This window comes from Zingiber officinale, chromosome 5B (assembly GCF_018446385.1).
Source record: "Zingiber officinale cultivar Zhangliang chromosome 5B, Zo_v1.1, whole genome shotgun sequence".
NCBI classification, from domain to species: domain Eukaryota; kingdom Viridiplantae; phylum Streptophyta; class Magnoliopsida; order Zingiberales; family Zingiberaceae; genus Zingiber; species Zingiber officinale.
Window position 1 is genome coordinate 24,609,255 of NC_055995.1, and position 72,089 is coordinate 24,681,343.

The window sequence follows — 72,089 nt, forward strand, 5'->3', positions numbered from 1 at the left end:
TAAAAATTTTAAAAATAAAAAATAAAAATTTTAAAATTTTAAAAATTAATTTTTTTAAAAAATAATAATAAAATTTTTAAAAATTTAAAAATAAAATAAATAAATAAAAATTTAAATTAAAAATGTAAAAAAATAAAAAAATATAAATATAAATAATATAAAAAATATAAAAACATTAAAAAATAAAAAAAACACATGTATAGTTGGTTTTGTAACTGAGGATAATACGGTAAAATATTAAACTAGGGTATTCATTAAAACCTTCAAACAAACAAGTTTTTGTTGCATTACCTACATTGAACCAAACAACATTTGGTTATGTTTTATTCCCCATAACCTTGGTTATGTGATTACCTGGTAATCACATAACCAAGGTTATACATGATGACTTGAACCAAACGCACCCTTAGAGTTATCGCCTAAGTTACTATCTACCTTCCTAAACTTAGGTATGGTAGATCTAGCATGAGGAGAAATGTATTTATCCTTAGTGTCATCATACCTCCTAATCTCATGGCAATTAGCATTTAAATGATGTACCTTATTTCTAACATACTCTTTACCATTTCTAAAAGGAATTGCGTCATTAAATGTTACCTTGGGTTTGCTCTTAAAAGTTCCCCCTAGACTTGTGCTTCCTCCTCTAACTTTGATTGGCTTCTTCCCTTCAGGGCATTGACTCCGGTAATGCCCATTTTGATTGCATGAGAAACACACAATGTGCTCTTTGCTCTTGCGCTCCGTGGGACCAATCTCCTTGGGCTTCTCCTTGCCCTTGGGTACTACTTGGGTCTTCTTCTTGGCCAATTTGGGACACTTACTCTTATAGTGCCCATGCTCCCTACACTCAAAGTAAATGTTATAATTTTTATTATTTTCAATTGAAGTTCCTATACCTTTGTTTCTAGGGATGATGCTTCATTCTCCATTTGATGTAGCTTGAATTGTGGAGATTGCATCATCTTCTTCTTCTTCTCCTCTTGAGAGTGTGGGTGCTTCCATTTCTTCAACTCTTGAGTATGTGGATGCTACCACCTCTTCCTCTCTTGAAGATGTAGAGGATCTCTCATCTTCTTCCTTCTCCTCCTCGAATGTTGACCTTGTGTCAACATTGGATTGGTCCTTCTCTTCTTGGACCAATGAGCCATTCTCCTTGGGCTCCTCCACTCCTTGGAGTTATGTAGGGTTCTCATGATGGGCAATGATCTTTCTCCAAAGATCACATGCACTTGTGTATTCACCTACACTCAAAAGGATATTAGAAGGTAATAAATTTAACAAAATTTTCGTTACCTCCTTATCGGCGTCCGCTTGTTTCTTTTGTTCCTCGGTCCAATGTCGAGGTTGGAGGCATTTACCCTTCTTATTCGTTAGAGCTTCAAATGGGTCCTCTAAGATCATCCATTGGTTCCAATCCATTTGGAACCAAGTCTCCAATCGATTCCTCCAAAAGTTGAAGTCCTCTTTGTCGTATGGCGGTGGAATCCAGATATCCCATCCGAGCTGTCCTTCGGACTCCATCTTCTTCTTCCTCTAGCTTCTTGCTCTCTTGGCGGTTAGTCCGTAGAAGAGCGACCTTGCTCTGATACCAATTGTAGGGACCTTTGTGCCCGCTAGAGGGGAGTGAATAGTGGCTCATCGCGCGCTTGCGTCGTTTGCTTTGTCTTGATGATTTGCAGCGGAATACAACTCGAAGACAAACTATACAATGCTAACAAGTAGGATTTACTTGGTATCCACCTCAAGAAGAGGTGACTAATCCAAGGATCTACACACCGACTCACTCCTCCACTATGAAATACTCCTTATCGGTCGCAGCCGGAGGCGGAGAAGCCTCGTACAAACACACACAACACTACAACACTCACACAAGAAGAAGATACAAAAATACAACTGAAATACACTCTTCTTCTTGCTTACTTGTTGATTGTTGTTGTCTCTTGAACCTTGAGGATGCACCCCAAGGGCCTTCAAGAACTGGCGGAGAAGCTCAGGGAAGATCGTCAAAAAATCGTTGTGAGCTTGCAGGAAAAGATCGCACTAATCTGCGGAGAAAACCTTCCGCCAAGGCTTTAAACAGTGCTCCCAATCGATCCAATCCATCCCCAATCGATTGCCACGTCAGCACCGCTTCATCGCAGTCGTCCATCACATGCATCCTGCCCAACAGTCAAATCTCAATCGATTGACTGATCGATTGGGAACATCTGAATCGATCGGTGGATCGATTCAGAAGCTTTCTGTGTTCTCGCGATCGAGCAAGAACTCCCCTGCCCAATTAATCGACCAATCGATTGGCAGCTCCCAATCGATCGGGCGATCGATTGGGAAAGCTTCTGTGCTCGTGATTTCACATCCCAATCGATCGACCGATCGATTGGGACTTTCCACAATCGCAGCACACTCCAATCGATCTACTGATCGATTGGACTCTGGTTCAATCGATCGCCCGATCGATTGACCAGCTTGAACTTGACTCAAACTCAAGTCCAAAATCTCCAACCCAACTCATGGTCAACCGTGACCTGTTAGGTCTCCATGCCTAGCATTTGGCCACACCTGACCAACCTCGAAATAGCCTTCTAGCCTCCTCCGTCAGCCTTGTGTCTCTCGGATATCTCCCATCCTTCACGCCTTGCCTTCAAGAGCTTCCTTCGGCCTCATTCTAGTTATCGAGTTCTCCTTGCCAAGTCACACTAGGACTTACCTTTCCAAGACCACATTCTTGGACTTACAATCTTTACCAAGATCACACTTGGACTTTCCACTTGCCTAGCTCCTCATCAGGACTTTCTCCTTAGCTAAGATCACACTTGGACTTTCAGTTGTCTGGCTCCTCACCAGGACTTTCTCCTTAGCCAAGATCACACTTGGACTTTCAGTTGCCTGACTCCTCACCAGGACTTTCTCCTGCCTAGTTCCTCACTAGGACTTTCTCGTTGCCTGACTCCTCACCAGGACTTTCCAATTTACCTAACCTCCATTTAGGACTTCCACCACTTCCTAAACTCCAGTTAGGATTTCCATACGCCTAACCTCCAGTTAGGACTTCCATACGCCTAACCTCCAGTTGGACTTTCCCAGTCAAGTCTCCTGTCAACCTTGACCTACTTGACTTGTATTTTCATCAACCTGGTCAACCCTTTGACCATCTCCATAACCAAACGATTGCTCCAGCAATCTCCATATATTGTCAAACATCAAAACTCAAATCTCGACTCAAGCTTGACTCAACTCTAGCTTAGTCAAACTGATCAAACTTGACTAATAGAAATTGCCCCAACATCCATAACAAATATAGATTTTCAAATTCTATACGCATGGCTATTGACAGAGCTTGATTCTGGATTCCGAATAAAAAATTATGAATGTTTAGAATTCAAGGAGTTATGTTGGGTTTATCCTGCATTAATTGCTAATAAGAGAGAAAGAGTATAGGATCATCGACAAAAGAGGGGAAGGATGTGGGATTACCATGAGGGAATGTGAGCATGAGATCACCGGCGACTGTGAGAGAGGAAAAAGATGTATTTTTAAGAAATTGATGTGAAAAAGTAAGAGTCAGTTGGATTTTTTTTAAAAAAAATAAAATATCAGTGTAAAAGAGGAGGTGTTTGCTTATTTTTAAAAAAAATTAAAATAAGTAATTAAAAAATTAATTAAGAAAAATCTAATGTAAATAATATTAAAAAATATTAGGACTTTTGGGGTACTAATAAAATAGGGGATGCCCAGTCAATGTCTATATATATCTAGAAGATTTTTTTTTTTTTTTTTTTTTTGATAAAGTAAAAAATCCTTCCACTCTTGTATAATGCGCATGGCCAAGTGGTTGCTAGCTCTTAACAATTACAAGTCATGAACTTGTGATTAGGTGTAAATATTTGGTTAAAATTTAATCGAATCAAATTAAATTAATTGAATTAAACTAAATTTTTTTTGAATAAATTGAATTGAACCAATCATATTTTGTTAAAAATAAATAATTGAACTATCGATTAATTTGATTGAAAATTAAATTAATCAAATTCATTATTTTTTAAAATTTAGTTTGTTAAATAAAATTTAATTTCGGTCTAAAAATTAAGTTTGATTTAAAAATTTAATTAATTCAGTCTATTTGATTTAACTAAATAAAACATTTTAAATTCAAAATTGAACCAAATAAATTTAATTAATTATTTAAAAAAAAAATCTAAATAAATTTAATTAAAATTTAAAATTTTATTTGATTTGTTCAAATCAAATCGATGACAACGTCTAGCTGTGAGAGAGAACCCACCTTCTCTTGTTATAGAAGCAAGGTGCGGAGCGATTAGTGGCAAAAGAATAGGTAGGCGCCTCTTCTACATTTTACACACTTTCTTTGTAGTTGGAAGCGGAAGTGAGGAAGAACAATACTCGTTGTCGGTCATAAGTCAGGTAATCATCCTCGGATATTGGGACTCCGAACATAAGAATTGTGCCCTTATTCGGAGGTAGATTCATCACTGTGTCATGCTTAAGAGCTGGCATGAAACTAAAGGAAGAAGGGTGATTCGATAGTTATTTTCTTCTAGCGCTCTCTCTACTCATTCAAAGAAAGTCTAGTCCCCTAGGAAGCAAAACGGGGAAGGGACACTTGAACTGTGGGGGGCAGGCGAATTGGAAAGCCACACAGAACCTCTATTTATGCTTGATCGGGTGGAGGCAACTTGGAAAGAGGCAGCGGAGGTAGACTTAAGCTTCAAGCAGCCCACACCTTCCGCAAGAGATGGAAAGAACAATTCGAGCACACCTATATAAATAAAAAAACTATATTGATTTTTTTATTATATATAATATTTACCTACTTAAAAGAAAAAAAAGGGTAAAGTGGAGAAAAATTTTTAATCTCATTCTTAATTTTGTATGTAGTCCCTCTATCCAAAAAACTTTGTTTCCACTCCCTACATGTAAAGTTTCATTTGCTTCAACTCCCCTCATGTAAATATCATGACATAATTGCCCTCAGATTTTTTAGGTATAAAAAGTCCAAGAATGAGTATAATTCTTCTTAAAGTCAGGATTTTATACTAGAATCGAGTATATTTTCTATCAAAATTATCTCTCATATTTTTTAGGTATAAAAAAATATATCTAAAAACGAGTATAATTCCTGTTAAATTCAATATTTTATATTAGAACCAAGTATATTTTCTATTAAATTGAGCATGATTTTTTCCTTGCTTAATATAATTTCTCTTAAATTCAGTACCATTTAAACAAAATTTTATTATATTTTTATCCAATTGAGTACCATTATATTTTCCATCAAAATTAACTCTCATATTTTTTTAGATACAAATAGTCTAAAAACGAGTATAATTCATATTAAATTCAGCACTTTAAACTAGAATTTAAACTAGAATTGAGTATATTTTCTATTAAATTGAGCACAACTTTTTTTCTTAATATAATTCCTCCTAAATTCAGCATTATTTATCATTTAAAGAAAATCTAGTATATTTTTCATCCAATTGAGTACCATTTAAAGAAAATCTAATATATTTTCCATCCGATTAAAATGAAAAAAGAATCGTACTAAATTTGATAAAAAATATACTAGATTTTAAATTTAATGTACTGAATTTAAGATGAATTATACTGATTTTTGAACTTTTTATAACTAAAAATATCATGAGTAATTAGGTAAATATGTTTGATTAGGGAGTTAAAATAAACAATTTGAGAAGTAGGAACGGCATGTAAAATTATGTTTGTCGATAGGGATTACATGTAAATTTTTCTAAAAAAAAATCGAATGATTGTGGGTCCCACCACCTAAGTAAATCTGAGTCAGGGGTGACCCGGCGACCGGACGGCAATCCCCTGCCTCGTAATCGTACCTGCTTACGTAGCTACCCTTCCATTTTTTTTAAAACAAAATTTGCCCTTGTTCTTCTCATTAATAGTAGGAAAAAAACGGTCCAAAAATTTTAAAACTAAGATGGTAAATACATTAAATACAAACCTAAATAACTCATTAAAACTAAATAAATAAAATTTAACACATATCTACTCAATTATATACACTAAATTAAATAAATAAATTTAAAGAATTTATTAAACTATAAATTTAAATGCAACTTGTTAATATTTATAATATGATATTGTAAAAATAATTCATTAATAAAATTTTCTACCAGAATTATAAATAAATAAAAAATTCTCAAAAATAATAAATAAATTTATAATATCAAACTAACTAAATAAATTAAAATATATAACAATTTCAAATAATCAAAAATTAAAAGCTCCATTATTTATAAAGGAACTAAACTCAAACTAAATTCACACTAAACTCAAATTCTTTAAAAAAAATTAAATCAATCTTGTGTAACTATTTTAATGATTTAATTCATTTTAATTGAATTATTTTATCAAATAATTTTATATACCATAAAATTTGACTTCACTCATTTAGGGCCTCGTAAAAAACTAAAATCAAAGATATAAGATAAAGGAAAATTTTGGACGGAAATAAGAAACGAGAAAAGGTAATTCCACTGTTTTTTTACAGATTTGGAAATTGTTGAATCAATTACCATACGAGTCGAGCCGTAGATGGCAATTGGCAAATGGAAATTTTTGCGCAAACCAAGAATTCAGGGGGTTGCTTGCAAAATTGCCAGTTCCATTTATGCCTGGATTTGTGCATCGGCCTTTCTCCGTGTGCGTGAGACTTCTGGTTTCTGCTGCCGTCCGCGAGAGCGAGAGCGAGAGCGAGAGCGAGGAGAACAGAGGGAGTGGGAGGTCAAAATAAACAAGAAAGAAGAGGAATGGACCCCTAGTCTCTATCGCCTCGATTGGGACCTCCGAATCTTAGGAATCTTCGGCTCCTTGTTCTTCGGTTTCATCCTCGAATCGATGATGGATGGTCCGTTTTTTTTTTTTATCTTCATCTTTAATATTTGGATAGCTTATTTATAGTGCACTTTCGGATCGTTTGATTCTTCTGCTGCTTCCTTCTCGGTTCTGAGGCATATGATGTTTTGACGTGACTTCTAACTCCATGCTTTGATTCGGTCTGTTCTGCGCCTTATTTGGTGGGTCTGTTGTTAGGAAAGTTATTGACTAGGAGAAGAAATCTTTCCATTAATTTTTTACGGGTTCTTCTGCCTTTTGTTTTATAGTTTCTTTCTTATTGATCTAAGTATCTGTCTACGTATTTGGATTCGGATTCGCTGGTGTCTCTTAGTTCTTTGGTCCGTCCATCTGCGATTGGGATTTTTAAGTTGGTTTTGTCTGCGAACAATGTAAAAACATAAGTTCATGGTTGAACTTGTTTTATTTCAGCCTTGTGTTTGTATTTGTAAGTAGGGAATTTAGATCAGAACGTGTTCTGTCTGTGTATGAACTATGTAGATAGATTATTGACCATCTTCTACATGATTTGGTAGTGAACGAATCTAAAGTATTGATTTCCCTGCCCAGCTGTATTTTTTGTATCTGTTGCAGAGTTGATGCACTGAAATCTGGAGCTGTCAACTGCTTATCAAGCCATCAAGTTTTTCAGGTTTGTTTGCTTTCCTTGAACTGGTTAGCAGTTATCAACTGTGAGCTTGTGAACTGCTCTATTTAATATGCATTGAAGGACCAAAAAAATCTTAGAAGTAGAAATCCAGTGTGTTTAAGTTCGTTTAATTAAAAAGAAAAAGCATTTCGTATTTTGTTATTTTGATGAGTTTCCAGAGATTTTAGCGCTCCATTATCTTTGAGATGCTTCTTATATACGTCTTTATCCTGAGAATCCAACAGATGAGTATCATGAGTGTAATTCAATGTACAATTGAATACTCATGCCTCATTATTGGTTTGATTTTAAGCTATCATTGGTAGTTTTAGAAGGTTGAACATTGTCATAATTTGTAAACCTGGATTTTTTCTGATCGTTTCTGATTTGGAACTTCTGCAATTAATTCTCTCTCAGTTATGGCATGTTTGATAATATCATACAAGACTTCCTACTTATTTGCAATTTGATGAGAACGTGTGTGGTGCACCACTTTGACGGGTTCCTCCTTTAGATTAGCAATTTTTTGATGAGTTGGAGATGTCTTTCATAGTTAACGACATTAGGTTGACTAGGTTTTTAATGAGTTCATCGGATTAAAACTACATGGCTCTTCCAACAAGCCATAAAGCGTGACTATCATTCTACTTCTAAATGCTAGTTTTTGTTTTTCTTGGTTGAAACTTCTAAAATACTAGCTGATACCAAGCATCACTGCTAAACAGACCAGTTATTTCAGCAGGATCACTCTTTAAGTTTTTTTTTGCGTTTTTTTTGCCTTTTAATTCTTCACTCTCTCTTCTTGATGTCTTTTCCCTCCTGCCATTTCCTATTTCTTCCTTCATTTCTTCTTTTTTTTTTTACTTCTTCATTGTACTCATCTTATGTTGTTAGGTTGGTTGATACTAGTAAAAATTTGATCAGATCACTGACCATTATCTGAAACACACTCATACTTCAAACATTGGATCCCTACTATTTCAAGTTTCTTTCCCTTGAATTCTAATGCCTAAGTCATAACTTTCAGATTCTCACTACTGCTTGCACCATTTGTCCTAAGTTGTTTATGTCTCTAATTAGATGAATTTATTAATAAATTTAAATCAAATTAGTCATGTATTTAGCTAGTTACAATTTACAAAATCATGTAAGTATATAGATTTGTTATGACATGTTCCAACTTAATATCACATCCATTCCATACATATTAGTGTGAAAATTTTAGAATGTTTAGAATCAATAATGACATATTTTATAGGCCCTTACACACTAGTAGATGCCCTCAGTTTGTCTTTGTGTTGGTTCATGTATATGGCATGTTTAATCTCTTGCTTCTTTTCAACTTGACATTGTGTATGCTTCTCTCTCTTTAGACCTCAGATAGTATGTGATTTTCTTAGCCTTATTCCCCAATCATTTATATCACTTTATGCTGAACTTTAAGAAGAAAATTGGTGATCTTGTAGCAATATGACTGGTTGTGTGATTTTATCATGCATACTGTGTAAATTCAATATATAAAGCTATTACATATAACTTGTATATTTAAAACAGAAAACGAAGTATAAACTTAGTTTGCATATACTTCCCATTTGATGTAAGACAGGTTATGGTTTTAGTACATTGGTATCTTCAAATAATAATAAATGTTTCTTTAGGTGGAATCTAGTGGAGATAATTTAGTGACTGCCTGTTGTACTCTGTTACAGGGTGTTTTTCATGCTTCTTCTCATTGTATTTATTTTGGAAAATTGATGAAAAATTCTTGTGATTTTTGTATTTTATATTTGAGTCATGTTTCTATGCAGAAAACTTTCACTGGTTCCAGTTGCTGATTGTATAGCCTGGCGGCAATTAATAAGCACATTAACAGCCCTAAAAAGTTTTAGCAAATGGATCGCGATGATACCTCTGGTTTTGTTAGTGGAGGTTGCTCTGATCTTTCCAGATACTGAACAAATGGCACATCCCTGGAAGTCTGGCAATTGGTTCACTTGTATCAACATTTCATTGTGATTGGATTTTGGCAGCATCTGTTATGGATAAGAGGCATGGTCATCTTGGGCTCGGTTTAAACTTCTCTTCTGGAAATACTTCAAAGGATTTGTCTCAGTCTCATACTGGCACCAAACTATGGATTTATTCTTCTCACCCCTGTTTGAATGGTCTTAATTTGAAAGGAACAAAGAGGAAGTTGTGTCATGTATATGAAAGTGGTATAGAAGATTCTTCACTAACACTTGGCGTAGGCCATCCAGCAAGTTCTTCAGATAGCAGTAAGAAGAGCTCTGCTACAGCTTGCACCATGTCTACCACAAGGGAAACAGATGATGGGTCATCCATGGATCTTGGACTAAATTTTGATCTCAACCTTGGTAATGAAAATTTAATTTGCCCAATAAAACCTGCTCTTGATGTTCGAAAGGATAAAGTTGATCTTCAGTTGAGTCTATCAGTAGGTGGTGCATTTGATTCTGTTGTTACAGGTGTGACTCCAGTCTTGAGTGACAACTATTTATCAGACAACGTGCTATCTTTCTCTCAGGTACCAACTGTTGATGAAGGATCAACTTCATCTCACTGGTATAGGAGCAGGCTATTACCATTTTTAAATAGTCCTGACAAACATGATAATGTATCCCCTGACAAAGCATTCCATAATGCATCTACTCAAGCTGGGCAGTCAGATGCCTCTTTATCAACAATCATCCAACCACAGAAAAGTTCAGTTTCTATTTCTGGTGTAACCCAAACTCAACAATGCAATAGCAATACTAAAAATTGTCAGTTTCCGGGATGTTTCAAAGGAGCTAGAGGTGCTTCTGGATTGTGCATAGCTCATGGTGGAGGGCGGAGGTGCCGTAAAGCTGGTTGTCAGAAGGGAGCTGAGGGAAGAACCATCTTCTGCAAAGGCCATGGTGGTGGTAGGCGATGTCAACACCTTGGCTGTACTAAGAGCGCTGAAGGTCGCACAGACTACTGCATTGCTCATGGTGGTGGACGTCGTTGCAGCCATGAAGGTTGCCCTAAAGCAGCTAGGGGAAAATCTGGTCTATGCATAAGGCATGGTGGCGGCAAGAGATGCCAAAAGGAGAACTGCACAAAGAGTGCAGAAGGGCATTCTGGATTATGCATTGCCCATGGAGGTGGCAGGCGGTGCAAATATCCTGAATGTACAAAGGGTGCACAAGGCAGCACAAATTTCTGCAAGGCACATGGTGGGGGTAAGAGGTGCACATACTTGGGTTGCATAAAAGGGGCTGAAGGAAGCACTCCATTTTGTAAGGCACATGGTGGAGGGAAACGTTGTGCATTCCAAGGTGGTTGCACAAAGAGTGTACATGGTGGCACCCAATTTTGTGTGGCCCATGGTGGTGGAAAACGATGTGCTGTATTAGAGTGCACTAAAAGTGCAAGAGGTAGGACAGATTTCTGTGTTCGTCATGGAGGTGGAAAGAGATGCAAGGTTGAGGGTTGTGGAAAGAGTGCTCAGGGCAGCACTGATTTCTGTAAAGCACATGGCGGTGGTAAACGATGCTCATGGGGCCAACCTGAGTCAGGTCTTGGTATGAAAAGCCCTCCCTGTGAACGTTTTGCCAGAGGAAAGAGTGGCCTCTGTGCTGCACACACTGCTCTAGTGGAGGACCAGTGCGTTCATGGAGAAGGCCAACTTCTGGCCTTTGGTTCAGAGAATCAAGGAGTCATAAAACCTGAGAAGATGAAAGAGATTGTTGACCTAGCTAGGTCTGCGGAAATGGAAAATGAGAAGAACATTCTCTCGATCAATACTCAGGAATATGTGCATCCTACAACACCTGTTGATTCTAGGTCGGTTTCTCTTCCAGAAGGCAGGGTGCATGGTGGGAGTCTTATGGCTATGCTGGCTAGCAATTCAAGTATTGGCAACACTTCTACAAGTCAAGTTGATTGCTGCAACCCTGAACGGGGGGCACCACACTTTGTGGCTCGGAAATGGTTTTAAGGGCTAAAATCTAGGTCTTCGATCTTCTATTATCCCTGTAAACAATTTCTCCCAGGTACATTGTTACGTCATGATTGGTGACCTAATTGTCACAATGCTAGTTTCTCACTGATTGTTCCTTTGCGTTTAGCTGCCCTTCATATATATGACGCAAGGGAAACTCTGTAAATTCTGTCTGGAATGTGAACTTTAGGCAGGCAAATGGATGCTTGTGGGTTTTTTCATCATCTGCTAATTCTGTAGATAAATCTCCTTGCAGTCTGTTCAAAGTGTGAATGGCAGTGCTTGTATGATGCTTATTTTATTTCGGATGTGCTGTAACATGGTTAATTGGCCAGAAATATACAAAACCTGACATTGTAGTGAAACCTACTGTTTATCGTTGCACGACTCTGCGCTCTCTTTCATGGCTTATTGGCGATGTAATATTCTACTCTTTCAACAGCGGAGCCATATCAATTTTCTGATTTAGTGGAAGGTCTTTATCGGTGAAGTATCGATTTCTTTTGACATGTGATTTCAAAGGAGAAAAAGGAAATTCGTTTTTCGACATTGTCTCGTATTTAAAATCATCAAAATGTTCCTCCCAAGAAGTTTCACCATATATTGAGTTCTTTGAAACATAATTTCAAAAAATAAGGAAATTTATTTTACTTTCATAGTTTACCTCCTGTTTTTTTTTTATTAAAAACAATATTCTCTCAAATTCTAAAATTATGAAATGCTTTATCACAAATCAAATATAGACACAAATTGTTTAACATCATAACAAATGAGCATATTTTCTATTCACAAGTTTCTCTTGATTTACCCATCTATGAATTATTTTGTATCAATTATGTATATTTAATTTTTTTAAGTAATCAAAAGAATTAACCATGGGCAGGGCGTATATTAATTTTATGTTAAATCTCTTTCTAAAAACCAAATGCAAATATATTTCTTATTTTATAAATTTTTAAAATCTAAGGTTTTTTATAAAAAAAATATGATATCTCACTTTACTCTCAATTATTTTTAAAATACATTTTTAATAACTTTTAATATTTATAATCGTTGCTTAGAATATAGTTTGTAAAATTACGATCTAGATGATAGGATCATATGATTGTATGTTTCTCAAGTACCCAAATGATCTAGGAGTGTTTGAGATTATTTTTCTTAGTGGGATTGGAACATAATCGATGGAATCGGTAGAATCAAAACATAGTCGGTAAAATTAAAGCTTGATTAATTAAACTTTAAGATATCATAATTTTTTTTTTTACTCGGATTGAACTATCATACCTTTAAAATATTAAATCAAAATTTGTTTAGGTATTTATATCCATTATAGGGTATAACAGCTCAATTTTAATTAAAAAATATCATTTAACTTCAAAGAATTTTAGTTCTTTTATTAAGTTTAGTTTTTATTTCTTACATCGTTATGATTTAAGAGTGTTTTGAGACTATTTAAATAATTATTTAATTATTGTTATAATATTATTTTTATTTGTCAGTTAAAAGAAAAGAAGAAATATCTATGTTCAATGATTTTTTAGTATCTTCCTTGATTTTTTTTTTATTTTAAACTTGGCTATAAAATAATATCTATCCAACGTAAGTCTCGACGGTTATATGTATTTATAAAATGATTAATCAATTTATAGATAAATAATTTTTTTAAATAACTTTTTAGATTATTAATAAAGTACCACAATTTTACGATCCAATCCCCGATCACATTCCAAATCGAGCGTAGGATCGGATCCTACCAACTAAGATCCAGAATTACCTTATAAATTTAGTTAGGCTGACGGATTTTTTTTGTTTAGGTAGGCGGATAAAATGACAGCAGCGGATTAAAAATAATTGTTTTCAAAAAAATAAACCTTGGTAAAGCGTGAGTGAACATTTGCCAAAATCGAACTCGTTGGTCCGTGAGCAAGAGCGGGGGAGTGAGGGTAAATGCCTTAGGACGGATTGGCGAGGTTGGGGGCGAGCGCCTTTGTCACCAAGAGCGGGGGAGTGAGCAGTCGCGGCGAGCTTGCGATGGACTGAACTTTCGTATTCCATTTATCTCGTCGCCTCTCTTTCGACGTCTTTCTTGTCTCCAGGTCAGTTGGTTTAGCACGCGAGGCGAGCCGTTGCCCTTCCCTTCTCTAGCGACATGGGTGCATTTCCTTGGTTTTTTTTCTCTTGTTGCGTTCGGAATTCGGATTCTTATTCAACCAACTAGATGCCAGCGCCGGCGACGCAGATCCGGTCTATAGGTATGCGACGCTCTTAGATTTGTCTCGAGGATGTGATTCATTGGATGATGCGGTTATTCTTCCGTGAGTTTGCACATATATGCGATATTTTGCATGAGATATACCAATATTAATCTGGACCTGGGTTTTCTAAGTCTTTTTTTCTTTTTTTTTTTTAAATTGCGACGCAGTAAATTAGTGGAGGAGTGAACAAAAACAGATCTTGGCCTTATTTGATTAGGGTTTCATTACCCAGTAACGAGAACTTCCTGAGCAAATACAGCCTTTGAAATGTTTCTTTGTTTAATGGCACGATTATACACACAGATTATCAAAGTCTCCAAGAACTAACCAGTTTAATGGCGACCTATGATTCTAACACTGCTCATATTCAGCTGTATGGTATTTTGTATAACCAAGAATATAGTGCGTCATTAATTAATTTCTCATTAGGACTTATAACAAATTACTTGTGAAATTAGTTCACTATCTACAAAGTCTAACGCCTGGATGAAATTTTCCATGTCAGAGGATCAAATTCGCCATGTTGACTAAAGAAAAAAAGGCAAAAAGTTTAACAGAATTATGTAACAATCTGAACCACCGGTCTTCCTTCTCACATTCTTGATGCAATCTGCATCAAATTCAAATTGAGAAATAAATGAGCAAATAAGATAAACATAGGTTAAAAGAAATAGATTGAGAACAAGGCATAATTAATATGAATATAAAAGAATCATTTTTTTACAGTATTTAGAGATTAAGGTTTTTTTTTTTTAACTCTGGTCTTTTCATCATTTAGGAGCAAAAGTCATTCATAGTTTGGTCGATTGGTTTAGAAATTTATACACTTTTAAGAGTTTCCTGTAGTTGAGAACAAAAGGTTCCCACTTTCTTTATCCATGATTAGGATCTACCTTTTGAACCACTTTGCTTTTATTCTATGCGACAAAACAGTAAGATATTTCTCTTGTTTTGAACTTCACAACTGGTGTATTCTCATATCAATCATTTGTACTTTTTAAGAAAAAAAGTTCATCCCTTTAGAATGCTTATTTTGGACCTTGATTTAAAGGTTTCCTTATTTGCACTACTTCATAGATGAACGTATCAGTACTTGACAAGTTCACCACCTGAAGATCTAGAAAAGAAACTTGCACTTGGGTTTGGCTTGATTGAGTTATCATAGTTGTGCTTTCAATAAACATAATACATAATATTCTACCAAGGAAACTAAAAGTCTTGATATCAATTTTAGCAACTTAGTTTTACATTACCCTAGGCAATTGCATTGATGACTTTTTCTTATGTCTGGTTATTGGGAATGTCCTTGAAGATGTTACAGACCAGGTAACAAGATATGCATCTGTGAAGTTGGAACCAAAATAAATACTGTGGAATGGCCTATCAATAATAGTAATAATTAAAGGTTTAAAATAGCATGCAATTAACTTGTTCCATCATTGTATTATGTTGATGCTACTGTTTAATTTATTGGTGCAATTTCCGTAGGTCAAGGTTGACCAGGTTGATCAAGCTTGAATTGGCTCAAACTTAAGTATGTTTGAGTTTTGATGTTTGACACTGAATGGAGATTGCAGGTGCAATCATCCATTTGGGGAGATTGTTGGAACGATTCTGCTCTGATCAATGTTTGACTAGTTTGGTGTGAAGAAGAGTTAAGTAGGTCAAGGTTGACCGGATACTTAATTGAGAAGTCCTAATTGGAAGTTAGGCAAGGGCAAGTCCAACGGGGAGATTGGCAGATGATGAAAATCTAAGTGTTGACTAGACACTTGGTGTGAAAAGTCCTGAGTGAAGCCATGCAGATGAAAAGTCCTAGTGAGTGAAGCTAGACAATTAAAAAGTCCTGGTGAGTGAAGCCAGACAGATGGAAAGTCATGGTGAGTGAAACTAGGTAGTTGGAAAGTCCTAGTGAGTGAAGTCAGGCAGATGAAAAATCCTGGTGACTAAAGCCAGGTGAAAGACCTAGTGAGTGAAGCTAGACAGTGAGAAAATCCTGGTGAGTGGAGCCAGGTGAAATCCCTGATGAGTGAAATCAAGCATGTGAAAATCCAGGCGGGTTCAGGGAGACCAGACACCTGGTGTTTGGAAGTCCAAGTGGGTCATGGAGGACCAAATATTTTGCACGAGACGGTAAGTCCAAGTGGGTCAAGGTTGACCGGACATTTGACACGGCTAGAAAAGTCCAAGTAGGTCAAAGGATTGATCAGACACTTGGTAATGAAGTCCCAGCAGGTTAATGTTGACCAAATGCTAGGCATGAGCAAGTCCCAACAAGTCACAGTAGACCGGATGTTGGGTTTGGGACCCTAGAGTTGAGTTAGTCAAGTTAGGGTTGTTCAATCGATCAGCCGATCGATTGAACCAGAGCCCAATCGATCAATTGATCGATTAGGAGAGCTTTGCGAGAAAGGACAACCCAATCGATCAATCAATTGATTGGGGCTACGCTAATCGATCAGCTGATCAATTAGAAGCCATTCGCGCGAAGAGCACAGTGTGCTCCCCAATCGATCAGCCGATCGATTAAGATACTCCAATCGATTGGTCGATCGAATGGGGCTTGTTTTCTCACGAGATTGCAAGGCAGCTTGAATCGATCGATCAAGCAATTCAGGGTTTATCTGCGAGAGCACAAAGGCGCTCTGAATCAATGGGTCGATCGATCAAAGTCTCTCCAATCGATTGGTCAATCGATTAGGATATGATCGTTGCGCAGGATGCAGGCTTTGGACGGCTGGGATCGTTGCGATCTGACGTGGCAATTGATTGGGAGCAGGCCCAATCGATTGGGAGCCCTAGAAATGCAGATCTAAAGGCGATAGCGAGTTCAAATGAGACAGGTCTTTTTACTCCGATTCTCTCCGACTCTTCACACTCATTACTGCCAGATCTTGAAGCGTTCTTGGGACAAGTGTTGCTGCACTTCCAAGAGTCAAAAGGCATCCTCAAGCTACACAAGATCAAGCAAGAAGAGGTTTTCTTTTGTATTTTTGTACTTACTTTTTGCTTCGAGTTGTATCTTGTTGTGTGAGTGTTGTGCGAGGTTTCTCCACCTCCGGTTGTTCCGAGAAGGAGTTATTTTCTTAGTGAAGGGTGTGTTCGGTGTGTGGATCCTTGGATTGATCATCTCTTCTTAAGGTGAATACAAAGTAAATATGCGTGTTAGCATTGGAGAGCTTGACTTCGATTCTATCCATTGCAAACCAACATCTACGAAGCAAGCGAACGAGCGAGACGAGCTATTCACCCCCCTCCCTTCTAACTCTGAAGTGTCCCAACAAGTGGTATTAGAGCGAGATCGCTCTTCATCCAACTCATCGCCGGAAGGGCAATGAGCTAAAGGAAGAAGTAGTTGAAGCCACAATTTCAATGAGTCAAAGATCACCAACAGGCTCAACTTCTATATGGATTTCCGAGATAGACTCGGATATGATACATGGGCACCTCCACCATTTATAGCTTCAAGCTTTGATTATTGGAAATCAAGGATCGAAAATTTCTTTATGATGGAGATAGAGAATGGTTTGCTTTAAAGGAGGGTTTCGAGACTCCAAAGGATAGCAAGGGCAAAATCATCAAGAGAAGCCATTGGAGCAAAGATCAAATTCAAAGTTGCGAGGCAAATGACAAAGTGACCAAGGTATTGGTCAATCTATTGCCAAGCAATATTTTGAGCAAGATTGGAAAATTTGAAGATGCCAAGGAGCTTTAGAGCAAATTGACAAAGATTCATGAAAAACCCTCCTCTGTACCAAGTCAAGAAAAATCCAAAAAGGACGACTCATTGGATCAACAAAAAGATGACTTCGAAGTTGAGAGGTGCTCAACATCGAAAGAAGAAATTCAAGAAGAGCCATCCTTGGGAGAGTGCAACATTAAAGGCAAAGAGGGAGCATATTCTTTGTTTCATGTACATGAGGATGAAAATGAAGAGGACTCCACCTCTAGGATTGAGGGGGAGCGTGGATTATCAATGTCGGATCAAGAAGAAGCCTCTTCATCCAGATCAAATGGAGAATCAAGTGTCACCCCTACAAGCAAAGGTATAACAATTTCAATGTGTAAAAATAAAAAACACATTATATGCTTTGAGTGTAAGGAGAAAGAGCATTACAAGAGCAAGTGCCCTAAGTTGACCAAGAAAAAAGGTCAAGTGGCACCCAAGGCGAAGGAGAAGTCAAAGAAGACACAAGCCTTGGTACACAAAGGCAAGGAACACATTGTGCGTTTCTAGTGCAAGCAAAAAGAGGCACTACCGGAGTCAATGTCCAAGGAGGAAAATTTCGATCAAAAGTCAAGGGGAGCTCTAAAGAGCAAACCCAAGGTATTATTTATTGAATCAACTCCTTTAAGTCATGATAAAATACATGCTAAAAAGGGCACTACCGGAGTCAATGCCCAAGGAGGAAAATTTCGATCAAAAGTCAAGGAGGAAGCTCAAGTCAAGGGGAGCTCTAAAGAGCAAACCCAAGGTATCATTTATTGAATCAACTCCTCTAAGTCATGATAAAATACATGCTAGAAATAATTTATATCATTTTAATGCAATTTAACATGAAAATAGAAAACATGATAGGATTAAGGAAAAATATTTAGTTTATCATGCCAAAACTACCATATCTAAGTCTAGAAAGGTAAATAATAAATTAGGCAAGAACTCTAAGAGCATATGCATCAGATACCCTATTCAAAGATTTTACCTTAAATTTTAGATAGGGTAGCTAAAAAATCTTTGCATCAGCTACCCTATCCATTCCCTAAATTATGCATTTATGAACCGTACTTCTCTAAATTTAGGGAATAGATTCCATTCCCTAAACATTATAGAGGAGAGAGAAGAAATAGGGAAGCTGATATATGATGTTTTAAAAAGTGGATATCCAAATTTAATAAAGTAACTTTTTTACCCTAAATTATGCATTTTGGATAAGGAAGCTGGTGTGGATGCTCTAAAGATTTTAGATGCATGCCTAAGAAAAAGAAAACTCTAAGGTTTATTGAAAAATCAAAATTTGAGGATTTAAGAAATGAAAATCAAGTCTTGAGATCAAGACTTGAGAAATTAGAAAAGACTCGTAAGAAATTGACGAATGAAGTCAAAGGGTCAAAGGCACAAAACCTAGGTTTAGAAATAGATAGACAAGAGTCATCCAATGACTATAGAGGTTTGGGATATAAACTTAAAGCCTTAAAGCCAAAAAGGACGTGCCTTCATACCATAGGGTTCCATATAGTTATGGAACCAACCCTAAGCCTACGGGTCAAGTCAAGATTCAAGGAAGTTATCCCTAGAAGTATTTTTGAAAAGACCAATATGACTAAGGCATTTAAGAAGCTTAACAAAGTCACTAAGAAGCTCACAAGGGAAGTTATCTCTAAAGTTGACCGTGAGGAGTCAAGTATGACCAAGGCTTCTAAGAATCCTAGGAAGGTCATTAGGAAGATTACTAGGGAGGTTGTCCCTAGTGAGTACCTAGCACACCCAAGGAACACTAATAGGTTTTGGGTTCTCAAGAGTGTGTTCTCTACACCTTAGATGAGTTTAGAGAGTGTCAACTTCAGTTGGAAGGGTAGTTAACCTAATCTTGAAGAAGTTGACACAGAGGGCATTTTCAAGGTAGTTGTACTCCTTGAAAATAAGAATGATTTAATGTTTACTCTTTGAAAAAGTAAAATGTGCCAAAATTTGAGGAATTGAACTTAATGAAAATTGGCAAAAATAGGAAACGTAAAAAAAATGTCAAGTTGAGTTTTGACATTTTTTTAGAAGAAAAAGGACAACTTAGGATTAATTTTGATTTAGTAATTAATTAAGGATACTTAGATGGATAATCTAGGTATATTATTTATGCTAAAGTGACATGTTTTGTTTGCTCTTCATATGCATAACATCATATTTTACATTCATAATTATTATGAAAAATAAAAACATAAATATACCATGTCATGTCATATATACATCATATAGTTATAGTAAGTTTTCTTTTAAAAATTATTTATTTTGATGTATATCATAGTCATTTTCATGCATTATTTTAAGTTCTTTGTATAAGGACCATGACATTAATCAACAAGTGACATCCTATGTGGATGATCAATTTTAAAATGCCTAGATAGATATGCATGATCCCTTAGTTTAGGGAAAACCAATATCTACTTCTCACAAAGACCATAAGTTGACGTATATGTGTTTTAGTGCACATTAGATACAAGTGAGATGTTAGGAGGATGAACATAACTCAAGATGTTGATTTAGTGCATCTTTTTGAGTTTTAGTATCATCCAAACACATAGGTATGTGTTATTCAATCATTGAGAAAGCTAATGTACAAGTCATATACATTTAACCCAAATAACATGGTTGAAAATTGATTTTGAAAATCATTTCAAAATACTTTTGGAAAACCTTAGTGAAGGCTATCTTTTGATAGACATCATCACTGCTTAGACACAAACTAAGAAGGAACTTTGAAGTTTTCAATGGTTTCAAGTTTTGTGTCAATTTTTGAAAATAAAATATATTTTCTTAGAAAACTATTTTTCCATGATAATATATGTCTTAAATAATGTCTACATGAATTTTCATGGTTTTTAAAATTTTGTAGAATTATTGGGGCATTTTTAAATTTTGGCTGAAACTTGATTTCAAGAAATCAGAAACTCAATTGATCGGTCGATCGAATGGGGATGTTCAATCGATCGGTCGATCGATTGAATTGGGTTGTTCCGCGAACAGAAGCTCGTAGAATCGATCAACCGATCGATTGAACCTTGCGTGGATCAATCAGCTGATCGATTCAAGTGCTTTTTCGAGAATAGCCTTGCTGAAATGCTTCAATCGATTGAGTCTCAACTTCAATCGATTGAAAAAATTGATTTTTAGCTGAAATGGTTTGATTTTAGTCCATTAAGCCACGGTTAGTCATGTTAACCATCCCTAACTTTAAAAAATTCTCTTGTGAACATTGAAGGGTAGTTTTCTCAATGAAAACAAGAAAGGAATGATCCAAAAAAACTAACTTGAAGTTTAGGATGAAGTTTGTATTCAATATTGACTCTTGAATCTCAAAACTTCAAATTTTGGGTTTCCTAAAATCTTAGGAACTCTAAGTCATTGTTGGTAGGGTTGTAAATGAACCAAGCGTTCGTGAACAAGCTTGGTGTTCGGCTTGGTAAAAGCTTGTTTATGTTCGTTCAATATACATAAGATTAATTAAACAAACAAGCTTGAACAACTTGTTAAGCTAAACAAACAAGCTTGAACACATATGTGTTCAGCTCGTTAACATTCGTGAACAACGTTCGTGAACAACATTCATGAGCAATGCCCACGAACCATCTTCATTAATAAAACTCTTTTAAATATGCTAAATAAACAATAAAATAAAATAAATAAATTTAAATTATCAAGCTCAATAACCAATCAAACAACTAAAAGTTTCAAATAATCAAACAAACTTGAATTGAGAGTTTGATAACATCTAAATGAACCAAGCTCGAACCAAGCTCAAGCCAAGCTTGAATTGAGAGCTTGATAACATCTAAACAAACCAAGCTCAAGCCAAGCTTCAAACAAGCTCAAGCTCATAAAAAATAAACCAAGTCAAGCTTGAACACTCATTTCAAAAGCTTGGTTTATTTTATTTAAGCTCGGCTCGACTCAGCTTGGTTACCTTATCAGACAAGCTTGAACACCCCAAAGCTCGGCTTGGCTTGGCTTGTTTACAACGCTAATTGTTGGTGCAATGACAATTTTTAGAGCATGTTTTGAAGGGGAGCTACTCTTTTAAAACACGAATTCATTTTTCACAAAACCATAGAAGGTTGTAAACCTTCGTTATCGTGAATGCTCAAGGTTGACGAGAGCATTTGAGGCACAATAAAGTGTATGGGACCTTCATTGTGGTGTTGTGAACAACGAGTGAGGTTGTTGAACAACGTGTGAATAACTCTTCAGGGGGAGAGTTTTTGATGTGTGCCAAAGGGAGAGAATGTAGGGTTTAAATTAGGCCTTCATTACCCAAAAAGGGGAAGTTTTCCCTCTAGGAAAGGGAGAGGATGAAGGAAACCCTCATTCATGCTTTGGCATGAAGAAGAAATTGAGGCTATGAAATTAGCCTAACTTTCGTATTGTCAAACATCAAACAGGGGGAGATTGTTGGTATAATTTCCCTAGGTCAAGGTTGAACAAGTTGACTAAACTTGAATTGGCTCAAACTTAAGTCTTGATTTTTTAGTTTTGATGTTTGACAATTTATGGAGATTGCAGGTGCAATCGTCCATTGGGAAGATTGTTGGAGCAATTCTCCTCTGGTCAATGTTTGACCAGTTTGGTGTGAAAAAGAATTAAGTAGGTCAAGGTTGACCGGATACTTGATTGAAAAGTCCTAACTTGACGTTAGGAAAGGGCAAGTCCAACGGGGAGATTGACAGATGATAAAAATCCGAAGTGGATCAGTGTTGACCGGACACTTGATGTGGAAAGTCCTGATGAGTGAAACAAGACAGATGAAAAGTCCTAGTGAGTGAAGCTAGGCCGTTGGAAAGTCTTGGTGAGTGAAGCCAGACAGATGGAAAATCCTGGTGAGTGAATCCAGGTGAAAGACTTAGTGAGTGAAGCTAGACAGTGAGAAAATCCTAGTGAGTGAATCTAGGTGAAAGATTTAGTGAGTGAAGCTAGGCAGTGATAAAATCCTGGTGAGTGAAGCCAGGTGAAAGTCCTGATGAGTGAAGTCAGACATGTGGAAATCTAGGTGGGTCCGGAGTGACCAGACACCTGGTATTTAGAAATCCAAGTGAGTCATGGAAGACCAGACACTTGGCACGAGACGGTAAGTCCAAGTGAGCCAAGGTTGACCGGACACTTGACACGGCTAGAAAAGTCCAAGTGGGTCAAAGGATTGACCAGACACTTGGTAACGAAATCCCAGCAGGTCAAGGTTGACCAAATGCTAGGCATGAGCGAGTCCCAACAGATCACGGTAGACCAAATGTTGGGTTTGGGACCTTACACTTGAGTTAGTCAAGTTAGGGTTGGTCAATTGATCAATCGATCGATTGGGCTATGCCAACTGATCAATTGGAGGCCACTCGCGCGAAGCGCGAAGAGCACAGTGCGCTCCCTAATCGATCGATCGGTTTCAGGGTTTAACTACGAGAGCACAGAGACGCTCTAAATCGATAGGTCGATCGATCAAAGCCTTCTCAATCTATTGGTCAATCGATTGGGATATGACCGTTGCGCAGGATGCAGGCTTTGGACGACTGGGATCTGACGTGCACAGGATGCAGGCTTTGGACGGCTGGGATCGTTGGGATCTAACGTGGCAATCGATTGGGAGCAAGCCCAATCGATTGGGAGCCCTAGAAACGCAGATCTAAAGGCGACAACGAGTTCAAATGAGACAGGTCTTTTTACTCCGATTCTCTCCAGCTCTTCACACTCATCATCGCCAGATCTTGAAGCGTTCTTGGGACAAGTGTTGCTGCACTTCCAAGAGTCAAGAAACATCCTCAAGCTACACAAGATCAAACAAGAAGAGGTTTTCTTTTGTATTTCTGTACTTACTTCTTGCTTCGAGTTGTATCTTGTTGTATGAGTATTGTACGAGGTTTCTTCACCTCCAGTTGTTTCGAGGCGTTATTTTCTTAGTGGAGGGTGTGCTCGGTGTGTGGATCCTTAGATTAGTCATCTCTTCTTGAGGTGGATACCAAGTAAATCTACGTATTAACATTGGAGAGCTTGACTTCGATTCTATCCGCTGCAAACCAACATCTACAAAGCCCCCCAGCTCCGAAGTGTCCCACCATAATTTATTCCAGAATTTCAACTCTTTCTTCTTGTTTCATCTTGTTAGTCACAGGGCCCTGGAAATAGAGATGAACATTCATTTTATCCTTTTAATTTATCATTAGCGCATGCACATCTTTTGGGAACTTCATACTAGCATAATACAAAAAATAACAGCTATCCAATTTTGATACCATAGTATTCATCAATTTAGTACCACTATGTTGATTTCTCACATTCTATGAGTTCACAAGGTTTAGATATTGAACAGCAAGGTATGTACTATCTCTGCATTGAGTTATACAACTTTACTATGTTTAACAAATATGGCTAGAAGTCTTGCAATTCTTAACTATTGATTGTTGAGACTTAATCATTTGTTTTAAATTCTTTCATTATTTTTTAATTCTTTTGCGTGTCTGACTTTAAATTGACATTCGACTGTTGGACTTAAATTACTTGGAAGTAGATGCTTTACACATGAGGTTATGTTTTGTGTTTCTTGTCATCCCTGCACATCAGAAATTGCGAGGAGCAATGTGAGAGAACTGGCATAATTGGTGACCGTACAATTGAACAATGCCTATATTCCAGCAATGATGTGTTCCTCAATAGTTCATGGTATATACAAGAGCCACTTTATTTGCAGTGGAAGCAGCTGAACTGCAGGAGTGACTGTCGGTATGACTGTATGGTGCAGAGAGAAAACGAACGAGAAGAACTTGGCTTAAGTCCTCACAAGTACCATGGAAAATGACCTTTCAAACATGTATCTGTTTTCCAGGTTTGCTAATTCATGGTGTTTTAGAGATTAAATTCATAATGCTGAACTCAGTAGATGCTTTATTAGCAACTTCCTCTGGTATGCAGGAGCCCATTTCTGCTATCTTTTCAGCAGTCAACTTATTGATGCATTTCATTGGTTGGCTGACATTTTTCATACTTGTAAATTACAAATTGCCTCTGAGGCCTCATAGGGACCAACTAAGAATACACTGGTTTATGGCATATATATGGCTTCTTATCCATGAATGCTTGGTTCTGGAGTGCAATATTTCATTCCCGGTATATGATCTAATCTCACATAATTTACAGCGGTTCATTACTCTCTTGATGAATACTTACCTGATGATGTTGGCAATGATTGCAGAGATATTTGACCAGACAGAAAAGTTGGATTATTCATCTGCAGTCACAGTACGCTGATATTCACTTATTTTGTGTTTGCCGAGGGTGTTCAATGTGAAGGTCTGAAGGATGAGGCTTCAAGAGTCATGTTTGCTGCCCCAATTTTAGCCTTTTGTGATAACTCATATTTTGTACCTCAACTTCTATGAAATGGATTATGGTGAGACATCTATTGTTTAAATTTAGCTTCCATGCTTCATTCATTTTAATAGCAAATTCTTAACCTTTCCCATTTTCATTTGCTTTATGTGAATCTAATCGCTTGTTAACCATTTTACTGAGATGCACTCCTTTCAAACTAAAAATAAAAGTAAAATTAGGACATGTATCCTCCTAGCTTCACAGAAGATATTATAATAGTTTTTTCTACCTAGTAAAATGCATAATCTCTAGCCAATACTCAAATAGTGACAGCTCTGTTTCTGAATATTCTTTCAGTAAACATTCAGTTCTTTAGTTTTACCCCTCTAAAGAATCTTGGATCCAATTTGAGATTAGTTTACTTCACTACATTAAACTCATTAGCTACTAAATGTTCAAGTTTGGCCGTAAGGTAGCAAACACCAACAAAATGAGTGCTGTGCTTCATCTAATATATTTTCTTTGGTTTAATTGCTTCATGTAATATTAAAGTTTCTTTTACACTAACCATCTCCAAATATTTAGAAAAAAACGTGACTATTCTTTCTAAATTCAGGTTCATCCAAAGTAGTTTTGTCCATATGTTTTTTTTTCCTAAATTTCTGGTTACATTCAAAGTACTATTGCCCTTGAGAATATTAGTCCCATATCTGTTTGAAGGGGTTTTGGCGCAACGATAAAGTTGTTGCCATGTGACCAAAAGGTCACGGGTTCGAATCCTAGAAACAAAATAGGGTAAGGCTGTGTACAATAGATCCTTCCCTGGGATCCCGTATGACGGGAGTTTCGTGCACTGGATTATTTTTTTTTAATCTTTTATATTGAACATGAAACATAAAATGTGCCATATCCACCAATTGTTTAGTGTACTCCAAATTCAACAATCGTGCGCATTCATGCACGGTCCAGGTGCAAATGCATGCAGAGCATAGACATATCTTTCTCCCCAGTGTCTGATCTCTTTCTGTTTCATCATGGTGGAACATGAAAGTGTGCCTTGTGGTGGTGGTCATTTCTCAGCTTCTGATATGGGCAGTCAGGTGTGGTATAACTCGTCACACCCCTCATGATTCAGGCTGTGGGTGGCTGTATTCGGATGTGCTCTCACAGTGCTTCTGGAGCCCTCCGTTTCATGGATATGTTGATGCCCATGCTTTGTGGCATGCCTCCACTATTCCTTTCACATCTTTGGTGGAGCTTTGTCAAGAATGATGCTAAGTTCAGGACATCAACTCTTGCCAAGAAGGCTAAGTGATTTGTTCCAGTTCTCACCTTCATTGAAGGTCTTTGAAACCCTGGAGGTAGCAGGGTGCTCCTTAACTCATCATCTTGTCAACTAACTGATGGAGTCCCAAGGTTTACCACAGGTCCCTATATTGACTCATTTCCATGTTAATGACTGGATCTATTTCTTCCAGATAGATTCCCGTGATTGAATTTATGCACCTTTTTGGCAGACATTCTTCTTTACTTTATGTCTATGGATTCATTGTCTTGTAGAAATTTAGTCCATTTGTTATCCAGTTGAAATTACTCGAGTATGATTTACTGATGCATTGCCTGAGAAATATTGGTGCAAATTACTGACTATGAAATGGTAGCAGATCAGAAAACAAATGTACGGTTGGGGAAAAAAGGACAGTCCAACATATAATCTCCAAAATGTACCCACTAAACTCATATAAATTATTATTATTATTATTTGAAAATAGATAGATGACTTTCTCCCTAATTCGTCTAGCTATAAGTACAATTTATACACATTTAAAAGTCAACTTTCATAATATTTTGTTTTTATTGGAATTTAAATTCTATTTTTTTTAAATTATTCCTCTAATTGTTTTTATCATTGGACTATGAGTTTTTCTTCCTTTAAAAATGTTAAGATACTCCACCACCAAATGCGCATAAAGTTTTGAGTGCTTCATAATAAATCATTTTACTGATTATAATAAGACAATTAACACCCAGTAATAATAAGGTAGTGTGATGGTATATGGACGGATGAGTTTTCCAAGTCGAATCACTCATGAATTGGTTCATGAATGGGAGTGGATGGTCTCCTCGGAGTGGTGCGATGGTTAAAGCATAGGGTATTGTCACATGAGATCTTGAGGTCGAAACTCGGCGTGACCGAGCATAACCTCCCTCATGTCTTGGCCATTTGCACTAATGGCTAGTAGCCATCCGTGATTTATCTTCTCCGTGTTGGCCTAGGGACGAGTTGACGGGGGCGTTGAGGCGAGTGAATCACCTTTTGCCACATGAATGGGAGTGGACGAGAAAACATGATCACAGAGTTTTTTATTTTTTTTTTGGTAGAATTTAGAATAAATTCTGTTCAACTCTCAAAATAGAAGATATTTAATCGAGAGAACATCAACACTTTAATGATTTGCCGATATATCTTTTATGCTCTAATTGGCCAAAAATTGTTGGATGTAATCACCAGTAAGTTTCATACCTACGATAAGAACATAGGATTCCAAATCCATTCATGACTTATAATATCTAGACAATCAACAGTCTTCTTTACAACCAGTTCATGCTAGGGATATGAAGCTCCGACAATTTGTACAGAGGTATGCTCCAATTAAATCCTCCATACAGTGGACAACTACAACTACATGAATTGGAGTGGGCACTAGTTTAGGATTAAGTATTTCCATCTCTTATGCCTACACTAAACGGTGAAAGCACATGAATGATGTAAAAAAATTAATCTAAAGGCTGAATAGCTTGTTCTCCATGACTGTCAAAGAGGGGAAGCCACTTATTCAATGTAATTATTAAGCTAGTAGTGTGCCACAGTGAACTAGTTATGCTTCTGGGTTTTCAATTAACTATGAGAATCACAAGTTTAAACTCTTTATCTTCAGCTACCCATATACGGATTGATTTACGTGTCATGAACAAAAGAAAAACGTAAAAAGAGGCTTGATGATAGCTCACAAGAGAACATTCTACCATCAACAAAATTTTCAAAAAAAAAAAAAAACTGCCCAGAAAAGATCACAAAACAGAGAGAAATATGTTTGCCAAAATATTTTCGATAATCTTCAGAATCAAGAGAATTTAAGATGACAAAAAGTTAATTGAAGACAACAAGCATACAAATAGGTAATTGCATTAGTAAATGGTTTAATTTTAAAAGTTTTTTTTTTTTGGCAAGTATACAGCATACAAACTTCATATACAAAAATTCAGTAATCACAAATTACTAGTGACACTATCAGTGCAGTCTTGCTATGGAGATAGAACAGGCGAAAACTCTTGTCATGTGCCTATCATGCATCAGTAGGCATAAGAGAAAAGAAAAACAAGCATTTGTTATGTAGACCTAGGGCGGAAGGAAGTCTACATCACCAAGGTGAAGCATACCCTGGCCTTGATGGAGGAGAACTTGATGCTAAGCTTCCATCTCTAGAAAACCTCGACTTCTCTTTAGGAGTGCTAGAAAATGGGCTAGACCCACGATAGCTTGCTCGAAGAGTCTCATCCACGGAGCTTGAAGATTTGGCAATGGCTCTTCTCACAAACTTCTGAGCAGCTGGAGAAAGAGTTCGCACATTTGGGCTGGCACTACCTCCTCTGGCAGGCGATGGAAGTGGCGGCTTCTTAAACATCTTGGACCTTTCCCTCACCTTTCGTGCAGCTTCCCTCGCCAAGGAATGAGCTTTCACATCACGAGATGAAGGCAGTGGGATTCGAAAATGAGGCCCGTCACTACTTCCTCCTATATCAACAGGTGACTCCTCAAGGTCCAATCTCAGAGGGGTTCCGTCTATCTCTCCCCACGTCATGAAGGGGGATTCATCAACACCTGGGGCAGGGGAAGGCGTCCTAACGAAGCTGTATCCATTCTCAGCTTTCTTGGAGGAATCCACATACATGGGGTTCGGTGTCTTCCTCAAATCTTCCAAGTCATAGCTTTTTGATTTCTCAGCCTCTCGATTAGCAAACGGCCACGCAGCACCAGCAGGAGTGGTGCCAGCGACAGGGGCATAAAGGATGGCAGCCGCTTCCTCGTCCTTTGTCGGCTGAGCTTCGGGTGCTGATTTCCCATGAAATCGGGTGTTGGAACGCTCGATCTGCTTGGTGAGGCCTTTCAGGCGCTCGGCCCGCTCCTCCTCCGTCAGTGGCGCCTCCCCCTTTTCTTCAGGATTATACATGAGGAGATTCTTAGCCGTGTATTTCCAATCCTCCAACGTGCTCACAGGTTGCCCAGAGGTGCCGTACCCATCGGTTATCCGGTCTCTCTTCTCCTCTTCTAGGGTTCGTAAACCTGGTTCCTTCTCGCCTTCCAGCAGGTGGGCGTATTTCTCCCTCCTCTTTCGATTGACTTTCTCCAAGATCTTAGAAAAGCTCTCGTTGTCCTCGCTGGTGTACCGGCGGAGGAAGTCATCCAGTGAGAGAGACGTGTCGATGTCAGCCAAGGGATCATCCGGCGCGGTCTGGGCGGCTGGGTCGCTGGAGGCATGACGGGCCGAAGGCGTCGAACCGAAGGGGGTGGCGGAGAAGGAGGGAAATAATGATGACCCAGGGGTGCGGGTCCTGGAACGACGAGCGGAGGCGGTGGCAGCGCCTGGTCCCCCAGCAGCGGCAGCGCGGCGCTCGAGGATCTTGAGCTGGGCGTCGCGGATGAGGACGGGGTCGCCAGATCGGACAGCCTCGAGCCAGTCGAGGCGGTCGCGGAGCTTGGGGATGTCGGGGAAGAAGTCGCGCTCGATGATGCGCTCTATGACAGAGACGTAAGATTCCTCGTCGAGGACGGCAGCGCCACGCTTCCGAGGGTTGACAGCGGTGGAGGTGGAGGCGGAGGAGGGCGTAGCTCCGTCGAAGGGTAGGGTGGAGGCGGAGGGGGGAGTCGAGATCCGGCGAGGGGAATGACCAGGGGAGAGAAGCATGGCTGCTCTGCGATTAGGGTTTCAAAGAGAAAGGGGATACGTTGTGGATGGATTGGGGCGATGCGGCTGTGCTCGTGGAGGGAAAGGAATAAAAAAGCACGGGTCGATAGTAAAATAATATATTAGGAAAGGCTTGAGAAACAAATTAGGAACAAACTGCATATGATAACGTCTAGCGCAATCGCCGTGTTTGAGGCGGTTAGCCATAATCCTCTGATTTAATTTGTGACGCTATATATTTAGGTTTTGTTACTTAAGGTTTTTACCGTGCAAAGCTCAAACATTTGAGTTTGAATTTTTTTTTTTTACTTAGTATATGACCCAACCTTAAATAAAATCTGTTTGGGGAACAAAATTAAAAAAAAAAAAAAAAAAAAAAAAAAAAAAACGCATCCACCAATTCTGTATTTTTTTTAATTCTTCTAATTTTTTGAAACTCTGGATTAAACTAATTAAATTTTAATTATATTATAGTATTCAAACTAAAAAAAATTATATACTCACAAAGTACATATTTAGAGTACTTGATAGTATTTATTTTATTTATTTATTTATTTTTTAATGTCGAGATTAAGCCAATTAAAATGTACTTTTAAGATGTATTTGATTTAAGATTGTAATGTATAATTATAGTTATATGATTATCAGATAATCACATAAATAAATTATGAGAAATAAAATATAACCTAATATAATATTATTTGACTCGTAATGTAATAAAAACTTATTTATTTAGAGATTTTAGTATATATAACTGAATATTTTATTTAAATAATAATAATAATAATAATAATAATAATAATATAATTCATAAGAAATAAATTTCTATGAATATATAAAATTTATTTGATATTTTTAGAATTATATTTTTAAGAAATTTTAAATATTTTATTAGGATAAATTAGTTAAACTAAAAAATTCAGTTTGATTACCCTAATTAAACTGACAGTTGGTTGAAAATTTAATCTAAGGTTAAGTATTATTGGCATTACCTTCGATTTGTGCACGTTACATTAAGTTGACAATGAAGCTAGAGCGATAGATCATGAGCTCATTGAGAAGCTGTAAAGCTTCTTGGTCGTATTCTGATTGTTCCTCCATCATTCGCTGATATTGTAATGCTTCCATCTGCATAGTAGCTTTCTCTTCTTGAAGCCTGGTTATCATAGACATAGTTTGGTTAGCGGCAATGGCAGCGGCACTTCTCTCTTCCTCAAGTTCAGCATACAATGCACTCAGAGCCTTTCGTTTTGCTTGTAGAGCAGCTTTAAGCTCATCCATATTCCATGTATCACAGCCTTCAAACTCACTGGCAACACTTCCATCAAGGGATTCTATTCTGCCAATCAGGAACCTCTTACTCATACCTTGAATACCATCAGTATAATTTGGTGTCTCAGGTGCTCTATCCTCTTCAATCTCATGATTCTCAGAAAATTTAGATAATATGGTTCTCAGAAAATGTTGTTTCTTCAATAAACAAATGTAAATCTAATTAGGCCATTTGTCAGGCGCAGACTGTTGAATATATAGTTTTAAACAAGTGAATATCTAGACCATCAAACCAAAGTTGGCTTGTGTGCTTTCTGAAACTAAAGTTGGCTTGTAAGTATCGAAACCTTTAATGTGTTCCTTGTCACATGTCTCACTCCCTATTAATATATCAGAATTACTAGCTGCACGATAAATTATATCTCTTCTCAGATTAATTAGAAAAACCAAGTGAGGAAGCAATATTTATTGAAGTTATAAACGTGAATAAGGAACTTAACAAAATTGATAAAAGTTTGCTTTCTTAAGAATGGGCCATGCTACCTTTATGTTTCAGGAAGATCTTTCTCACTCGGCCCTTCAAGTGTGATAATTGTTGTAACCCGAGCAGTAATGACTTGTTGATCAAAAATGGGCTTTTAATATTGAGGAACCACAGAATTCTCGAGATGTATATCATCTGTTTCAATCCTCATGCCTTGAGTCACGGAACATTCATGATCTTCAATACCTTCATCCATGTTTGTGGATAGTATTAATGTTTTCTCCTCCTCTGGAATCCTTTGTATATCTAGGGTCATAGTAGGTTGTTGAGCTCTTTGTATCTCAGAAGAATACAATTCCTTCTCAATATTGCTTTTAGCATTATTAGACCTTGCAGTTTACTTCACATCATTGAGTTAAGAAACCAACACAATCGAAATATTGGTCATAGAGTCAATCATCTCAATTGGGACCAATCCATCCTCGGCGCATATGTAACTTGGAGTGGAAGTGAGGACTTCAATGGAAGCATCCTACACCAAATGGCAAATATCAGAGATAAGGGAAGATTCTTCTGTTGAATAAGTGTGAATGGAGAAGAGGTGGAAAAGAAAAGACTCCATTGTGAATGAGACGTTAGTCCCACATTAAAAATTTCAAGGTATTTTTGTTGGTTTATATTGATTCACATATATTAAGGATGTAAACAAATATATGGAGAGAGACTCTCTCTTACACCTGGGTGCGCAGGGGGTGCAAATTCAGGGTCCGGATTGCACTGAACCATGTTGACTTGTGTGCGGGCACAACCTATGCACGTCGAATGCCGGACTCGACGGAGTACCCGTGGTAGCGATCGGGTGCCACTCAGTTCGTCGTGCTCATCAGTGCTTGGTGGAGTTCACGGTTAGACCGCTGTATCCTGGGAAACAAATGACCCGAGTAAGCGTCGAAGCACAGCTGGAGGTGGGGGGAAACTACGGCCGATCCGCCCGCTCGGCAATACAGACTAGCGACTCAGCCGATCTTCTTATCACTTAGTTCGTCGTGCCCACTAGTGCTTGAAGTTCACGGTTAGACCGATGTATCCTGGGAAACAGACAACCCGAGTAAGCCTTGAAGCACAATCGGAGGTGGGGGCGAATTTGTTTTATGGAAACTGCGGCCGATCCGCTCTCCTCTCTACTGACCTGTCAGCTAGGCCGATCCGCCCTCTGCTCGACCAATCCACCCTCTCGTCCGACCCGCCCTCTCGACCGATCTTCTTACCACTCAGTTCGCCGTGCCCACCAGTGCTTGGTGGAGTTCACGGTTAGACCGATGTATCCAGGGAAACAGACGATCCGAGTAAGCCTCGAAGCACAGCCGGAGGTGGGGGCGAATCTATTTCAAGGAAATTACGGTCGATCCGCCCTCTACTCAGCTGATTCGCTCTCCTCTCGGTCGATCAGTCCTCTGCTCGGTCGATCTGCTCTCCTCTCTGCCGACCTGCTCGCTCGACCGATCCGCCCTCTGCTCAGCCGATCTGCTCTCATCTCTGCCCACCTGTCTGCTCGGCCGATCCGCTCTCTACTCGGCCGATCCGCCCTCTGCTCAATCAATCCACCCTCTGCTCAGCCGACCTGCCCTCTTGGCTGATCCACCCTCTCGTCCGACCTGCCCTCTCGGCCGATCCCCCCGCTCGGCAATACAGACTAGCGACTCAGCCGATCTTCTTGCCACTCAGTTCGTCATGTCCACCAGTGCTATATCCCGGGAAACAGACGACTCGAGTAAACCTCGAAGCATAACCGGAGGTGGAGGCGAATCTGTTTCCAGGAAATTGTGGTCGATCCGCTCTCCTCTTGGCCGATCCGCACTCCTCTCTACCAGCTTGTCAGATCGGCCGATCCGCTCTCTGCTCGTCCGATCCGCCCTCCTCTCGACCGATCCGCCATCTGCTCGGTCGATCGCCATCTGCTCGACCGATCCGGCATCTGCTCAATCGATCTGCCATCTGCTCGGCCGATCCGACATCTGCTCGGCCGATCCGACATCTGCTCGGCCGATCCGACATCTGCTCGGCCGATCCGACATCTGCTCGGCCGATCCGACATCTGCTCGGCCGATCCGACATCTGCTCGGTCGACCAGTTTGCTCGGCCGACCCATCTGTTCGGCCGATCCGCCCTCTCGTCCGACCCACCCTCTCGGTCGATCCGCCCGCTCCGTAATACAGACTAGCGGCCGAGTAACCCTCGAAGCATAGTCGGAGGTGGGGGCGAATCTATTTCAAGGAACTGCGACCAATCCGCCCTCTACTCGGTCAATCCGCTCTCCTCACGGTCGATCCGCCCTCTGCTCGGCCGATCCGCTCTCCTCTCTGCCGACCTGCCCGCTCGGTCGATCCGCTCTCCACTCTGCCGATCTGTCAGCTCGAGCGATTCGCCATATGCTCGCCCGAACCGCCATCTGCTCGGCTGACCCATCTGCTCGACCGATCCACCATCTACTCGGTTGATCCGCCATTTGCTCGACCCACCTGTCTGCTCGGCCGACCTGCCCTCTTGGCCGATCCACCCTCTCGTCTGATCCGCCCACTCGGCCGATCTGCCCGCTTGGCAATACAGAGTAGCGGCTAAGCCGATTTTCTTGCCACTCAGTTCGCCGTGCCCATCAGTGCTTGGTGGAGTTCACGGTTAGACCGTTGTATCCTGCGAAACAGATGCCCCGAGTAAGCCTCGTAGCACAACCGAAGGTGGGGGTGAATCTGTTTCAAGGAAACTGCGGTCGATTCGCCCTCAACTCGGCCGATCCGCTCTCCTCTTGGCCGATCCGCCCTCTGCTCGGCTGATCAGCTCTCCTCTCTGCCCACCTGCCCACTCGACCGATCCACCCTCTGCTCGACCGATCCGCCCTCTGCTCGACCGATCCGCTCTCCCCTTCGCCGACCTGTCAGCTCGGTCGATCCTCTCTCTGCTCGGTCGATCCGCCCTCCTCTCGGCCGATCTACCATTTGCTCGGCCGATCCGCAATCTGCTTGGCCGATCCGCCTTCTACTCTGCCGACCTGTCAGCTCGGCCGATCCCCCCTCCTCTCGGTTGAACTGCCATTTGCTCGGCCGATCCGCCATCTGCTCGGCCGACCCATCTGATCGATCGATCCGCCCTCTGCTCGGCCGACCTGCCCTCTTGGCCGATCCACACTCTCGTCCGACACGCCCTCTCGGCCGATCCTCCCGCTCGGCAATACAGACTAACGGCTCAGCCAATCTTCTTGCCACTCTGTTTGCCGTGCCCCACCAGTGCTTGGTGGAGTTCACGGTTAGATCGTTGTATCGTGGGAAACAGACGCCCCGAGTAAACCTCGAAACACAGCCAGAGGTGGGGGCAAATTAGTTTCAAGGAAACTGCGGCCGATCCGCCCTCTACTCGACCGATCCGCTCTCTGCTCGGATGATCCTATCTCCTCTCTGCCGACATGCCCGCTTGGTCGATCCACCATCTGCTTGGTCGACCCGTGTCCTTGGCCGACCCATCTGCTCGGCCGATCCGCCCTCTGCTCGGCCGACTTGCCCTCTTAGTCGATCCGCCCTCTCGGCCGATCCGCCCTCTTGGCAATACAGACTAGCGGCTCAGCTGATCTTCTTGCCACACAGTTCATCGTGCCCACCATTGCTTGGTGGAGTTCACGGTTAGACCGTTGTATCTTGGGAAACAGACGACCCGAGTAAGCCTCGAAGGACAGAAGGAGGTGGGGGTGAATATGTTTCAAGAAAACTGCGGCCGATCCACCCTCTACTCGGCTGATCCGCTCTCCTCTTGGTCGATCCGCCCTCTGCTCGGCCGATCCGCTCTCCTCTCTGCCGATCCACCCTCTACTAGGCTGATCGACTCTCCTCTCTACCGACCTGTCAGCTTGACCGATCCGCTCTCTCCTCGGCCCATTCGCCCTCTTCTCAGTCGATCCTACATCAGCTCGGTCGATCCGCCATCTGCTCGGCTGATCCGCCATCTGCTCGGCTGATCAACCATCTGCTCGCCAGACCCATTTGCTTGGCCGACCCATTTGCTCGGCAGACCCATCTGCTCGACCGACTTGCCCTCTTGGCTGATCCGCCCTCTCGTCCGACCCGCCCTCTCGGCCGATCCGCCCGCTCGACAATACAGACTAGCTGCTCAGCCGATCTTCTTGCCACTCAGTTCACCGTGCCAACCAGTGCTTAGTGGAATTCACAGTTAGACCGCTGTATCCTGGGAAACAGACGACCCGAGTAAGCCTCGAAGCACAACCGGAGGTGGGGGCGAATCTGTTTCAAGGAAACTATGGCTGATCTGCCCTCTACTCGACCAATCCACCCTCTACTCGGTCGATCCGCCCTCTGTTCGGCCGATCCGCTCTCATCTCTGCCGACCTGTCAGCTCGGCCGATCCGCTCTCTGCTCGGCTGATCCGTCCTCCTCTCTACCGATCCACCATCTGCTCGGTAGATCCACCATCTGCTCGGCCGATCCGCCATTTGCTCAGCCGACCCATCTGCTCGGCTGATCCGCCATCTGCTCGGCCAATCCGCCATCAGCTAGGCTGGCCCATCTGTTCGGTCGATCCGCCTTCTGCTCGACCGACCCATCTGCTCGGCCGATCCGCCATCTGCTCAGCAGATCCGCCATCTGCTCGGCCGACCCATCTGCTCGGTCGATCCAATATCTGCTCGGCCCGCCCGCCATCTGCTCGGCCAACCCGTCAGCTCGGTCGACCCATTTTCTCGGTCGATCCACCCTCTGCTCAGGCAACCTACCCTCTTGGTCGATCCGCCCTCTCGTCCTACCCGCCCTCTAGGCCGATCCGCCCTCTCGACCGATCCGCCCGCTTGGAAATACATACTAGCGGCTCAGCCGATCTTCTTTCCACTAAGTTCGCTGTGCCCACTAGTGCTTGGTGGAGTTCAAGGTTAGACTGCTGTATACTGGGAAACAGACGACCCAAGTAAGCCTCGAAGCACAGCCAGAGATGGGGGCGAATCTGTTTCAAAGAAACTGGGGTCGATCCACCCTCTTCTAGGCTGATTCGCTCTCCTCTCGGACAATCCTCCCTCTGCTCGGCCGATCCGCTCTCCTCTCCGTCGACCTGTCAACTAGGTCGATCCACTCTCTGATCGACCGATCCGCCCTCCTCTCGGTCGATTTGCCATATGCTCAGCCGATCTGCCATCTGCTCGGCCGCCACATCTGCTCGGCCGACCCACCATCTGCTCGGCCGATCCGCCATCTGCTCGGCCGACCCGTTTGCTCGGCCGACCAAATTGCTTGGCCGATCGGCCCTCTCGTCCGACCTGCCCTCTCGACCTATCCACCCGCTCGACAATACAGACTAGCGGCTTAGCCGATCTTCTTGCCACTCATTCCGCCATGCCCACTAGTGCTTGGTGGAGTTCACGGTTAGACCGTTGTATCCTGGTAAACAGACAACCCGAGTAAGCATCGAAGCACAACCTGAGGTGGGGGCGAATCTGTTTCAAGGAAAGTGCGGCCGATCCGCCCTTTACTCGGCCAATTCGCTCTCCTCTAGGTCGATCCGTTCTCCTCTCGGTTGATCCACCTTTTGCTCTGCCGATCCACTCTCTGCTCGACCGATCCGCTCTCCTCTCGGCCCATCCGCCATCTACTCGGCCGATCCACCATCTGCTCGGCCGATCCGCCATCTGCTTGGCCGACCTGCCCCTCTTGGCTGATCCACCCTCTCGGTCGATCCACCCGCTCGGCAATACAGACTAGTGACTCAGCCTATCTTCTTGTCACTCAGTTTGTCATGCCCACCAGTGCTTGGAGTTCACGGTTAGACCGCTGTATCTTGGGAACTAGAAGACCTGAGTAAGCCTCGAAGCACAGTCGAAGGTGGGGGCGAATCTGTTTCAAGGAAACTACGGTCGATCCGCCCTCTACTCGGTTGATCCGCTCTCCTCTTAGCCGATCCGCCCTTTGCTCGGCTGATCCGCTCTCCTCTCTGCCGACCTGCCCACTCGGTCGATCCGCTCTCCTCTCTACCGACCTGTCAGCTCGGTCAATCCGCCATATGCTCGGCTGATCCGCCATCTGCTCAGCTGATCCGCCATCTGCTCGGGCGATCCATCTGCTCGACCGATCCGCCATCTGCTTAGCTAATCCGCCATCTACTCAGCCGACCCGTCTGCTCGGCCGATCCGCCCTCTGCTCCACCAACCTGCCCTCTTGGCCGATCCGCCCTCTCGTCCGACCCTCCCTCTCAGCCGATCCAACCGATCGGCAATACAGACTAGCAGCTCAGCCGATCTTCTTGCCACTCAGTTCGCCGTGCCCACCATTTATTGGTGGAGTTCACGGTTAGACCACTGTATCTTGGGAAATAGACAACCCGAGTAAGCCTCGAAGCATAGCCGGAGGTGGGGGCGAATATGTTTCAGTTCGCCGTGCCCACCAGTGCTTGGAGGAGTTCAAGGTTAGACCGCTGTATACTAGGAAACAGACGACCCGAGTAAGCCTTGAAGCACAACCAGAGGTGGGTGTGAATCTGTTTCAAAGAAACTGGGGCCGATCCACCCTCTTCTAGGCCGATCCGCTCTCCTCTCGGATGATCCGCCCTCTGCTCGGCTGATCCGCTCTCCTCTTTGCCGACCTGCCCGCTCGGCCGATCCGCCTTATGCTCGGCCGATCCGCTCTCCTCTCTATCGACCTGTCAGCTAGGTCGATCCGCTCTCTGATCGACCGATCCACCCTCCTCTCGGTCGATCCGCCATCTGTTCAGCCGATCTGCCATCTACTCGGTCGCCACATCTGCTCGACCGACCCGCCATCTGCTCGACCGATCCGCCATCTGCTCGGCCAACCCATCTGCTCGGCCGACCAAACTGCTCAGCCGATCTGCCCTCTGCTCGGCAGACCTGCCCTCTCATCCAATCTGCCCCTCTCGTCCGACCCGCCCTCTCGTCCGACCCGCCCTCTCGACCGATCCACCCGCTCGGCAATACAGACTAGCAGCTCAGCCGATCTTCTTGCCACTCATTCCGCCGTGCCCACCAGTGCTTGGTGGAGTTCACGGTTAGACCGCTGTATCCTGGTAAACAGACGACCCGAGTAAGCATCGAAGCACAGCCGGAGGTGGGGGCGAATCTGTTTCAAAGAAAGTGCGGCCGATCCGCCCTTTACTCGGCCGATCCGCTCTCCTCTCGGCCGATCCGTTCTCCTCTCGGCCGATCCACCTTCTGCTCAGTTGATCCGCTCTCTGCTCGGCTGATCCGCTCTCCTCTTGGCCCATCCTCCATCTACTCGGCCGATCAACCATTTGCTCGGCCGATCCGCCATCTGCTTGGCCGACCTGCCCTCTTGGTCGATCCGCCCTCTCGGTCAATCCGCCCGCTCGGCAATATAGACTAGCGGCTCAGCCTATCTTCTTGCCACTCAGTTCGCCATGCCCATCAGTGCTTGGAGTTCACGGTTAGACCGCTGTATCCTGGGAACCAGAAGACCTGAGTAACCCTCGAAGCACAGTCAGAGGTGGGGGCGAATCTATTTCAAGGAAACTGCGGTCTATCCGCCCTCTACTCAGTTGATCCGCTCTCCTCTTAGCCGATCCGCCCTTTGCTCGGCCGATCCGCTCTCCTCTCTGCCGACCTATCAGCTCGGTCGATCCGCCATATGCTCGACCGATCCGCCATCTGCTCGAGCGACCCATCCGCTCGACCGATCCGCCATCTGCTCGGTTGACCCGTCTGCTCGACCGATCCGCTCTTTGCTCCGCCGACCTACCCTCTTGGCCGATCTGCCCTCTGCTCCGCCGACCTGCCCTCTTGGCCGATCCGCCCTCTCGTCCGACCCGCCCTCTCGGTATATCCAACCGCTCGGCAATACAAACTAGCAACTCAGCCGATCTTCTTGCCACTCAGTTCGCCGTGCTCACCATTGCATGGTGGAGTTCATGATTAGACTACTATATCTTGGGAAACAGACAACCCGAGTAAGCCTCGAAGCACAGCCGGAGGTGCGGGCAAATCTGTTTCAGTTCGTCGTGCCCACCAGTGTTTGGTGGAGTTCAAGGTTAGACCGCTGTATACTGGGAAACAGACGACTCGAGTAAGCCTCAAAGCTGAACCAGAGGTGGGGGAGAATCTGTTGCAAAGAAACTAAGGCCGATCCGCCCTCTTTTTGATTCTAAAAATCGATTATTCATCTCTTGAACTATCATATCAAGAATCTAATATTGTAACAATAAAAAAATGAATAAAAAACATTATTAGAAAATTAAAATTCAATAAAATATTTAAAAATAATACATGACAAAAAATTTCGACACGATAGTGATGAAAATTAGTAATCATTTATCCATTACGTCTGCTGCAACCATGAGTTCTCATATTTTCTTCCATATTCGGTATTGGGATCATATGGTTATTATAAAATTTCTTGACGACATCCAAAAAATTCTCCCATCCTTCCTCTCTCAATTTTTGTAATCGATCTTTCATTGTCTTGATCAAACTGACAGTCAGTACAATGTTTTGATCCTTTTGTTGTAAGGCAAGTGGCAATTCATTTGTGATTCCCAATAAAGATTTCATCAAATGCATCACAAACACAAATTCATAACTCCTCATCTTATCAATCAAACTGGTGGTGATACCACTATTATCATCATTAGTACCATCATCATACACATTTTCAAGCACTTTTAAAACAGAAGTCCACGTAGACATCAAACGGATAATAGTCATGTAATGTCAACCCCAACGAGTATCCCCTGGTCGTTTTAAACTGATTTCCTAATTGTTTTCCTTTGCCACTAACAATATCTCCTTTCTCCAAACATTCTACAAGTCTATCATGTTCAAGTTGTCTAAACTTATCTTTTCTTTTGCATGAAGCACCAGTAATATTGACAATCATAGTAACATATTGGAAGAAATCACTCACAATTCGATTGCTTTTAGCAACTGCAATAATAACTAGTTGAAGTTGGTGAGCAAAACAATGGACATATCTTGCAGATGAATTTCCCTTCAATATAAGAGCCTTCAATCCATTATACTCACCTCGCATATTTGAAGCTCCATCGTATCCTTGACCTCTCAATCTTGATAATGACAACTTATGTTTTGCAAACAATTCATCAATAGCCTTCTTCAAAGAAATAGCAGAAGTGTCAAACACATGTACAATAGCAAGAAATCTTTCAATAACACATCCATGTTTGTTCACGTATCTTAAAACATCTCCCATTTGTTCTTTGACTGAAATATCTCGACACTCATCAATCATAAGAGAAAATATATTGTCTTTTATATCATTAAGAATGACATTTGTGACTTCAGTAGCACAAGCCCATGTTAAATCCTTTTGAACTGTTGGAGACTTCATTTGATTGTTTCCAGGGGCATTTTCATTCATGCTCTTGGCAACCTCATCATTTCTTTGGGTATACCACTCAATCAATTCAAGAAAGTTACCTTTATTTGAGGAACTCAATGACTCGTCATGTCCACGGAAAGGCAAACCTTGTTTCAAAAGAAAGCGTGTAACATCTAAAGTTGCCGTTAATCAAGTGCGATATGCAACCTCCATTTCACTCCCCTATGCTTGTAGCAAATGTGACACACTTTCTCATTGATTTTGAAAAGCCTCAAGTTGTGTTCTTACATCATTGTGAGTACTAGCTACACCACCAACATGCGTATTAAATACTTCCATTGCTTTTCTCCAATTAGTCATCCCTAAATTAGTAAATGCCTCATCTCCAACTCGACATCCTCTATGAGAATTTTTAAAGAGATAACACAAAAAACAAAAACTGCATCTTTTGATATGTTGTACTCTAACCAGGAAAATATTTTTAACTAAGCAACTTGGAAACTTCTATGTCTTTACCAAATTATCTTTGGGGATAACTATGACCAAATGGTTGACAAGGTCCTCTAATCAAATATTTTCTTCGAATCTGATCTCTAATAGAAATATCAAATTCATTAATTAGTTTGCGTAGCCCTGGGTCACTAACAACATCATCCAGGTTGAATTCAACGCGAGAATATTTTTTCTTACTATTTTCTTCCATAAAATTCTTAGAAGACTCGATACTTCGTTTTAAAAATTTCTCCATAACCTATGTCAATTTCTCAAAATTACTAATTTATGCAATCAACATAACAGTTAATGTACTACCAAGTATAAATCATGAAATTGGAAATTAGATGAAATAAGAAACAAGATTCACCTAAAATTGAAGAGATTTTGCTTATTGTGGAGGATCACCGGCGAAGCACAGTGGCATCGGCGTCAACAGTGGCAGCGGCGTTGACGGAACAGGTGAACCGCGAACAGTAGTGGCGTCACTGGTGTGAGGCGTTGACGAAGTGAAGAGGCGACAAAGATGAGTGCAATGATTTGAGGAGACCGGAGAGGGGGAAACAATGAAATCTCTTAGTGCGATTAGGGTTTTTGGTTTGAAGAAGAAAGGGTTGGCTTAGAAAAAGAAGGTTCGGCTGTTGAAAAAGCTGCTGGAAAAAGGATCGGGAATGAGAAAGAAACAAAACAAAATCTTCTTGGAAAAGGATCGACAATGAGAAAGGAAGGGAAAAGGTGTTTTTATGACACTTTTGTGAAAAAGTCCAATAAATTTAAAAAATTATAATTATGCCCTTTATTTTTTAATCATGATTATATATTTTTTTTGTTAGAAGCAAGGGGGTGCTTCCGCACCCCCTCGCGCCCCCCTTGTTAGTTAGATCCCTAGAGTCAATCATATGATGATTGTTGTATGGACTCGTTGTATCATATTCTTGTATATTTATAAAAGAATTTCATTATGATTATTATACTTACTTGTATTGGTGCCAAATAACTAAGTATAATATCGTCCTTGAGTAGAGGGTTCTTATCTATATCAATTGATTGGTTGAATCGATAGTGAGATGATATAGAGAACACTACTCTTAATCATTCCTAGTCAAGTATTAACATTCAGGGACAATGTTAATGCGACAAGACTAGCATGTAGGTCAACTCGATGACTTGATCTCACAAGTCATGGATATAGAGATATCAAGTTGACACATTGGTATGCATTGGAGAATGTATACTGAATGAACCTCTATGAGAAAGTATCATGGATCATTATATGAGTGTCATATACTTTCTCATGTGGCTATTAGTATGACTATTAGTCCTTGGACCTGAAGTCACCATGGTTCTCTACATAAGGAGTTACATACTTTGGCTTCGTCAAACGTCACCCGTAACTGGGTGGACCATAAAGGCGATTACTAGGTATGTGAAAAATTATGCGGAGGGATGTGAGTGATGTAGATGGGATCTATCCCTCCTATATGACGGGAGCGACATCATTATTCTTGATAGAGTGAGACCACTAAATGCATGGTCATGCCCAAATGAGTCAATATGAGATATTGAGCTCATTTGATTAGAGTGAGTCTACTTGAAGTTCAAGATTTAGATTGATTAGAGGATGACACGGTCTATGCCTCAAATTGATCAATCTAGATGTCAATGATAGAAGAACATTATCATATATTGTGAAAGGTCACAATTAGTAGTCACAAGGTGATGTTGGATCTCAACATTCTTGTAACTTGGGTAACAATGATGTATTGCTAGATGTCGCTCATTGTTTATGTTTCTAAATAAGATTTAGAAATATTGCCAACGTTACAAGAACCTATTGGGTCACACACAAAGAACAAGTGGATGGAGATTAGGTTCATATGGTGAACCAATTGGATGAGGTTCATATGATGAACCAAAATTGGATTAAGAGTAATCCAAATTAGACTTATTGAGTTAGACTCAATTGGATTCAATTATTGAATGAGTCTAATTTAGAGTTGATTCTTTGAGTCAATTTATATTAATGAATTGAGATTCATTATATTGAAATTGACTTGAATCAAAGGTTGGATTTAACTCAACAAGGAAGAGAAGTGGTCAATTTTGACTTGACCAAATTGGAAGTTGAAACATCAAGTTTGACTTGATGAAATGCCACTTGGTGAAGGTTGACTCATCCTACATGGCATGGCTAACCAATACATCCTTGCAACATCATTTCCACATCATCAAGGGAGAGCTAGAGGCATGAAATGCCAAGAGCCAAAGACCCTTGGTATTCCATGAGTGGCCGGCCAAATGAATATGAGATTCATTGGCATTGAATTGTGATTATTGGTTGTTGTCTTCTTCCTCCTTAGCTCCTTCTTGTTCTCATTCTCCTCTTGGCCGAGAGTTCCAAGCAAGAAGGGTGAAGGTGAGTGAGTTTAATCCAAGAAGAAAGGGTAAGTAGAGAGTTTAGAGAAGTGTATGAGAATCCTCTTCTTCTTTTTCTCTCCTTTTTTCTTCCAATCCCATCCGAGAGCCCTTGGGAGTGTTAGCACACTTGTGGTGCTCTCTTCTCCATCTAGAGTGGTTTGAGAATCACTTCTTGTTCGTGTGGATACTACTAGAGGTGTGTACACTTGAATACACTCGAGATCCGACAACATTTGGACGAGCGGGATTTGTGAAGGGCTTCACTTCAAAGGTATACTCACTTTCTTGTAGATCTAGTGTATATCTAGGATAGGAAACATGTACATGTAAATTTTTTATATCTTCGCACGGATCCGGTGGCAAGACTTCGGGGTTTTCGCAACGCAAAAAGCGGTTTTTGCGGCCCGAAAGTCCCAACAGTGGTATTAGAGCGACGTGCGAAGCGTATACATGTTTCATTTGTATTTTTATGAAAAATATCATATCTGTAAGTTTATGTAAATTTATGATTTCTATAGATTTTATGAGTATTTTTCTTGGAGATGCGAAGCAACAAGTGCTTGGACACTTGTAGGCTTCGTATACCGAGAAAAACCTTCCGAAACGGCAAGGTTTCGCCCAAATAGTTTTGGGACAGCGGCTTAAGGCGCTGTAAGATCATAGTAGGACACTCGTGAGACTCATTTCACGAGAAGGGCGCTGCCCCTAACCCCGCAAGGGGCATTGTCCCGCGATCGCGCCCGAAAATCGCTAAACGGGACCGCCGGAAAATTGTAACTCATAAAATTGTAAAAACAGTAGTAAAATTGCAAAAATTTATATAAAATACATAATTTAGAATTATTTATGATTTTGTGATGGTCATGGCCCAAAAACCCAATTTGATTGGACTAAATGTGTTGTAATTCATAATATGGCCTGCGCGTCATTTTGTGTGATTGTGCATGTTGTATTTGTTATATGCGACCTGCGCGTCGTACCTCTCTTTTATATTCCTGTTGTAAAATAGTTTTAAACTCGAATGTAACTCGAGTTTTAAATTTGTAATGTACAAAAATGAAGCGGTGGAAGGTCCACTCGAGAAGGAACGACGAGGAGGGTGCAAGCAACACATGGTGGTCAAAGGGAGGAGCTTGGAGAAGCTGTTGACCCTAGGTTGACCGTCCGATCTTCTCATTGGCTTGAGAAGATCGTAGTAGGGCCATGACCTAATCAAAATTTAATTAATTTCTTGTGTGTATGTGATGCATGCTAGAGTAGAGTAATTAATTAGTGCCTTAACGATTAGATTAGATCTTAATCGCGTATATGATACATCTTAACGATTAGATTAGATCTTAATAGCATATATGATACACATTAATGATTAGATTAGATCTTAATCGCGTCAACTCGAAATGCCTACCACGTTTTGATACCCATCACTACTTCGATCACATGTTGTTGTTGAATCTGTCAAAGCAGAGCAACGCATATTATCTTGGTAGGGTGCGGAGGGACAATCTTGGTCCCGCCTATCAAAGCTTGGGTGAGTACAAACTCAATTAGATTGAGTAAAACTAGTTAACTCAATTGGATCGGGTTTAACTATAGGCATTCTTTCAATGGTTGGAAGATAGGTCAAAATCACATTTATATTAACTCTTGGGCGATTTAGCCAAAGCTAACTCAAGTTTTAATATACATGCGGATCTTGATCCTATAAACAAGAGTTGCATAGAGATGTAATTGGTAATTAGTTACCTATCGATCATACTAAGTCTTGGGCGATTTAGCCAAAGCTAACTCAAGGCGTAGTACGATGTGGATCTTGTCCCGCAATAATTATAGCTAGTTGGTTAGAATCTAGTGAGTGTGGTTTGACCACATCCATGACTCGATTCTACAAAAGTTCTATAATTCAGTGGGAGCATCGTTTAATTAAAGGCCTAATTAAATGATTAGTGGAATATGATATTTATTTTCTGCATTTTTTTGTTGTAGATTGCCATGTCGACAAACACGAACACATTCTCTCTGCGTTTTTTCCTTGATAAGAACAAGCTCAATGGAGTTAATTTCCTAGACTGGTACAAGAATCTGAGAATAGTTCTCACTCAAGAAAGAAAACTGTACGTCCTGGAGCAACCCATTCCCGAGGCACCTCCTGCCACTGCCACGCGAGCTGACCGAGATGCTTACAAGAAGCATCAAGATGACGCATTAGATGTGTCATGCCTCATGCTCGCAACCATGAACTCTGAGCTTCAGAAGCAACACGAGTTGATGACTGCTTATGATATGGTTGAACATCTTCGTCAACTATATCAAGGACAAGCAGGGCACTGGAAGAGAAACTACAAAGGATACCTGGAAGATCTTAAGAAGAAGAGAAATAAGATTTCTACTTCAGGTATATATGTTATAGAAGTCAATCTCTCTATTTCTTCATCGTGGGTATTAGATACCGGATGTGCTTCTCACATTTGTACTAATGTACAGGCGCTGAGAAATAGCAGGGCATTGACCTACGAGTAGGCAATGGAGCACAGGTTGCTGCTATTGCTGTAGGGACTTACTATCTATCTCTGCCCTCTGGGCTTGTACTAGAATTAGATGAATGTTGTTATGTGTCTGCTCTTACTAAGAACATTATATCAGTTTCTTGTTTGGATAAGAAAGGTTTTTCGTTTATAATAAAGAACAAATGTTGTTCAGTTTATTTAAATGATATGTTCTATTGTAGTGCACCTCTGATGAACGAACTCTATATTCTAGACTTAGAGAACCCCATCTATAACATAAATACCAAAAGGTTTAAATCAAATGAAATGAACCAAACCTATCTCTGGCACTGTCGCTTAGGTCATATAAATGACAAACGCTTATCCCAGCTCCATAAAGATGGTTTGCTGGACTCATTTGATTTTGAATCATATGAGACATGCGAGTCATGCCTACTGGGCAAGATGACCAAGACTCCCTTTAGTGGACATAGCGAAAGAGCGACTGACTTGTTAGGACTTATACATAGTGATGTATATAGCCCTTTCAATGTCGCTGCCAGAGGTGGTTATAGGTACTTCATTACCTTTACCGATGACTTCAGTAGATATGATTATGTGTATTTGATGACACATAAGTCAGGATCCTTTAAAAAGTTCAAAGCATTCAAGAATGAAGTACAAAATCAGCTTGGCAAGAGTATTAAAATACTTCGATCAGATCGAGGTGGTGAATATCTTAGCCATGAGTTTCGTGACTATCTAGTTGAGTGTGAGATTCTATCCCAACTCACTCCTCCTGGAACATCATAGTGGAATGGTGTATCCGAAAGGAGGAATCGTACCCTATTAGATATGGTACGGTCTATGATGAGTCACACAGATCTTCCTATATCTCTTTGGGGCTATGCTCTAGACACAACAACCTTCATACTTAACCGTGTTCCAACCAAGACTGTGATAAAGACACCATATAGGATATGAACTGGGAGATATGCCCAGGTGTCTTTTATGAGGATTTGGGGTTGTGAGGCTTACATTCGACGTCAAGTCTCAGACAAACTAGGACCCAAATACGATAAGTGCTATTTTATTGGATATCCCAAGGAAACGAAGGGATATTACTTCTATATTCCCAGTCAACACAAGGTAGTTGTGGCAAAGACTGGGTATTTCTAGAAAAACTAGTGGGGGTACGTTCAATCTTGAAGAAGTTCAAGATATGGACCATAGCACTGAAGCTTTGATGGAAGTTGAACTGGAACCACAAAGTGTTGTGGATGATGAGATTGTTCCACAAGGAGTTGATGAACAACAACCAGTTCATGTAGACATACCTCTTCGCAGGTTTGATAGGATACGTCGTCAGCCTGAGAGATACTCTTTTCTCTTGTCTGGCCATGATGACGTTATGCTCATTGAGAATGAGCCTACCTCCTATCAGGAAGATGTGATGAGACCAGATTCTGAGAAATGGCTAGAGGCCATGAGATCCGAGATGGAATCCATGTACACCAACCAAGTATGGACTTTGGTTGATCCACCTGAAGGCGTCAAACCCATTGGGTGTAAGTGGGTCTTTAAGAGAAAGACTAACATGGATAGACTTATTTATAAAGGTCGTTTGATAGCTAAAGGTTTCAAGCAAATTCATGGTATTGACTATGATGAAATCTTTTCTCCAATAGCGATGTTTAAGTCTATTCAGATCATGCTTGCTATTGCAGCATACCATGATTATGAGATCTGGCAGATGGATGTCAAAATCGCATTTCTGAATGGAAACTTGCTCGAGGATGTGTACATGACACAATCTGAGGGTTTTGTAGATCCACAGCATACTGGCAGAGTATGCAAGCTACATAAGTCCATTTATGGGCTAAAGCAAGCTTCTCGGAGTTGGAATCTTCGATTCGATGATGCAATCAAACAGTTTGGTTTCATCAAGAATGAAGATGAACTCTGTGTCTACAAGAAGGTTGTTGAGAACACAGTTATCTTCCTTATATTGTATGTGGACGACATACTACTCATTGGGAACGACATCCCTTTGCTGTAGTCTGTAAAGACTTGGGTAGTGTAACACCCGAAAATTCTCAAATCAATTTTAGAAATATTCTATGATTTTTCTGGAATTTTAGAATATTTTTATGGAATTTTTGGAGTAGCAGAAGTAGCAAAAATAAATAGAAACGTAAAATAGCCTAAGCGGGAATTGAACCTCAGACCTATGAGACCCTATGTCTTATAGAGAACTCTAGTAACCAGGAGGCCCCAGCAGGGGTGTGCTGAAAGAAGAGAGAAGCAATTATAGTTAAGTTTAAATTGGCCGAATAAACCACTTAATATAAATAGGGAAATAATTAAGTGAGGGTTTATTTTGGATCGGGATTTCTTCCTCTCCTCAAACCCTTACACGCCGCCTCTCTCCCTTCTCTTCTTCTCTCGGTGCACCAAGCCAAGGAACCTAGGGTTACATCCCAAGGACTATAGGAGCACCTCCCGGCGACGACTCCGGCACGAGAACGCTCCTCTCCGAGAGAAGAGCACGTAGACGCGAGAAGATCGACGAAGGGATCTTCTCCATCAGAAAACTAGTGATCAGATCGTAAGGAAAACTAGCGCAGGATGTAAGAAACTCCTCACCTGCAGTATGAGTAGCTATTCGTGTGTTTTATGCATTAGTTTAGTTGTGTGCAGATTTTTAGTACGTAGGGTGCGTTCTAGTGCACACCAAGTGTTTGATAAAATGTTTAGCCCAGTAAAATGCTACAGTAGGCATTTTAATAGTTCAGTAAATGCAGTAGAAGCATTTAAAATAGCATATTTAGTCTTGCTATATCTTATATGGGACTACGGTCCAATGGTTGGGCTCCCACAGTCGTCTCTAGGTTCAGATAACCTAGCTCTAGGTTCAGACAACCTAGAAATAGCAAGATAAGATAATTCAGATATGAAATAGTATTTTACTTTTATCAGTGGCACTGTACTGGACTTCAGTTGTCCTTGGGTTGGGCTCCCACAGTCGTCCCTAGGTTTAGATAACCTAGTAAACCTTATTAGAATCGGGATTTGCAACCCCGAGTTTAGTTAGGGATGCGCACATAGCAAGTACAGTTGCCGGGCCCATCAGCAGCATGATTAGTATTTTCATCTATATATGATAAATAGCTTTCAAAAACTCACAATCAGTTATGGGAACATGATTTAAATTCAGTATTAGCTTAGTTCAGTTCAGCTCAGTTATGTTCCAGTTTAGCTCATTCTTAATGATATCCCATGATTAGTTTTGATGACATGCTTTAGTATTCATGTTAGTAATTTCAGTATGCCATGCTTTAACATGTTCAGCATATGTTTTAAATAGCATTCTTTAAAAAGCATGTTTTCATCGTGTGCATGTTTTGTGAGGTAGATGGTTTCTTACTAAGCTCCCAAGCTTACAGATACTTCTTTTCCTTATACTGCAGATAAAGGTAAAGGAAAGATGGATTAACGAAGGCTGGAGGACAATGCGAGGAAGATGTGTGTGGATAGGAACTTGGAATAAAGATCTTTGGAGAAACTAGCAACTTAAGAACTTAGTATTTCTTGTAGTGTTACTTTTCTACACTTTTAGTTAATTAAATGTCTTGAATTGCGATAGTTATGCTTATATTACTGATTGTCATGATCTTAGTTAGCTAGCCATGAATAATGATAGGTCTAGTAGCTTTATTTTGCTCATAGAGTTGGTATATGTGATTTGGGCACGAAACAGTGCTGAAATCAGACATCTGATACGAAATCAGAAACCCCAATCGATCAGTCGATCGATTGGAGGCTCCTCAATCGATCAACTGATCGATTAGGAAGCTTATTCCTTGAACAGTAAGCTCCTGGATCGATCAGCCGATCTATCGGAGCTATTGTCGCGAACAGTAAGCTTCTGGGTCGATCAGCCAATCGATCCGGTAGTGTGCCGTCGCGAACAGAGAGTTAATGGATCGATCAATCGATCGATCGGGGAATTAGCCTCGCGAATAGAGAGCTTTGGAATCAATCACTGGATCGATTGGAAAGCCTGGATCGATCAGCCGATCGATCCAGAAATTTCCCCATGCACAGTAGCGAGTTGGATTGATCAGTGGATCGATCCAATAGCTTTCAATCGATTGAGTTCGATCCCAATCGATTGGGAAGCTGGGTTTTGACCATGAAACCTTGTAGTTCAGTTCCTTGACCATAAGGGATGTAGGATATGACAGGTACATCCTAGATTATACCCCTTAGCATATGATTGATGATAAAAATAGTGATTTGAGTATTAGTTCCATATTTGTGGTAGCAATTAGCAAAGTTTTTAATTAGTGCAGTTTTCCGCACCTAGACTTTAGAGATGGTCAGGGAGTAAGTTAGCACAGCATAATGTAACGGTCCGGCCTCGCAGCCTAGTTAGTAGGAGGCGGGTCGTTACAGGTAGGGAATTGTTTCTCAATGAAGGATTTAGGTGAAGCAACCTGTATTCTAGGCATTAAGATCTATAGAGATAGATCTAATAGATTGTTTGGCCTAAGTCAGAGTACATACATTGACAAGGTATTACTACAGCTTGCCATGCAGAATTTCAAGAAAGGTTTTCTACCGATGTCACATGGTGTGAGTCTTTTGAAGACTCAAAGTCCCTCTTCTAGAGAGGAGAGAGACCGCATGGATAAGATCCCTTATGCTTCAGCCATAGGATCTATCATATACGCCATGCTATGTACTCATCCTGATGTTTCGTATGCTTTGAGCATGACGAGCAGATACCAGTCAGATCCAGGTGAATGTCACTAGATAGCGGTCAAGAATATTCTTAAGTACTTGAGAAGAACTAAAGAATATTTCTTGATATATGGAGGCGATGACGAGCTAGCTGTAAAGGGTTACAGTGATGCCAGCTTCCAAACTGACCAGGATGATTATAGATCGTAGTCTGGGTTCGTGTTTTGCTTGAATGGTGGTGCTGTGAGCTGGAAGAGTTCGAAGCAGGACACAGTTGCTGATTCTACAACAGAGGCCGAGTATATTGCTGCATCAGAAGCAGCAAAGGAGGCAGTTTGGATCCGCAAGTTCATTACTGAGCTTGGGGTGGTTCCTAGCATTACAGATCCTATTGAGATCTATTGTGACAACAATGGAGCAATTGCGTAGGCTAAGGAACCTCGCTCACACCAGCGGACCAAACACATACTACGACGCTTCCATCTCATTCGAGAGATCATCGATAGAGGAGATGTGAAGATTTGCAGAGTATCCACAGAGGCTAACATCGCAGATCCCTTGACCAAGACTTTGGCACAAAGAAAGCATGATGGTCACACTAGGTCATTGGGCCTTAGAGGCTATACTGATTGGCACTAGTGCTAGTGGGAGATTGTTAGTTAGAGCCCTAGAGCCAATCATATGATGACTGTTGTATGGACTCGTTGTATCATATTCTTGTATATTTATAAAGACATTTCATTATGGTTATTATACTTACTTGTATTGATGCCAAATAACTAAGTATAATATCGTTCTTGAGTAGAGGGTTCTTATCTATATCAATCGATTGGTTGAATCGATAGTGAGATGATATAGAGAACACTACTCTTAATCATTCCTAGTCAAATATTAACATTCAGGGACAATGTTAATGCGACGAGACTAGCATGTAGGTCAACTCGATGACTTGATCTCACAAGTCATGGATATAGAGATATCAAGTTGACACATGGGTATGCATTGGAGAATGTATACTGAATGATCCGCCATGAGAAAGTATCATGGATCATTATATGAGTGTCATATACTTTCTCATGTGGCTATTAGTATGACTATTAGTCCTTGGACCTGAAGTCACCATGGTTCCCTACATAAGGAGTTACATACTTTGGCTTCGTCAAACGTCACCCGTAACTGGGTGGACCATAAAGACGATTACTGGGTATGTGACAAATTATGCGGAGGAATGTGAGTGATGTAGATGAGATCTATCCCTCCTATATGACGGGAGCGACATCATTATTCTTGATAGAGTGAGACCACTAAGTGCATGACCATGTCCAAATGAGTCAATATGAGATATTGAGCTTATTTGATTAGAGTGAGTCTACTTGGAGTTCAAGATTTAGATTGATTAGAGGATGACACGGTCTATGCCTCAAATTGATCAATCCAGATGTCAAGGATAGAAGGACATTATCATATATTGTGAAAGGTCACAATTAGTAGTCACAAGGTGATGTTGGATCTCAACATTCTTGTAACTTGGGTAACAATGATGTATTACTAGATGTCGCTCATTGTTTATGTTTCTAAATAAGATTTAGAAACATTGTCAACGTTACAAGAACCTATTGGGTCACACACAAAGAACAAGTGGATGGAGATTAGGTTCATATGGTGAACCAATTGGATGAGGTTCATATGATGAACCAAAATTGGATTAAGAGTAATCCAAATTAGACTTATTGAGTTAGACTCAATTGGATTCAATTATTGAATGAGTCTAATTTAGAGTTGATTCTTTGAGTCAATTTATATTAATGAATTGAGATTCATTATATTGAAATTGACTTGAATCAAAGGTTGGATTTAACTCAACAAGGAAGAGAAGTGGTCAATTTTGACTTGACCAAATTGGAAGTTGAAACATCAAGTTTGACTTGATGAAATGCCACTTGGTGAAGGTTGACTCATCCTACATGGCATGGCTAACCAATACATCCTTGCAACATCATTTCCACATCATCAAGGGAGAGCTAGAGGCATGAAATGCCAAGAGCCAAAGACCCTTGGCATTCCATGAGTGGTCGGCTAAATGAATATGGGATTCATTGGCATTGAATTGTGATTATTGGTTGTTGTCTTATTCCTCCTTAGCTCCTTCTTGTTCTCATTCTCCTCTTGGCCGAGAGTTCCAAGCAAGAAGGGTGAAGGTGAGTGAGTTTAATCCAAGAAGAAAGGGCAAGTAGAGAGTTTAGAGAAGTGTATGAGAATCCTCTTCTTCGTTTTCTCTCCTTTCTTCTTCCAATCCCATCCGAGAGCCCTTGGGAGTGCTAGCACACTTGTGGTGCTCTCTTCTCCATCTAGAGTGGTTTGAGAATCACTTCTTGTTCGTGTGGATACTACTAGAGGTGTGTACACTTGAACACACTCGAGATCCGGCAACATTTGGACGAGCGGGATTTGCGAAGGGCTTCACTTCAAAGGTATACTCACTTTCTTGTAGATCTAGTGTAGATCTAGGATAGGAAACATGTACATGTAAATTTTTTATATCTTCACACGGATCCGGTGGCAAGACTTCGGGGTTTTCGTAACGCAAAAAGCGGTTTTTGCGGCCCGAAAGTCCCAACACCCCTGCCTCCGCCAGTGAAGTCCGATGAGCTTGGCTCCCGTCGCCAACATCCTCTAACAGTCTAAGGTCTCAATTGCTATCTTTTGTGAAAAAAAAAAGATCTGTTGCATCCTTCAATACTATTTTGTATGGAGTTCCAAATGTCCCCGTGCCTAAAACTTCAGCAAAAGCCCTCAGCAGATCTTCTAGATCAAAAGCAAAGGTCCAACCCTCAAAGAATACTAGTTGGTTGTTCTTGCCCTTGGAGAGTTACCGGCCTTGTGAGCGACCTTCGAGGTTGCTCATGCTTGCCCTCACGGGGCCAAGTTCACTCACGTGAGCAAACTTTGACTGCGAGCAAACTCTGAGGTCACTCATTGGCCACCTCCTCCCTACCGTGCGCGGTAGCCTCATGGAGCCACCAGTAGGATGAGGACATCGCTAAGGAGAGGATTTAATTAAATGTCTTCTTAATAACTAGGTTTAAAATATAGATCGGCCAAATCTTCTTGCATTCTCTCTCCCTGACTAAATCTTTCCAAGCTTATCTCAAAACCTTTGTCACTACTTTCATCGTCTATTGTTCTGCTCTCGATTGTCAAAATTCGGAATTGATTAATACATATTCAGAAAGCCCGCGACCTAATCTTTCTATTGATAATTTAGTACCAAAATTTCAAAATAATGTTACAACCTTGAGACGAGCCATCGACTTCTATTTTATCTCAGAGCTGTGCGCGAACTTGTTCGTCGTCATCGACTATCGTACAACTTGGGATGATGATTTTTAGGAAGCCTTGAGCTTGATTCCAGCCCCAAATTGAGAATTCAAATGTTGTTTGAGGGTGAGCAAATTTTTAAGTTGATTTGTGCAATTTTGGTTCAATTTTGATATTAATAATTGATATTTATTGTATCTTTTATGTATGTAAGAACTATTAGGACCTTAATGCTCGGCTAGAGGGGGTGAATAGTCGATTACCTAAATCGTCACTTCCTACACTCGTTAGTACGCAACGAAAATATAAAACAAAATACTAACAAGGAAGCTAAACCCTAAGCAATACAAAGACAAGAAACACAAACTCAATGACACGTTTATGTAACATGATTCGGATATTAGAACTCATACTCCACGGCTGCCCATAAGATGGACGATCCTGATTCGTTGGTGGATGACTCCCTGGAAAACTCCGGCTATCTCAAGTAGTTCCTTGTGGGTGGAGAAACCTTGTCACAACCTCGCACAAGCATGCTTGATCACACGAGAGCTTGGAAGACTCTAATAAGGGTTAACCATCTCTATTTTTGTCAACCTTAGTCAAGCACCCCGAGCTCTCTTAAATAGAGCTTGGGAAGAAACACCTAGCCGTGTTTCTCACCGCCAGTTGACTGGCAAAATCACCAGTCAACTGGTTCTTTGTGGAATTCGACTGTTACATGCCAACAGCTCGATATCAGTTGAATAATGAAAGTACCAGTCGACTACTACAGTAATTGCTACAGTGCCTGTTTACTATTTTCACAACTATCGGACATAGAAATATTCTATGCCCTGGCCCATTCGACTGGTCCAATTACCAGTCGACTAGTAAAAACCTAACCCTAGGGTTTTGACCCCCCCCTCCCCTGAGTACATTCACTCAGCACTTGTCCTTACCCGACCAACCTAGACCTAGCCTTCTAACCTCCTCCATCAGCCTCGCGTCCCTTAGATGTTTCCCCATCCTTCACACCTTGCCTTTTGGATCTTCCTTTGCCAAGAGACTCCTCACCTCTGGGACTTCAACTATTGCCAAGTCACACTTGGACTTACGTTGCCAAGACTACATACTTGGACTTACACTACTAAGACTTCTCTTGGACTTTTCTCCTTTGTTAAGATCACACTTCGACTTTCCTTGCTATACGTGTATCCTACGCACTTACTATGCATATCAAATATAACAATAAACCTAACTTAAATATTTGCCCAAATATCAAAACCTAAGGCACCTAGATTGCTCCAGCACAAACTTTACATCAATTTGAAGTATCGAATGAATTTCTAGATTTGTTTGGACAATTTTCAAATATTTCAGCTTGTTTAATTGAAGATGTGTCACTTAGTATGCAACCCCTCCAAACCTAAAATCCTAGATCTGCCCTGTCTAAACATCATCTCTAGTTTAGCTTTAGGTCTGGCACCATCTTTGTCTAGACTCCAGTCGCCAACATCCTCTCAGCCTAAGGTCTCAACATCATCTCTAATTTAACTTTGAATCTTAGCACCATCTCTGTCTTGGCCCTAGTTACCAATATCCTCCCTCAGCCTCAGATCTCAAATACACCATCTCTCAGTCTCAACTTTCAATCTTGACTTTATCTATTCTCAAGGTCACTCCCCATTGGTGCTACTTGTTATCACCTTCAAGAAATGCCTATGCTCTGCACAAGCTCACTAACAAGGACTATGAATATTCTAGGATACTTGACATCTTGATAGTGGAAGAGCGATTACGAGGTTGTCAAATATGGTCCCTTCGATGCCCCTATTGGCACATGGCATTGGATGAATCGGAAGGCCACTAATGGATGATGGATTTGGTCCCCTCACTCACTCCTATTTGGATGATGTTTTGTCCTACGTGGAGATATTCTCCTGACAACTATATAAACACTGGCGATGATAATGAAAAGGGATTCCAATTTTTGAAACCATAGACCAGGATCTCTCCTTCTTCTTGGCTCTACATTTTCTCTCAAGAAAACTCTAACTTGAACGTTGGAGTGACCTCGAGATCCATCCCCCGGCTAGTCTAACCCTCTTTTAGAGTGCATTTCAGGTCCTCTTCATCGTCCTCATCAACAGATATCAAAGTGATACTCGCAAATGTTATGTGGATACGGTTAAAATCGATATACAGAAAGCTAAAAGGACTCTGAAGGATTAGGAAGAGAGGAGTGTGTTCCTCACTAGAAATGCCCATTCATCAGCCAGCCTTTGAAGAGGAAGGGAGCCTGAGCGACTTCAGAAGAAGACACATCTACGACCTTACCCTAAGCCTTATTATACCCTTTTTCCCATTTTTCTTCTACAAGTTAATATTATTGCTACTTGTAAACATCCCCATTTCCTCTAGAAGAATCACTATTTTTTTTCTTGTATACCTCTCCTTGCACAACCACCTTACAACAGGCTTGAGAAATCTAAATATTATATTAATATTGGGGTCTCTGAAGCATAATGACCCTCTTAGCCCCACGTGCTAACAACTCATCATTCTGATAGTCTGGTATCCTAGTAGATTTAGAGTCTCAAAATTTTTGACAGACTTTGAAATATAATAGTTCTCTTAGCCTCACATGCTAACATCTCATCATTTTGGCAGTCTCAATATCCTGGCAGATTTAGAGTCTTAGTATTTCTGACAAACTCTGAAACATAATAGCCCTCTTAGCCCCACTTGCTAATGGCTCATCATTCTGACCGTCTCAGTATCTTAGCAAATTCAGAGTCTCAACATTCTGGAAGAATCAGAGACTCAATAGACCCCACTTACAAGAGGTTGATGGTCCTCTTAGCCCTACTTGCCAATGACTTTACCTAAAAGTAATAGCCCTCTCTTAGCCTCACTCCCTAACGACTCGATATTTGGGAAATCTTAGTGTCTCAGTAGACTCAGAGTCTTAGCATTCTAGCAGAATCAGAGACTCAATAGCCCTCTTAGCCCTACTTGCTAATGGCTTAGGAGGTTGATGGCCCTCTTAGCACCACTCGCTAATGGTTCAACCTAGAGGCATAATAGCCCTTTGAGCCGCACTCGCTAATGACTCAGGAGGTTGATGGCCCACTTAGCCCCACTCGCTAATGGCTCAACCTAGAACCATAATGGCCCTCTGAGCCGCACTCGCTAATGGCTTAGGAGGGTGATGGCCCACTTAGCCCCACTCGCTAATGGCTCAACCTAGAAACATAATAGTCCTCTTACTCTCACTTGCTAATAGTTCAGGAGAATGATAATCCTCTTAACCTCACTCATTAATGGCTCAACCTAAAAGTAACAGTCGCAGTCGCTAACGGCTCGACATTCAGGAAATCTCAGTGTCTTAGTAGACTCAAAGTCTTAGTATTTTAGCAGAATCAGAGATTCAATACCCTTCTTAACCCCACTCACTTACGGCTTAGGAGGTTGATGGCTCTCTTAGCCTCACTCGCTAATGGCTCGACCTAGAAGTAATAGCCCTTAGCCCCACTCGCTAATGGTTCAGTATTCTGTCAGACTTAACAATCAAGCCTCAGACTTGGCAGTCTACGTGCCTTAGTCTCAGCCTCAACTTCCTCAACAGTCACTAGCACTCGCTAATGGTTCATAAGATATATAGATCTATTAGCCTCACTCGCTAAAGGCTTGCCTCATAGTAAGTATGGAATTCTTAGCCCCTTTATGGTGGTCTAACATGCTTCTTTACTTGGCAGTTTGAGATTATCCACTCAAATCACATTGACAGATAAGTCCTCAATAAATTTGTAAACTTTCAATGCAATATAATATATTCCCTCTTATCTCTCATGGGGATTCTCCTAGCCATGCGCTAGCCACTTAGCCTTACAATAGGCTGGAAATTTTCAGCCCTCCTAGGCTCTCTCTAGTGGCTTACCCTTGATGGCTTCCTTGTCTTTACTTGGTCACTTGTGATTATTATTTCAAGTCATATCAACAAGCTTTATTCATATCTCGGCCGCAAACACTAACACTCTCTCTGGCTCACCACTGCAAACTAGGAATATAGTCAACCAATAAAATCCCTTAGCCGAACCATTCATTACTCAGTACTACTTAAAGCAAAAATGTCGAATAAGAGACAATCAAGCTAGTCAACCAAGTTCTCAATTGTTGGCAACTTAAATAAAGATGGCTGATTCTAGGGGTGTCCCACTCCACCACTTGGAAACAAACCACAGAAGCATACAACCAACACATGTTAGGAAGACATATTGAGGGAAGAAAAACTTACTCGTAATTAGAGTTTAGTTACGACATTATAACACAAGATACAATGGGACAAAAGTAAAAATTAGTGGAGAAGAATGGAAGCAAGATCAATCGACCTTTTCTGGAGTAGACAGTTCATCTTAGACATTTTACAGATTCAAAAATAATAGAATAGCCTCCAGCTGTATTTTGCTGATGCAAAAATAATGAGACGAATCCACTGTAAACAGAATCATTAGTGAGGGAGACACATACGAAATAGGGGAAAACTAGTTTAGGAAATTAAGTTAGAAAATTTAATTCAATCAATTCCCAATTTAAATAGGATATTTCCAAACAAATTTTATCTCTTATCCATTTATCATCATAAAATATAAAAAAATCATTTAAAATCTAGAAAAATTTCAACAATTTCTATTAATTCATATAAATATATTTCTATCATAATTCTTACCAATATAAATTTATTTTCCTAAATAAATTTAATTATATATATATATATATATATATATATTACACTTGGACTTTGCATGTCACACCATGAAGGTATACTTCTCCTCCAAATCGGACGGTACCCTCTACTAACAATATATAAAATAACTGATACTAAACCAATTCAAACATCAAAGCGATATAAAATCACTAAACACATAAAAATTGATGTGTATATGCATACATGTACTTGAGATCATACTAAACCACACAAGATAAAAGTCGTATTATTCTAACAATTCAAAATCGATACAGAAAGAAAATTATAAACACAAATAGCACAACAAAAATCCAAACTTGAGTGAGACCGACAGTCAGGACCTATAAGCGACAAAATACATCCTCTATCTGCTAACCTGAAAGTCAAGGAAAAGTAAAAGGTAGTGAGTACAATAACTCAATGGGTATAAGAAGATAGTACATGATACTGTATATAAGGAGATCAAAAGATGCAGTCTCAGATAATAATACTTACTACTAGAATAATAGTACCGATATAAAACTATTTACCAAACAAACCATAACCAACAATGCAACCCTTCACTAACTTGTTTCACCAGATATAGTCAATAAATTGGGAGTACATACAATATATCCAAAAACTACCTGCATAAACTCAGCACATAACAAGGATATAATAAACATATAACAAGTCCCGACTACACGCAATAACATGCTACCACGAATGAGTCTCGTGGGCAGTCAGGGTATCCACTATCCGCGGGCGACAATGCAAGCTACCACCATTTGGTCTAGTGGGCAGATAGGACGAGGTAGCTATCTAGCTCCTTAGCTACTGACTGCTACGACAATATACGCTACCACTAACTGTTCTAGTGGACAGTTAGAGCATATAAATGTCATTGTCTATGGGCGACAATACATGCTACCTCTACCTGGTCTAGTGGGCAGACAAGACATATAACTATCTAGCTATAGACTCCATGCGACAATACATGTACGCTACCACTATCTAGTCTAGTGGACAGTTCAGAGATAAATGTATACACACAATAATAATCAAACCAGTTGAAATAATCACATCCAAAGGTAAAGCTCTACAAGCTACACTATGATATCGCAAACATAATGACACAAGTATAATAGCAATAAATGGCATGGATAGTAATGAGAATACATGAATATCAAATAGACTAAATGTAAGGACAAACAATAAAGTATCAACTCAAGTAGCAAATAGAGTGAAGTCAATAATCATTCATGAATAATGATCAGTTAACTTTATTACCTCCATCTATCGATTTAACCCATCTACACATTAATCAACAATAGGTTTCCAACCAAGACTTAGCTCATACCTGATTCTCAACCAGGACTTAGATGCCTAGATCCTTTAGGACTTGATGACGGATTGGTTCACAACCAGGACTTTAACTCATGTCAAGTATCCTACATCTATAAACTTGACACAACTGGTTAAATCACAACTAACATAACTTTAACTTTAATCATATATCAAAATTCTAAATTAAATATTATGATACCTGCACCAACAACTATCTGCTTGGCCTCATGGAAGGTCAGACCATACCGTCCACCTCTACATTAACTTCCCCAGGATGTCGTCACTATAAGCCTTGGAATTTACGATATAATGCAGTGCATTTGCTCCCCTGTCTCCACTCTCTACCTATACTATGCCACCTCTATATGAAGAAAGCATGACTCCGAGTCACCGGCCGGATTATAAGCGAGCATGCTCTCGCGCCTTTATATTCCAAACTCCCGAGCATCTAACCGAGTTATAAGCGAGCATGCTCTCGCGCCTTTATATCTCAAACCCCCGAGCCTCCGGCTAGGTTATAAGTGAGCATGCTCTCGTGCCTTCACGCTCCAGACTCCCAAGCCATCATCCGGGTTATAAGCGAACATGCTCTCGCACCTTTATATTCCTGACTCCCGAGCGATCGGGCAGGTTATAAGCGAGCATGCTCTCGTTGTAGGGATCTAACACACTAAACACGCTTAAGCATACCGAAAAATTAACTAGATCCTCTCCAGAAGATCCATGCGAAGGAGAAAACAATCATATATTAAGTTTTACATGAGAGGTATACCTTTGTTGTGTGCCCTTCACAATCCCGACAACAACTTTTTCTTTGGATGCAGATCTCAGCGCGATCAAGCGTCCGCGCCTCTACAGTATCCACACGAACACATCCTTCGTTCATCACACGAACGAAGCCTTCGGAGAAGAACCACCTTCATGATGCTAGCAACTCATGAAGGTTCGGCCAAGAGCAAAAATCGCCCAAGGAGGAAAAAAGGAGGAAGAAGAGGGAAGATTAAGAGTCACACTTTTCATCTCTTATGAAAAATCTAATCAAAAACCTATTTATATTCACCCAATGAATACCAAGGGTTTTTTTTGTCTCTTTGTTTCCTCTTAATGAGTTGGATTATTATATTAGAATAATCATTAATCTAATAACCCAATAAGTCTAACCCATTGAGTCTAATCCATTAATCCAATGTGTCTAATTCGGATTGGACTCAATCCAATGAGTGGGTTAATTTGAGTCTAACTCAATGAGTAACCCAAAAAGTCTAATCATCTCATAATTGGCTCTTAAGGCTAATTACTAATAATCTTCCACTAGCACTAGTGCCAATCACCATTAAGATGACACCAACACTTTGGATTTACCCATTATTCTTAATATCCTTAGTATTTTAGTCAAACTAAAATACCCATCTCCAAACTAATATGTTCTTTGTGTGTGACCCAATAGGCTCTCGTAACGTTGGTAATGTATCCAAATCAACATTTGTGATACATAAGCAATGAGTGACATCTAGCAATGCATCATTACAACTCAAGTGATGAGAAAGTCGAGATTCAACCTAACCTTTCTGTGGCTATTATCTTGTAAGACTCAATCCTTCTATCCTTGATATCTAGATTGATCAATGAGGCATAGACCGTTTCATCGTCTTATCAATCTTTGTGTTTCTTGATCTCTAAGTAGATACACTGAACAAATAAGCTCAATATCCCATATTGACTCATCTGAGTATGGTCATACATTCTTATGTCCTACTAATCAAGGGGAACACAGATATTGCTTCTGTCATATGGAAGGGATAGATCTCATCTACATCACTCACATCCCTCTGCATAATTTATTGCATACCTAGTGATCGACTTTATAGTCCACCCTATTACAGGTGACGTTTGACGATACTAAAATACACAACTCCTTATGTAGGGAACTGTAGTGACTTCAGGTCTAAGGACTATTCATACCAATATTCACATGAGAATGTTTATGACACTCATATAATGATCCATGAAACATCTCATAGCGGGTCAATTCAGCACATATTCTCTAATATATACCCATGTGTCAACCTGATATCTCATATCCATGACTTGTGAGATTAAGTCATCTGTTAACCTACATGTTAGTCTTAACGTATTAATATTGTCCTTATATATTAATGCTTGACTAGAAATAGTTTAGAGTAGCCTTCTCTACAATATCTCACTATCAATTCAACCAATTGATATATTGTAGATTAGAACCGTCTACTCTAGGACATTATTATACTTATTAATTCGACACTGAACTGAAGTAAATATAATAACCATAACCTTTGCCTTCTAATGAAATAACGAAATATGATACAAAATGTCCTAAGTCAATCAACTCTTGATTGCCTCTTAGGGCTTACACTAACAATCTCCTTATGTCGCTAGTGTCAATCACTGAAATATCTAATATCCATTGGCCTAGTGTGACCATCATGCTTCCTCGATGCCAAAGTCTTGGTCAAAGGATCCGTAATGTTAGCATTGTTTGGTTCTCTACATATCCTCATATCTCATATATTGATGATCCCTCGAATGAGATGAAATTGTTGTAGTATCCAATACCCAAGACCACCATTTAAGTAAAATACATGCCCTAACTGCGATCTAGAATCATCCTTGTCAATTTGGAAGCTTGCACCACTGTAACCCTTTACAACAATAGTTGTAACCCTTTACAATAAGCTCTTCATCGCCTCCAAAGATCAAGAAATAATCTTGAGTTCTTCTCAAGTACTTAAGAATATTCTTGACTGTTGTCCAGTGACCTTCACCTGGATCTGACTGGTATCTTCTCGTCATACTTAATGCATACGAGGCATCTAGATGAGTACAAAACATGGCATACATGATAAACCCCATAATAGATGCATAAAGAATCTGATCCATGTGGTCCCTTTCTTCCTTAGAAGAAGGGCATTGAGTCTTCGAAAGACTCACACCATGTGACATCGGCAGGAATCCCTTCTTGGAATTCTGCATGGAAAAATGTTTAAACACCTTGTTAATATATGTACTCCGGCTTAGACCAAGCCATCTCCTGAATCTATCTCTATAGATCTTGATGCCTAAAATATAGGCTGCTTCACCTAAGTCCTTCATTGAGAAACAATTCTCAAGCCAAGTCTTCACTGACTGAAGAGTAGGGATATCGTTTCCAAAGAGAAGTATGTCATCTACATACAATATGAGAAAGATGACTGTGCTCCCACTAACCCACTTGTAGACACAAGGTTCATCTTCATTCTTGATGAAACCAAACGCTTTGATTGCATCATTGAATTAAAGATTCCAGCTTCTAGAAGCTTTCTTTAATCCATAAATAGATTGTTGCAACTTACACACCTTTCCAGCAGGCTCTGGATCGACAAAACCCTCAGGTTGTGTCCTGTACACATCCTTGAGTAGATTTCTATTGAGAAATACAATTTTAACATCTATCTGTCAGATCTTCTAATCATAGTAAGCTGTAATTGCAAGCATGATCCGAATAGACTTGAGCATCATAATTGGTGAAAAGGTTTCATCATAGTCTATACTATGAATTTGCTTGAATCCTTTAGCTACCAATCTACCTTTATAGGTATACATATGCTCATCCATGTCAATCTTCACCTTGAAGACCAACTTACACCCAATGGGTTTGATCCCTTCAGGTGGATCAACCAAAGTCCATACTTGGTTAGTGTACATGGATTTCATTTCAGATCTTATGCCTATAGCCATTTCTCAGAATTTGGGCCCGGTACATCTTCCTGATAAGATGTAGGCTCGTTGAGACCAACTAGCACTACATCACCATTGTTAGACAAGAGAAAAGAATATCTCTCAGGTTGACGATGGGTCATATCAGATCTGCGTAGAGCTTGTGCTACTTGAACAAGTTGTTGCTCCACAACTTCTTGTGGTGTAACAAAATCATGATCCACAACATCTTGTGGTATCTGTTCAATTTCTATCAAGACTTCGGTGCTAGTTTGTGTATCTTGAATTTCTTCAAGATTGACTTTACTCTCACTAGTTTTTCTAGAAATAAACTCCCTTTCTAGAAAGACATCATTTCTAGCAACAAACACTTTGCCTTGTGTGGGATTATAGAAGTAATATCCCTTTGATTTCTTGGGGTATCTTACAAAATAGCACTTGTCCGATTTGGGCCCTAGTTTATCTGAGACTTGTCGTCGAACGTAAGCCTCACAACCCCAAATCTTCATGAAAGATATTTTGGGACTCTTTCCAATTCATATCATATATGGTGTTTTTATTACGGCCTTAAATGGGACGTGGTTAAGTGTAAAAGCGGTCGTCTGTAGAGCATGCCCCAGAAGAAAATAGGAAGATCTATTTGACTCATCATCGATCGTACCACATCTAATAAAGTATGATTCCTCTTTTATGATATATCATTCCATTGTGGTGTTCTAGGTGGAGTGAGTTGAGATATGATCTCACACTCAACGAGATGGTCATGAAACTCTTGGCTAAGGTATTCCCCACCTCAATCGGATCAAAGCATCTTAATACTCTTACCAAGTTAGTTTTGTACTTCATTCTTGAATTCTTTAAACTTTTTAAAGGATTCTGATTTGTGTCTCATCAGATACACATAGTCGTACCTACTGAGATCATCAGTAAAAGTAATGATAGCCTCCTCTAGCTGCTATTCTGAAAGGGTTACACACATCAGTATGTATGAGTCCTAACAAATCATTAGTCCTTTCGCTGTGTCCACTAAATGGAGTCTTAGTCATCTTGCCTTGAAGATAAGATTCGCATACCTTATATGATTCAAAATCAAATGAATCTAAAAGTTCATCCTTATGGAGTTGGGATATGCAACTCACATTTATGTAATATAAGCACTACAACAAAAATGTTAAAAGACAACACTCCTACGACAACGATTTTAGAAGGAAGTATTGTTAATTTGATTAAAGACAACAGTTTTTGACAAAACCGTTGTCTTTGAGCTTTCAAAAAAAACAAAAGACAACAGTTTTGTAAAAACTGTTGTCGTTGAGCGACTTTTTGTAAAATCAACAACACATTTTACAACGGTTTTCTAAAACTGTTGTCTTTAAGCGCTTTCTTAGGGGGTCAAAGGCAACGGTTTATTAAAACCGTTGTCTTTAACTTTTTTCTTTCGCCGTTTTTTCCCTTCACAGTTTTTGTTGTGGCAGTGTTTTGCATTCCCTTCGAAAATTTTTTGGCACCCTATTTCCCCCCTTAGCCTTCCCAAACCCTAAACCCCTCTCCTTATATGATCTCCCCCCCCGACCTTCCTACCGAAACCTTCAGAAGGGGTGAGAGGAGGGATTTTAGGGGCTCCCTCCTCCTCTTTCCCCCTCTGCTCATCGTCATCGCCAGATTCCCGTTCGCACTGCCGTTTCGGTGCCCCCGACTTCATCCTCAGCCCCGGCACGCTGTATGACGTGCACGGCATCGCCGCTGCCACATTGGGGCTCGAGATCATGGTGGCTTACTGGAGGCTCGCCGGCGCATGCCACCCGGACGCGGTGGTCGCGGCGGACCGGCTGACGAGTTCATGTGGATCCACACGGCCTACGAGATGCTCTCCGACCCGGACAAGCGCACCGAGTATGATCGAGGGGTCCTCGTCGCCGATCGGAGATGGAGGTCGTTCCATTCTTCCTGATCGTTGTATTCCTTCTACGCCGGCCGACGCCAGCCGCGGACGTGGGAGATGGACCAGTGCTAGTAACTAACAAGATGCATCAAAGGTGTTTGATTATATGCCGATCTCAAATTTTCTACCCCAAATTGCTTTATTGCTGTTCTTTGTACATGTTCACAGATCGAATAATCTTTGATCTCGCCAAACAACCTCTTCCTATTTCAATTTTGTTTTCCCTTTTCCTTAGGCAATCGTATTAATCTAAGATTGCAATCAAAACTAAAGAAAACCTTTGACTTCATGTTCTGTTTGCTTTAAAAACAAGAAGTTCTGAGATTTCTTGGATCTCTATTTGATCTGTGAATTGATTAGCAACTCTTTGGTTTTTTCAAGAAAGGTTTTTACTCAAGTTGCTACAATTAATTCATAGATGCAAACGAAGGAAGCATTTGATTGTGATGGTTTCGCTTCACCTTCCTTTAGAGGAACAGCTGAACAACTTTGTAACAAATGAATAAGCCTTCTTGTCTCATCTAACCTTAAAAAGTGTACCAGCTTCCTACTTCCTTGAGTTAGGACATGGAGGCAGTGAGGATGGCAGCAATTATGAGTAAGAACATGGAGGCAGTGAGGATGAGCGAAAGGTATGTCTCACCTAGGTTTTGTTTGGAAAAGTGATTTTTTTAAAAAAAATAATTTTATTAAACATATTTAAAATCATTGGGGTAAGTGACAAGGCTTGCAAAGATGAAATGTGAGTTTTTCCAGGTTGTGTTGTTTCATTATTTGTCAGCATTTTGCAATCAATTGGTTTATAAGAATCTTTGAATTTTTGAAGCATATGTAATGAAGCATTATTTTAAGAACTAGGAGAAGCTGCTTTTATATAAATGTGAGTTTGTACAACTTCTGTGTTTCTTCCTTTTGCGATAAGAATTTATTGCTTGGAACTGCAGAATTCTCCTTTTTCTCTGCTTATGTTTGGAACTAATCTTGCTTTCTGAAAACCATTATATTAGTGTTTGTATAATGGTGTTGTATCTGCCTCAAGGTTGGAATTGGTCTTGCTTCCTTCCTTTGAGAAATGGAAATGAAAATTCATATACAATTGAAGTAATTGTTTATGATTATTTTCTGTGACAACAGAGAATTCAATTGTGTTACTCTACTGATTTTCCTTGCTTAAATGTTGGAAAACCAAAAGGACCATCATATGTGCCCCTTGAGGTTTTTGAGCTCATTCTACTTCACTTTTTTTAAATTTTTTTTGAAAGAACCTTTATTTTTATCCTGACAAATTTGGCAAACTATTCAGTTCTGCTCCTTAGTTTCACTGCAAAGATATACCAAATCAATGTCAACATTTCAACAAGCTTCCCTGGTGGAAAAGTCAAGGTTGAAGCCTTATGAATGAATAAGCGTCCTCAGTGAGGTATGTGTCGATCTTTAAGATTGGTTTTGTTGGTATGACATGTATGCTATTTTTTCATGCTTATCCTTGGATGATAGATATGCTTTGAGATTCAATAATTATGATGCTCACCCACTCCTACATGCATGTAGCGTTAGCATTGCCACTGCTTTTACTCAAATAGAAGGCATAGTATTGCAACCTCCCCGGGTATGGTTTTATGTTTTGTATTTATATTTTTACGTATTATTTGAGGTTATTTATGACAAAAGCAAATGCTGCAGCTCAGAGTTGGCAATGGAGAGGACTTTATTCCATCAAGGGGGAGATGGAATTTTAACCAAAAGGTGTTTTTTTTGCTTTCAATGAGTTTATTATTGTAGTTAAAATATATACCTCTTTCATAAATTGATGGAGCCGTCTCAAATCACCCGTTGAGTTGTTGTTAATTTTTTAGCTCGACGTGATGTTTCAAGCCTCATACATGACATGCGCAAATGCACAAATATGAAGCGCATTGTATGTTTTGACATTAATTTTTTCCCATGGAGTTTTAAATGCAGGGACAATTATTTTTAACCAAATTTGTCATCCAAGGAATTATGACTTCGACATGTGCTCTAATGTTGGCATGATTATAAGCTCTGTGTTTCAAAAGTTGTACTCTATTTAAAGCCTTTACATTTATAAATTTTTAGCATTCTTGGTCGGTGTGGATTTTATTTGGGTGCTTTCTTTTTTACAAGTACCTGCTTTGTGAATTACTAGGTATATTTTCAAAATTAAATTATCAATGTTCTTGACAGGAACTTGCTTTGTGGATTAAATTCTGCCATTTGTCTAAATAAATTCAATATTTCAAGAGCTATAAGTAATTCAAGTTTTTCTTATATTGGTGTTTGTAATTTCATAGGGTACAACCCGACCCACTCGTTACCATGTGCTAATGGATGAGAATGGATTTATTACTGATTTCCTCAGGAGCTTGTTCATTCCCTTTCTCATGTGTAAGTACTTGTTTATATATACGTAACTAATATTTTAGTTCTCCAATTATTAATATTGTAATTGAGATATCCTATTCTATGTCCAAATGTACAAATATAAGAGTACAACTGCGATATCTGTGGGTAAGTTGGGCAGTGCTCTTAAGTTTTTTCGTGATTTGTGTCATACCTTATAAATTGCTAGGACCCCTGTATTGAAAAATCTGGACTGTGGTTTCATTTGAAGGTTTGACTATTCTTTCCAAGTTAAACTTGTGAAAATTTTAGGTTAACTAGAGTCCATCCAATCCTACCAGACAAGATTAGTGACTGGTTCCAGTTTTAACCTGCTGAAGTGAATTGTCCAAGATTTTGAAACTTGTCTCCTTTGATCATAAATAACTTGCATGTTTTTACAAGATCTAATAAACATTTCTTTTATTTATATGATTGTTTTTACAAGATCTAATGATTTTTTTTCTATAATTGTAGATTGTGCCTTGTCCATTGTTAGCACTTGCAATTTACTTGGAAGTTGTTTTGGTGTTGCCCTACATAAGGTCAACGACTGATGCAAAACATAAAGGTAAAACCTAAATTATCATATCTTTGCATATTCATAAATAAAATATGTTGTCTTTTAACATTTTAGCTTCTATTGTGTTTTTTGTTTTTTTAACTCATGTAGTTCAATGAAATAATGGGTCAAGCTTTCAAATCTAGGTTCGGTCTGGAGAAGGACCATAGTGAGTACTTAACCAAATACCAAAGGTTTCATTGATTCAAATGAAACTTGAGGGACTAAATTTAAGTATTCAAACATCTATCATGATCATGGATATTGGCTAAGTCTCAACTTATTGGGATGTAAGAAATGACCCCTCTTTCTTCTTTAGAAATCTAGCACATCATATTAATATTTTTTTTCTTCTTTTCATCCTGAAGGAAAGTAATCTCCAGGACGTTTATTTTCAGAAAATGGATAAAGCTGGGTTTGCAAGCTAAGTCTATGAAGTTTTGTATGCAGAAAAAGGACCAATACGTGAAGATTGTTAGCACATCCTGATCACTTGATCTATTCAGAAACGGATAAGTTAATTTGCATGGTTGTGGTTTGATAAACTTAATTTTGTGGTTGTCATGAACTTATGGTCATGTTTGGATAGCTTAGCTTGTAGTAATTGTAGAAGTTTATAAACTTAACTTAAGTGAATGTACATATATGTTGTACCAGTTTTTGGTTGAGACAAGATGTATAAAACGCAACTGAATGTATATATGTTGACAATGGTTTTGTGAATGTATATATATTGTACAGGTTTGTGTGCAAAAAAATTATTTTATCTATTCGTGATGCATTTTCTAATCAACATAGACAACAATTTTTTAACCGTTGTGAAAAGTATGCAAAGACAATGGTTTAAAACTAAATTTGGAAGAAAGACAACAGTGTATTTGTTGTCAAAAGCAATTACAACAGTTTTATATGTTGCAGAACTGTTGTCATTGGTATTAAAAGACAACGCTTTAAATCCGTTGCATGACTGTTGTCTAATGTGGTCAAAGACAACGGTTTTTAACCGTTGTCTTTTACCGCACATTTAACAACAGTGTCAGTTACAACGGGTTTAAAGGGCCTATGACAACGGTTTTTAACCGTTGTCTTTTAACAAATTTGTTGTAGTGAAGCGACAATACCAGAGATATGTTTGGTTCAAATCATTAGACTTAAACCATTTGGTATTTATGTTATAGATTGGGTTGCCAAAGTCTAGAGCATAAAGGTCATTTATAAGAGGTGCGCTACAATAGAACATGTCATTGAAATAAATAGAACAACATTTGTCCTTTATTACAAATGAAAGCTCCTTCTTGTATAAACAAGAAACATAAATAATGTCCTTAGTCAAGGTAGGCACATAACAACACTCTTCAAGTTCTAAAACAAGCCTAGTGGACAAAGATAAGGAATATGTTCCTATAGCTATAGCAGCAACCCTTGCACCATTGCTACTCGTAGGTCCACTTCATCCTTTGTCAATGTTCTACTATTTCTCTGCAACTACACATTAGTACAAATATGAATTGCACACTCGGTATCTAATACCCGCGAAGAAGAAATAAACAGATTGACTTCTATAACATATATACCTAAGGTAGAAGTCTCACTTCTCTTTCTTTTCAGTTCCTCTAGGTATAACTTGCAGTTCCTCTTCCAGTGTCTGATCTCACCACAATGGAAGCAGGTTCCTTCCTTAACAACCCCACCTTTGGGTTTCAATGCATGAGTCTCGCCCTTTCCTTTGGCTTGGGTCTTACCCTTACCTTTGGGCTTCCAATTTCCTTTGCCCCTTTTTGCATTGAAACAAAGTCTTAGAGATCTTAAATCTCTCATGCCTTACTTGTCCTTGATATAGTTGTCTAAGATGCTTAATCATATCATAAGCATCCATGTTCTCATGTTACTTATGAAGCTCAAAGTTCATGGTGGCAAGCATAAATCATGACACATCTAATGCATCATCTTGATGCTTCTTATAAGCATCCCTATCAGCTCTAGTGGCAGGCGTGGGGGTGCTTCAGGAATGGGCTGCTCTAAGACGTACAGTTTTCTTTATTTCTTGAGAACTATTCTCATGTTTCTATACCAGTCTAGGAAATCAGCTCCATTGAACTTGTCATTATCAAGGACAGATCGCAGAGATAGTGTCTTCTACATACTAGATGACATGGTGATCTACAACAATAAAATGCATAAATAAGTATCTTCATTTAATTAGGCTTTTAATTAAATGATTCTCCCACTGAATTCTAAAGTTTGGTAGGAGTAAGTTACTACTAGCTCTAAACCCAAAAGCAAAGACATTCAAGTGGGACAAGATCCACATTATACCTCATCTTGAGTTAGCTTTGGCTAATCGCCCAAGACTTGTATACATTGGGTAGGCAACGTGTACCAATTGGACAAGATCCATATTATACCTTATCTTGAGTTAGGTTTGGCTAATCGCCCAAGACTTAGTACAACTTAGGTAGACAACATTTACCAATTACATCCTATGTAACTCTTGTATCTTTAGGTGAACAAGACTATTTGTTCGCTTACCCATCTTATGAAATCTACATTATAACTCATCTTGAGTTAGCTTTGGCTAATCGTCCAAGACTAGTATAATTTGAATTTCATCATATGGGATATGCCTCTAAGTTCTCGACTTAGTTAAGTCACACCCAAAGTCCAATAGTCGGACATCACAATTGTCCTGTCGCACTCTACCAAGATAAAATGAATCACTTTGCTTTGACAAACCTGACTACAAATGATTGAGTTAGTAGTGAGTACCAAACTTTGGTAGACGTATAAAAAAGGACCTAATTACGATAGCTACACATGCATCACATACATTCATGGTATATCATGTCATACATCAACATATATGCTAATTTAAACATGACATGGTTATGGCCCCATCACTACGATCTTCTCAAGCCAATGAGAAGATTGAAAGGTCAATCTAGGTCCAACCATCTTCTTCAAGTGCTTCCTTGGTCGTCGTGTATTGTTATCCTTCTCCCTTTTTCACCGTCGTCTAGTAGACTAATTTC

The 72,089-nt window shown here is 40.1% G+C and overlaps 2 protein-coding genes and 1 pseudogene across 3 annotated transcripts; 2 read left to right on the plus strand and 1 right to left on the minus strand.

Annotated features, from left to right (window-relative positions):
• The first annotated feature begins 6,671 nt into the window (after positions 1-6,671).
• LOC121984246 lies at positions 6,672-11,827 on the plus strand. 2 transcript variants are annotated; one of them, XM_042537086.1, is made up of 3 exons: positions 6,672-6,898; positions 7,456-7,537; positions 9,343-11,827. In XM_042537086.1, exon 3 carries the CDS (start codon positions 9,573-9,575, stop codon positions 11,514-11,516), a length of 1,944 nt encoding a protein of 647 aa, XP_042393020.1. In that variant the 5' UTR covers positions 6,672-6,898; positions 7,456-7,537; positions 9,343-9,572; the 3' UTR covers positions 11,517-11,827. The 2 variants fall into 2 exon arrangements, with proteins under 2 accessions (XP_042393020.1, XP_042393019.1); XM_042537085.1 differs by having other exon boundaries at positions 7,480-7,537.
• LOC121986572 lies at positions 11,792-26,356 on the plus strand (annotated as a pseudogene).
• A 1,659-nt stretch (positions 26,357-28,015) lies between these two features.
• Positions 28,016-29,896, minus strand: LOC121984247 (splicing factor ESS-2 homolog). Its single transcript, XM_042537087.1, has one exon. It carries the CDS (start codon positions 29,801-29,803, stop codon positions 28,259-28,261), a length of 1,545 nt encoding a protein of 514 aa, XP_042393021.1. The 5' UTR covers positions 29,804-29,896; the 3' UTR covers positions 28,016-28,258.
• Between the last annotated feature and the right edge of the window lie 42,193 nt (positions 29,897-72,089).

Bases quoted from the DNA above. Each gene is read 5' to 3' on its own strand.
- LOC121984247 (XM_042537087.1), bottom strand. From the start codon at position 29,803: ATGCTTCTCTCCCCTGGTCATTCCCCTCGCCGGATCTCGACTCCCCCC.
- LOC121984246 (XM_042537086.1), top strand. From the start codon at position 9,573: ATGGATAAGAGGCATGGTCATCTTGGGCTCGGTTTAAACTTCTCTTCT.